Source organism: Cannabis sativa, chromosome 7, assembly GCF_029168945.1.
Source record: "Cannabis sativa cultivar Pink pepper isolate KNU-18-1 chromosome 7, ASM2916894v1, whole genome shotgun sequence".
Lineage (NCBI taxonomy): Eukaryota > Viridiplantae > Streptophyta > Magnoliopsida > Rosales > Cannabaceae > Cannabis > Cannabis sativa.
The window spans coordinates 24,640,487-24,712,575 of NC_083607.1; the positions used below are offsets into that span (position 1 = coordinate 24,640,487).

The window sequence follows — 72,089 nt, forward strand, 5'->3', positions numbered from 1 at the left end:
TTTGTATTTTTGATACCGATCTAATGAATCTTATCTCTGGGCGTGGCCCCGTGGACTAGTAACAATCTGAAAGGATTGTTGAAACCACGTACAAAAATCTTGTGTGTTTTTACTTTTATGCACTGTTTGTTTTTCTGGGTTTCTCTGGAGTTACAGAGCTGCATTCTGTAACTACAGAAAACTGTTTTCAGTACCAGTTCTATTATTCCGCATTTAATTGATCATTTAATTAAATAATCAAACTGGGAATATTAAAATACGAAATTTCAAGGATAAAGTACATTGAAGGGTGTAACGATAATTTAATCCCTATACAATGTAGATCATCTATAGAGGATCATTGATTATTGGTATTATAACAATGGATAACTAATAGCGTATCTATATCGTGGAACATATAGAGCGTTCTATATAACTAAGAGTGCAATTCCAAGTTCTATGAGTGGATGCAACAAGAATTTAATAAGTCAGTGAATTTACTTCGTAAGTTCTGGGTCTGCTTATTGGAAGCTCAAATATATAGGCCCATGGTCCTCATACTAGTTGAGATAATACTACTTGTAAGACTCAGTCAATTGATTTTGATTAATCAATTATAATTCTAAAATTAGACTATGTCTAGTTTGTGAATTTTCACTAAGCAATGGCTAAAATGAGAAGAAAGAGTTTCTAGGGTTCATTTGTTAATTAAGAGACTTTGATTAGTCTAATTAATAAATATATTAAATGACAATATTATTTAATAATTATTTATTAGTTATTAATTAATTAGAATTGGCATTTAAATGGTTAAATTAGAAAATTGGCGTTTTTGAGAAAATGAGATGGAAAAATGATAAAATGGTAAAATTACAAAGTGAGGCCCATTATCCATATCATGGCCGGCCGCTATGTTCAGAATTTACCATTTATTTTTTCATTATTTTAATGCCAAATAAATCTAACCTAACCCTAGATGGTTTGCTGTAAATAAGTAGTGATGGCTTCAGGAAAAAGAGGATGCATCTCATTCCTTCAGAGAAAAATTCAAAGCCTTCTTCCTATACCCTAACCGCCACCTTCTCTCTCTTCCTCTCTTCTAAAAATCGTAGCCTATTGTGAGTGAGTGAGTGCCCACACACATCAAGTAGTATCTCAATCATAGTGTGTAAGGCTTTGAAGAATCCAGATTCAAGAGAAGGACATTCGGGCTCAGATCTTGGTGATACTCTGCTACAGAAAGGATACAAGGGTTAGAGATCTGAGTGGAAGGAGACATTATATTCCGTTGCAACCACTGTAAGGTTTCTTATACTTTATATGTGTTTATTTCATATCGTTTTAGAAGTTCATATTTAGGATGTTAAATAACATACTTGTTAGTAAATCTAAGATCCTGGTAAAATAATTCCAACACGCATTACGCGGATTTTTTGATTTGAGTCTAAAGTGCCGACGATAGAAGAGAAGGGAATAGTGGCCAGGAGGATGGCAAGATGGACCCCGCCACAGGGAGGCTACTTGAAGATGAATGTTGATGGCAGGGTACAGGTTGGAGGAGGCTGTGCTGGGATCAGTTGTGTGGCCCGAGATGAAGTTGAATCGTGTGTGTTCGCTTTGACAACAACTTTAAATAGAGAATACTCTCCGTTCTAAGTGGAGTTGCTAGCCATCCAAGCAGGGTTACAAACTGGAATTCAGCAATATTTACTGTAATTTAGTATCGAGTTTGATTGCTTATAAGCTATCCGATTAATCTATTGCAAGGAGGACAATTGTAGGGATGTTGATGGTATATTAAAGGACATTTGAAGGTTGTTATTAATTAATAATATTGATAGGGTTTCCTTTTTATTTATCGAGAAGCAAATAGGTCGCTCATAGGGGTGTTTGCGATGCGAGTGGTGTGATTTTGACCATTTTTTCAAATCAACCTGCACATGCGGTTTTTCCAATTTCTCAAACTGCACCCCCACCGCGAAACTAAAAAATTACAGAAACTGCATCGCAAAAAATGGTGCGGTACTGTGTAGTTTTTACAGTTTCGGCGGTTTGGACTATCACCAAATAATTAAACTATCACAAATACTACAAAGCTTGAGCAACACTTGTCAAAAATACCATAAGGCTTCACTACTACAAAAATGGTTTTTCTCAACATTTTTAAAACACTCATTTAAACTATTCTCGTCAGTTTCTATAACCGTCGCCTATACGACCGTCACAAAACAGGTAAAATAGAATGTGGACTTAAAACCGTCCCCTATAGTATAGGCCACGATTTAAAACCATCAATGGCAGAAAATTTGTATTTTCTCCTTTTTTTTCTGCATTAGTTTTATAGTTTTACCTAAATTAAAATAAAACAACTAATTAATTTTGTTACAATAACAACTAACTTTAAAACACATTAAATTTATACAATAACAAAATAAATATATATAATAAATAATATATATATATAAATAAATGTATATATACTGAGCTCGGAGAGAGAAAAATAGAGAGAGGGAGACGGACGGGAGGTGGTGGTGGTCCGACGTATGAGACAGAGGTGAGAAGGACACCGACGGGAGGTGGTGGTGGTCCGATGTTTGCAATGGAGAGTAGAGGGAGACTGACGAGAGGAGGGGTGGGTGGAGATCAATGGACGAGAGAGACGAGAAGAAAGGGAGATCGAGAAAGGGTGGAAGACGACAAGAGAGGAGGGCGATGGTGCGGAGGCGTGGGTGGGGTTTTGGAGAGTTAAGATTTTCATTTTAGGGTGTGGGAAATGGAGAAGAAATAGGTGAGAGGAAATAGGTGGACATGTGGGAAATAGAAAAAAAGTAGGTGGCACGTGGGAAATGTGGCGAGAAGTAGGTGACGATTTTTTAATGGACCCTTATAGGCGATGGTTTAAAACCGTCGTCTATACTATACCCAACGGTTTTAAATCATCGGGTATAAGGGTTCATTAAAAAAATCTCATTTTATTAAAAAATTTCGCCTATTTGTTTACGACGATTTTAAACCGTCGGGAATACTAAATTTTTCCCGACGGTTTTAAATAGTTACTTAATTTTTTTAGCGACGGTTCCTGAAAAAAATCGTTTTTAGGACCGTCGCGAATTCTCATATTTGTAGTAGTGCTTGAAAATAAATATGAAAAAAAATTAAGTTTCAATATTATAATAATGCTAATTAGGATTTTTCTCCCCGAACTTTGACATGTACCAAATCATGCCCCTGAACTTTTTTGGCCGTTAAAAATTCCCTCTGAACTATTGAGATTGTTAGATTTAAGGACTTTTGTCTAATTGTATTCAATTTCACTGTTTCAGTAATTGTTTATGTACTAAACCATGCTCCCCAAACTTTGATGTCTACCAAATCATGCCTTCAAACTTTAATATGTACTAAATCATGCCCTTTGACCTTTTATCCGTGTTAGAATTATTTTACTAAAATTAGACAAAAGTCTTTAAAAATCTAACAATCTCAATAGTTCAGAGGGAATTTTTAACGACCTTAAAAGTTCAGGGGGCATAATTTAGTACATGTCAAAGTTCGGGTGGAAAAATTCCTAATTAGTCTTATAATAATTAGTGTTCTTTGGGTTGGACCTTGACATATTAGACCTAAATAAATATAAAAATTTGTATTTTTATAATGTACCGTGCGGTACGATTTGAACTGCATATTAACAATTCAAAACTGCAAACTGCACCGCACAGTGCGATTTAAGAAAAATTCAAATCGCGACCGTACCGTAAAGAATTTTAAACTGCACTTTTTTTGCGGTACGGTGCAGTGTAGATAGTTTGAGCGATTTGATGGACAACCCTAGTCGCTCATGTATTAGCCAATCACCTTTGTTAGACAAAGTGAGTGTTTTGTGGAATGCAACACAACAAGACTCACCCTATGCATTTTTTTTCTTAAAATGAAGGACTTTGATTTCAAAAAAAGAATAAATAAATAAATTAAAACCAGTGTAGCACCCTGAAACCTGAAGTTGTACCCAAACCACTCGGTGAACAGTTCAACGTGAACATCAATGTCGCAGTTCTGGAAACCAGGGACGGAGAGGCCTAGCCTTCTAGACGACGAAGAGGGTGGAGTCCTTTTCTTTGGTGCTTCTTCTTCTTCTTCTTCTTCAGGGTATCTTTCTTTTTCTTCTTCTACCCCGTCCATTTTTATTTTTGTTTGTGTATTTTTGATAAATTAAATTTGTGCTCATAGATTTGGGTATTCGAATATCGAGAGGCAGAAGCAGAGGCTTCCGGTTTACAAGTACCGTACTGCTATCCTTTATCTGGTGGAGACACATGCTACTACCATTATTGTCGGGGAAACGGGTAGCGGCAAAACCACCCAGATACCTCAGGTTTGTACTCTCTTATTCTTCTCTTGCCCCCTTTTTTTTTTATTCAAAAAATAATATTATAAATATAGATATTCAAATGTGTTTCTTATTGTATTGTGAAATTACAGTTCCTTAAAGAAGCGGGTTGGGCTGATGGTGGGCGTGTAATAGCATGTACACAACCAAGACGGCTGGCGGTTCAGGTCATATCTTTGCCTCCTTGAATTGTTTTGTACAATACATAATATTATTACTGTTCAATAGTTACTTCTGGAGCTTTGTATAATAATTGGAATAATTCAGTTGGCATATATCAGTTATTCTTACTATGGTCTGATGAATGACATACAATGTGGTGTCCTATTATTGATTGTTTTGTTAAATTTGTTTTAGCTGCATTCACTGCTGTTGATTATTTTAATATTAACGTTGAAAAATATTTTTGTTTTTTAATAAAAGTGAAGATTGTTCGTTTCAAATGATATATATGTATATGTATTTTGCAAATATTAAGAGTGGATCCTTTGCAGGCTGTTTCTTCGAGGGTAGCAGAAGAAATGGGGGTGAAGCTTGGAGAGGAAGTTGGCTACACAATAAGATTTGAAGATTTTACCAAAAATGTAAGACACTTTTATGTTTCTTTAAGCTCTCAGCAATTCTGTAGTTGGATTATCTATTTTCTTAAAGAGAAGAAAAAAGTTTTTGATGCTTGTGTTGGCATATCTTACACTCGCATGGAAAACTTAAATCATTTGACAGTAGAATGACATGACTTACTAATCAGTAAATGAGTGTAATTACTAATGGCGTTTTCCTGTTTTGGCAGAACAGGGTGTAACTATGATCAAGTTTCTCACAGATGGGGTGTTACTTAGGGAAATGATGGATGATCCTCTCCTTACAAAGTATAGGTAACTATAAAAATGTAGTGAAATTTTGCTTCCGTTCTGAAGCATTTTATGTATGTTTTATATCCCTTTATCTTTGTTCATTCTGGAATTATTTCCTTTGGGAAAGGGGTGATTTAGTGGGTGGGAAGTGCAACCATTCGGTGTGGTGGGAGTTGGTTTGTAGGCTAAAGGAAGAAGGTGGTCTGGAAATTGAAACTTTACAGCTAGAAATAAAAGCTCTAATAATTGAAATGGCATTGTGGTGATTTCCTTTGGTACTAAATTCACTCTAGTACACAGTGAGAGCAAGTCATTTTTTTTTTTGAAACTGGGATCCCCAATAAATACATGGCATTGTGGTCATTTCCCCAGTAGTTCACTCTGGTACACAGTAAGAGGAAGTCATTATGGTCATCTAAGATACTCTATGAAATGTTGATTTGCGATATAGAATGATTCAAGGTGTCCTTCAAAATGAATGCCTTCTCTTTATGATGAATTTTGCTACCTATTAAAGTTCAAGGTGGGAAATCGGAAGCGAAGATGTCCTTCAAAATGAATGCCTTCTCTTTATGATGAATTTTGCTACCTATTAAAGTTCAAGGTGGGAAATAGGAAGCGAAGTTTAGGTTGGAAAAGAATCCTTGGGAGCTACATTCTTTCTAGTGGCGAGGATTTCTTATTGGTAGTAAGCATGGGATTTTCTTTGAATAAAGTGTGCAGCTGTAGCACTATTTATGATTGAAGAATTTGGCCGAGTTATCCATTCATAGTTCTCTTCTTTGTCAGCATTTTCTAGCTTAATAGCCGCTGAATTAATTCAAGATTTTCCTCTGCAAAGATTCTTTGCAAAACCTTAGCTCTCCTGAAAATTAAAGTGTTTGTTTTGTTGTTATTGTTGGGATGTCGTGTTTATGCTTCTTTTAAAGTAAGAAATCCATTGTTAGACTACCTATAAGAAGGAAAAAAGGCCAATGGTCTTAGTTTAACTGTTTTAAGAAAGAGGCCAATAATCTTAGTTTATCTGCTTTAGTTTAACTATGCTAGCCGATATGTCAAACTTTATATTTATAATATTTTTAATGTCTAAGATTAGTCAAGGCTTTGTTAGTAGAGCCGAACTTCTATAAGTAGCTAGCTGCATTTCCTTTGTAAGCGAGGACTCAATAAATTTGGGAAGACAATGATCTCTCCTCTTTTTTCAAAAAATTAAAAAAATAGAAAAGAACTAAGGTGGCGATTGGTTGTGAAGAATGAAAACATAAGAATAGAAATGAGTATGAGAATATGAATAGGAATGAAATGGAATAAAATTTAAAATGCATAAAAAAATGAATAATTAGCAATTTTGCTCCCTGAATTTTCGACAATACTGATTTTGCCTCTTAAAATATACGAATTGTTAAGAATCCCCTTGAACTTTTACATTTGCAGAAATTTAGTCCTTCTGTTAGGTTCCGTCCGTTATTCCATTTAAATGCTGACACGTCTTTGTAAATTAACAACTTTGCTCCCTAAACTTTGACAACTATCAAATCGTACCCTTCTAAATAAAAATGAGAAATATTCAACATCATTTTTAGTAAATCTTAAAAAATTAATTTAGATCTTAAATAAAAATCATTTTGAATGATTAAGAAAATTAAAAAAGAAATTAAAATTTTAAAACTAATAAAGCGATTTATTTTTTTTTTTAGTTTTTATTAAAAAATTCATTTAGATATTAAAAAAAATATATTAAAAATTAATTTTTTGTAAAAACTAAATGTTACGGGAACAAACTTGAGTCTATTTTGTTTTTCTCAAAAAATGTAGATTTGTTTAAGTAAATATAACATTTTTTAGTTTAATTTCTAACTTTTGTCAAAATAAAATTATGTTTTTATTGAATTTTTAATTGTTTTTCTTTATTTGTTAAGATATGAGTTTATAACTATAAATAAGTTTGGTTTTTTTTTTTTTTTGAAAAATCATATTTATTTTAATTATTTATTAGATTCTCAATAATTTTGGTTTGATTTTTTGAGATACGTGTTTATAAATAAAATAAAATTTGAAAATATTTTTAAGGATTAATTTAAGTTTTTTTTTTTAAGTAAAATTACTATTTTTATTAGGTTTTTTAATAATTTTTATTATTTTTTCAGAATTAATAGAGTATTATAATTTTTTTTAATAAAAGGGAGTAAAATTTTGTATTGATAATAGTTTAGGAGTAAAAATGCTTTTTTTTAACGGAGGAATTTTTAACAAGCTGTATATTTTAAGAGGCAAAATCAGGTAGTGTCGAAAGTTCAGGAGGTAAAAATGCTAATTATTTTGAAAAAAATTGATAAAAAAATCATTAATTTTTTTCTCATGTTACATTAGAATGGTTTATCCTTCCATTTCAATAGTCATTCCACCAAAATGGTGGAAAGGACATTCAATTAGAATGACATTCCAATACTTTAAAATGCAACCAATCAAAGGAATAGAATGAAAATTGTTTCTTTTCCACTCCACTCCATTTTATTATCTCCAACCAAACACCACCTAAGAAGTATAAAAGATGAAGAATGTTAGATATTAGATATATATTAGCTGTAAAAGAATTAGATATTTAGTAGATATTTAGTCTCCTAGCTTTGTATATAAATATGTATTATTCTATGAAATCGAGACACATAATTCGAATCACTATTTTCTACATGGTATCAGAGCCATTGTGATTCAAAATTCGAAATTCGAAATTAGGGTTCTGGAAAAAAAAAAATTAGGGTTTTGAGTTTAGGGTTGTTTTTCGAAAACCCTATTTGGAGTGGAAATCTTTTCTCACCGCCCACATAGGAGGACTGCCCAGCCGCCGGACTGCAAAACCCAAAAGTCCGGCGTCCAGATTCACCGCGCGTGGGCCCATGCGCCGTCGTTCGTCGCTGCCGGCCATCCCACGCGCCGACGCGTGAGGGCGCGTCCGGCGTCTTCTCCGGTGGCGGTCGACGCCCGTCCCACTCCTGCTCCGTTCTCGTCCTCCTTGCTTCGGTTTTCGGCGGTTCTTCGCATTTTGTGGTTTGATACTTTTGTCTTCTTTGTGTTTGGGTATCTATTCCTTTGAGTTTGCTCTCTTCCTTTTTTTGTCAATTTTTTGGTTTCGAGATTATGGCAGAGATAAAATCAGATTCGAAATCAATCGTTGTTTCTGATGTGGTTCCCGTGATGTCTAAAATCACGGACCATAAGTTGATTGGTTCGAATTATTTGGAATGGAGTAAGACGATTCAACTGTATTTGAGGAGTATTGACAAAGATGATCACTTGACTGACGATCCTCCTGAAGAAACAAACGATTCAAGGAAAATATGGCTCCGTGAGGATGCTCGCTTGTTCCTTCAAATTCGAAATTCTATCGATAATGAGGTAATTAGTTTGATTAATCATTGTGAATTGGTTAAAGAACTAATGGGTTACTTGGAGTTTTTGTATTCTGGCAAAGACAACATATCTCGCATATATGATGTTTGCAAAGCTTTTTATCGCGCGGAGAAACAAGATAAGTCTCTTATGAATTATTTTATGGCTTTCAAGAAAACGTATGAAGAACTTAATGTGCTATTACCCTTTAGTCCTGATGTAAAAGTTCAACAGCGCCAACGAGAACAGATGGCTATTATGAGTTTTCTTGCAGGACTCTCATCTGAATTTGACTCTGCAAAGTCTCAAGTTCTCTCTGGTTCTGATGTCTCCTCTTTACAAGATGTGTTTACTCGTGTTCTTCGCACAGAGACTACCTCTTCAACTCCTCTTAATAGCGCCTTGGTAAGTCGTAATAATTCTGCACCGGAAAGAAACTCTACTCCAAGTGGATTTAAAGGAGGTAATTCACAAGGACCTGATAACCGCACACCAAGTTCTGGGAGCATCATGTGCAATTATTGTAAGAAACCAGGCCACACCAAGTTTGAGTGTAGGAAGTTACAGTTTAAGAATCGACAACAACACTCTGCCAATATTGCCAGCACTAGTGATGCATCTGACAAATCGGTCCTTATTTTTGCTGATGAATTTGCCAAGTTCTCAAGGTATCAGGAAACACTTAAGTCTTCATCTTCTTCTGTCACTGCGATTGCTGATTCAGGTAACTCTAATGCATGCCTTCTTTCCCAATCCTCAAAATGGGTCATTGATTCTGGTGCCACAGATCATATGACAGGTAATTCCCGTCTCTTTTCCACTTTTAAGTCTCACAGTCCCACTTCTGTTGTCACCTTAGCTGATGGGTCATCAGCTTCTGTTCTTGGATCTGGCACTATTGTTCCTACACCTATGCTATCTTTGTCATCAGTCGTACATTTACCTGATTTGTCCTTTAATTTGCTTTCCGTTAGTCAACTCACTCGTAATTTACATTGTTGCATCTCATTCTTTCCCGATCATTGTTTGTTTCAGGATCTTATGACGAAGAAGATTATTGGTAAAGGACATGAATCTGGTGGCTTGTATGTTCTTGACCCACTTCCGCCAACCTCTATTGCTTGTTCGAGTGTTGCTTCCGCTTTTGAGGCTCATTGTCGTCTAGGTCTTCCATCCCTTCCTTTGCTCAAAAAACTGTGTCCTCAATATAGTAGTTTATCTTCGTTAGATTGTGAGTCATGTCAGTTTGCCAAACATCATCGTGTTAGTTTGAGTCCTCGTGTCCATAAATGTGCTAGTGTTCCTTTTGAGTTAGTTCATTCTGATGTTTGGGGTCCCTCTCCTATTTTGTCTCAACCTGGATTCAGGTATTTTGTTACTTTTGTGGATGATTATTCTCGTGTAACTTGGTTATATTTAATGAAAAATCGTTCTGAGTTGTTTTCTATATTTTGTGCTTTTTGTGCTGAGATTAAAACTCAATTTAATGTATCTATTCGTACTTTGAGAAGTGATAATGCCAAAGAGTACACGTCTGCTCAATTTCAATCTTATATGACCTCTAATGGCATGCTTCATGAAACTTCTTGTGTTGATACGGCATTTCAGAATGGTGTTGCAGAACGTAAAAACACATCTTCTTGAAACTGCACGTGCTCTCTTGTTTCAAATGAAAGTTCCTAAACCTTTTTGGGCCAATGCAGTTTCCACGGCATGCTTTCTTATTAATCGCATGCCATCCTCTGTTCTTAATGGTGCAATTCCATTTAAAATTCTTTTTCCTAATAAGTCATTGTTTCCAGTTGCTCCGCGAGTATTTGGCAGTGTTTGTTTTGCTCGCGATGTCCGTCCATCTGTCACCAAATTAGACCTTAAGGCACTAAAGTGTGTCTTTCTTGGTTATTCTCGTCTTCAGAAAGGGTATAGGTGTTATTGTCCTGATCTCAACAAATATCTTGTTTCTATTGATGTTACCTTTGTAGATAATACACCTTATTTTTCATCTTCCACTACTTCTACTAGTCAGGGGGAGGATGATGATTTGTTGGTTTATTCTGTCACATCCTATGCGCCTGATACATGTTCTGGCGGGTCTCTTGTTCCTTCACCTGCCTCGGTCGTCACCCCCACAATGTCTACACCTCCACCACCTCCACCACCTCTACCACCTCCACCACCTCTACCACCTCCACCACTCCCTCGGCCTCCTATAGTGTACACCAGGCGCCCCCCTCCTCCACCTCCTGTTTCATGTCCTGCACCTGCATCTTCGTCATCAGATCCGGAACTCTCAGATGATCTTCCCATTGCACTACGTAAAGGTAAACGTCAATGTACTTTTCCTATTACTTCTTTTGTGTCTTATAATCATCTTTCCTCTTCTTCTTGTTCTTTTATTGCTTCTCTTGATTCTATCACTATTCCTAAAACTGTTCGAGAAGCGATGTCTCATCCTGGTTGGCTTGCTGCAATGATAGAAGAGATGAATGCTTTGGTTGCGAATGGTACTTGGGTCTTGGTCGATTTACCTTCCGGAAAACAGGCCATCGGGTGTAAATGGGTGTTCACAGTTAAATTCAATCCAGACGGCACAGTTGCTCGCTTAAAGGCCCGTCTTGTTGCCAAGGGTTATGCTCAAACCTATGGAGTGGACTATTGTGATACTTTTTCTCCTGTTGCTAAACTCACATCTGTTCGACTGTTCATTTTCATGGCAGCTACTCATCATTGGCCTTTGCATCAGCTTGATATTAAAAATGCTTTTCTTCATGGAGATCTTGAGGAAGAAGTATATATGGAGCAACCTCCTGGGTTTGTTGCTCAGGGGGAGTTAGGGCGAGTTTGTCATCTTCGCAAATCTTTGTATGGATTGAAACAAAGCCCTCGTGCTGGGTTTGGTAAATTTAGTCAGGCTGTTGAGAAGTTTGGTTTGTTGATAAGTAAGTCAGAGCATTCTGTGTTTTATAAAAGATCAACTGTTGGTATCATTTTGTTAGTGGTGTATGTTGATGACATCGTTATTACTGGAAATGATACTGAAGGCATCTCATCCCTTAAGTCTTTCATTCACACCCAGTTTAACACGAAAGATTTAGGGGAGCTCAAGTATTTCTTGGGGATTGAAGTTACTCGGAGTAAACAAGGTATTTTTCTGTCTCAAAGAAAGTATGTACTTGATTTGCTAACTGAGACAGGAAAATTGGGAGCAAAACCTTGTAATGCTCCAATGAATCCAGCTGTGCATCTTACACGTGATGGGAAACCATTTGAAGATATTGAGAAATATCGCAGGTTAGTTGGAAAGTTGAATTATTTAACTGTGACTCGTCCAGATATTGCATTCCCGGTTAGTGTTATCAGTCAGTTCATGTCTTCTCCAACAATTCATCATTGGGCAGCATTAGAGCAAATTTTATGGTACTTGAAAGGAGCACCAGGACGAGGTATAGTTTACAAGGATCATGGACATACCCAGATTGAGTGTTTTTCTGATGCAGATTGGGCAGGCTCCAAGGTAGATAGACGATCCACTTCAGGATATTGTGTATTTGTTGGGGGCAATCTAGTCTCTTGGAAGAGTAAGAAACAAAATGTTGTATCTAGATCCAGTGCTGAATCAGAATATAGAGCTATGGCCCAGTCTGTGTGTGAGGTAATATGGATTTATCAGCTTTTGACTGAATTCGGGTTTGAGACTTCTATTCCAGCCAAATTATGGTGTGATAATCAAGCTGCTCTTCATATTGCCTCAAATCCCGTATTCCACGAGCGAACTAAGCACATTGAGATTGATTGTCATTTTGTTCGTGAGAAAATTCAACAAGGTCTGATTTCCACAGGATTTGTGAAGACCGGAGAACAACTAGGAGATATTTTTACAAAGACTTTGAATGGATTGCGGGTTGATTATCTTTGTAACAAGCTGGGCATGATTAACATCTATGCTCCAGCTTGAGGGGGAGTGTTAGATATTAGATATATATTAGCTGTAAAAGAATTAGATATTTAGTAGATATTTAGTAGATATTTAGTCTCCTAGCTTTGTATATAAATATGTATTATTCTATGAAATCGAAACACATAATTCGAATCACTATTTTCTACAAAGAACAAGAGCGAGACAGAGAACAACTAAAGAGAAGAAATCTTAATGATCTTACACTTTTATAAATAATCTTGACCAATAATGAATGCCTAAGCCTTTTTGTAGAATAGGCAAATAACAATTTGTTTTGTTGATAATATTAGTAGGCTGCATAATGTTAGGCTACGGATTAGGTTGACTTAGTAAGATGAAGCCAAAAAACTAATTAATAGGATTATGAGCTTGTTAGCTTTACTTCTACTTATTGAAGTTTATAGTTGCTTTTTGGATACTCTACTTTAAAGGAGCTTATCAAATAATAATATATATATATATATATCTATTCTATATAAAGTGTGCCTATATAACTGAAATTCTTGGTTTATGAGAAATTTATGGATGACTTTTTATTTTTATTTAATAAAATAATAAAATATTATTTATATATAATAAAATAATAATAAAACAAATCCTGTTAATATTTGAATTGATATTTAGCATATTTCAACTCTATATATAATCACAACTATAACTCTAGAAATTAAAAATATATATATATAAAATAATCGTTCATTTTATTTATATTATTTAGAATAATTCATTGTGGTTCAAGATCACAATGAACAGAAAAAGTGGCAAAAACACAAGTGTAGTTCAAAATCATAGTAAACTAAGAAAGAATGAGAAGAGATTATTAAGCATTAAATATTCTCAGTAAACACACTCAAAGAATCGCATTGAGAGAGAAAAAAAAAAGAATACCAATTGTGATATATATAAATAAATAAAAGCGAAGAATATTATATAATTATTTATATTCTATATAAAGTGTGCCTATATAACAGGAGAAATTTATGGGTGACTTTTAATTTATATTAAAAATAAAATGATTTATTAATAAAAATAAAATAGTTTATTAATTTTGAAAATACAATTTTAAAAATTAAAAAGTAAAAACCAAACTAAACAGATTTTTTAAAACTACCAACTAATCAAAAATTTTCGTGTGGACTCATCTTTTAAATTTTCAAAAACATAAAACTTTTTTGAATTTTAAACTAATCAAGCCTTTGTATATATATTTACAGTTTGATAATAGATATATATGGGGTGGATTTTTAAATAAATTTAATTTTGTAGGTGAAAAAAATGACAAAATTGGTTGTAAATCACAAAGAGATAATTGAGGTTGAAAAGATGAGTAGGGAACCGAATATAGTTTATGATCGTAGATGTATATTTATATTAAAAATAAAATAATTTATTAATAAAAATAAAATGGTTTATGAGAAATTCATGGTTTAAAATATTTAATTTGATATCTTAATTATTAATAAACAATACCATAAATATACATCTACGATCATATAAGAATTTTATTCTATAACTATACGATCATAGATTAAGTGGTCAAGGTCCAAAGAAAAATAATAATTTTTTAAAATCTGAAATCAAGACACGAAAAACAGAAACTAATTGAATAGGACTCTATTCAATTGAGGTGTTGACCATGCATGGTAAGTAAAAAGCTATATATTAAATTTTATGCCATGATACAATTAAAAATTAAATAAGAATTTACTACTATTTATATATTATATATCTTTATATATTAAAAGTGCCTATCTAACGGCAATTCTTGGTTTAACAGAATATTCTTAAAAATAAAAAGAATATTCTGTTAAATTTAACGATTAGGTTTGATCTCCCGTTAACAAATAAACCCAATAATTAAACCCAAAAAATTAAACAATTTTTTAAATATTAATAATCTTTTTTTAAATGAAAAAAATCATTTTACCCACATATTTCTCTAACAAACCTATTTTGGGAGAATATTAATATTTTTTTTTTTATTTATTTTTTAAAAAAGAAAAATCTTTATATATTAAAGTTAACATTACGTTATCTAATATTTTCTCTGGATAAGCATAGGAAGCAGAAATACCACTTCTATCTTTGTGTGATTGCAGATATACCACTTCTGTCATTGACCCACTTTTTAGCTTTATAAATGGAGATGTTCATATAATATTAACACTTTACAGAATATTTATAAATATAAACTTACATTACAATGCTATGTTAAAAAAAGAACTAAATAGAATAATCTACTACTCCAATAATAAATTTATTTACAATTTTATAATTACACTAATATTATTTTTAATACATTATTAAATAATATTTCAAATATAAATATTTAATTTTTTCAAACAAAAAATTTGTAATCTTTAAAAATAAAATACATTCAAAATCTTAAAAATACCAAAATCTTAAATAAAACTAGCAATACGTGGCTCGGCACGTACATTCACCTAGTATACATATATTGCTGAAGATGCAAAAGTATTGCATTTATATATCCTACGATGTTTCAAAAATACTTTGAAAAGTTCATCTTGAATTAATTATTAATATATAATAAAAAATATTAGTTATTATATTATTACTTCAAACAAAGAAAAGTTCTAGCGGTGTTTCTACTTTCTAATCATAAACCTCAATTTTGGCTTCTTTAACCAGCTGCCACACACAACTTACTTACTCTGAATTTATAACCATTTACAATTTTTTAACACTCGAAAAGTTACTGAGTTTGTTTTCTATAGCTCTACTTATTAAGGTAGAAAAATATTTTTAGATTGACTCCATTCTGTTTATTAAATGAATTATTTTCAAGTTGACACATTAACTTAAAAATGACACAATAATGACCTACTACAAAGTATACACTTATATTCATTCTATTTATTGAGAATCAAAACTTCAATCTTCTTCACTAGATTAGCCAGAGACACATAATATTTGAACATAAACACAGGACACAATATTATAACTCAAACTCAGAAACACTTAGTCGAAACTTGAATGAATAATGCCACTCTTTTAAGTTTTAAGACTGTATATGACTAGGCAATTATGGTTATTGTATTATTATTCCTGCTACATAGTTGATCATTTTTAGATTTTTGATGTGAAATTTCGTATTGTGAGCTTTTTAGAGTCTTATAGACTTCAATGAGTAATAGATTTATATAATTATACCTGGAATAAATTTTCATAATGTTGTTTGGTGGATTCCTATTTTGTTATTAAGTAACATAATATTATTATTCGTTAGGTCTGTCACAATTATTATTAAGTGAGAATGTCAATTTAAAAACCTTTTACTATATTGAAAGGTGAGATTGATTTTAATATGAGCTTAGTTATATTTAATTTTATTTTGTATATCTATTGTTTTATTTGAAAACAGGTGAATAAATGACTACACTATATACAACAATTAAGGACATCACTCCAACTACAGAAAGTTGGAAGAATAAAATGAGAGTGTTAAAAAAATTTGAAAAGCGGACAAATAAGAGTTCACCACTCAAATATCAAAAGTTTAATGTTAGCAGACAAAAAAGTATACAATCAGTTAATTTACTGTTGAAATTGTCAATACTCTACTAATAAATGCTATATTTTCTGAATTTTGCCTGTACTCGCGTTGCAACAAATTATTATTTCATAAATATTTTTTTTTCCTTAAAAATGAACACAGGGTAATGATGTTGAACCTAATAACTAATAATATTTTTTAAAATTTTTAATTGTATCACTTTTTAATAACATAGAAAAAAACTAGCATAAAATTTAGTATACGTGTCTCGCACGTAACTTTTTACTAGTATATATATATGTATAATTCTTAATGGATATTACTCATGAATGGGTAAAATTAGAAAATTTTGAGTTTTTATGCTTAATTTTTTTATCTAATTAAAAAAATCTCTCATTTTTATATCATATGGGCTGAGATTGTTGCATCGGTAAAAAAATATTTAAAAAAAAATTTTTTTAGCAAGAAAAATAAGAAAAGAAAAAGTTGAGTTTGAGTTAAATATTTTTATATGAACATATTTTTAATATAGTGTAAAAAGAGATATTTTTTAATATTTTTTTTAGTTAAGTAGTTAAATTAAGTATAGAAATTCAAATTTGTGATTTCATTATTCGTTATTAGATCAAAATTCGATGGTTTGATATTTTTAAAATTAATATTTATAGTTAAATTTGTTTAGTAACCATTTATGGGTAATACCATTAAGAAGTGTTCCTTATATATATATATATATATATATTTTTATCTTTGATTAGAATAAAGTTATAAAAGGAAATCTATTTTTAGAAATGTACAAAATATTTTCATTAAAACTTGAAATAACTTTTTTTTGTTATTTTTTTTTCTTTCAAACGAGCTTTCTAGGGAAAATGATTTTGACTTTGATAAGCTTTTTCTTCTCATAACTTACAAGTCACACACCAATGGTTGAAATCCTTCTTAGAAATCTTTATTCACAATGAATTAGAACATTACAATCACAAGCTTTGGAGAGGCTTGTTCTTTCCTATTCCCAATTCGAGAGGCTTAGGGCTCTCCACAAAAATGAGTCTACACTCTAGTTTTTTCCTCACCTCTCAAAATGATCTCTCACCCTTATATATCCCTACTGTACATAACAGCCACATCAGTCTAAATGACAAATATACACTTTGCCGTCCTTTGATACCTGAATTTGACTTGGGGCTTATCTGACTTACTTCCTTATAATCACAAAAAATACTTTCTAAAATTTATCTAAACACTCTCCAAAGTAGCTTTTAAGCTCTGGAAGCACTTTTGAAGCGATGCTAAACAGGCCCTATGCCTAGCTGTCCTAATTATAATATCTAATTGATTGTTAGAGGCTGTGTTGTATAAGATTTAGTTGGGTAGTTAGAGTCGTGTATTTTGGGGTTGGGGCTGCTAAGTTTATCCAATCTAGTGTGTATCACATAACAGAAAGGAACAAATAATTCTCCAGAAAAAATGATGCACTGTTCCTTTCTCAACACTTTTACTTGTATTATTTCACTCGTTAATGCAAGTTATATTTCTTATAAAAATTTGTCGATTTAATTCCTTAGTATGTGACATTAAGACAAAATCTTGTACTTCAGTTTTCTTATATGAAAGTTTAGTAAGTATGCCTTCATTTTGATGACATGCTTCATAATGCAAACAAGCATCTTTTTATTTTTATTTACTCACAAACAATGTAATTATCTCAGTGTCATAATGGTAGATGAGGCTCATGAAAGGTCTATTTCGACTGATATTCTGTTGGGTCTCTTGAAAAAGGTACTTTATATTTATGTGTATAATTTCTTGCCATGTATATTTCTTGTATCATTGATAGTTTAAGTAACAAAAACAGACAATATAATCATTTTCAATGCTTGTGTGATTGTCATAGGCCTTGGTTATGTAGTGTATATGTTAGTTTTGTTTATATGGTGCTTTAGTTTGCTGTATTTTATGCTTGCATTTTTTGATGTAACTCAAACAATTTTGATAGTTTTTTATTTTATCAACGCATCTATTTTTCTTAAAAGAACACACATGCACACACAATATACAACGATATCTTTGTCTTAGGGCTCTTTATATTATGACACTTGCTAAATCCTAAAATTCTAGATTCAACGAAGACGACCTGAGTTGCGTTTGGTTATCTCTTCTGCCACAATTGAAGCAAAGTCCATGTCTTCATTCTTTACCAGGTTTGTAAGAATTATCTGATCACTGTTAAATATTATTTCTTCCTTTTGATTTTTGTTGGAATATTACCAGTTACTACACTTTTTTTCCCCATCAAGTGTAGAATTTTCAAGCTATTTTGTTTTCATGATCCACGTGAATACAGTGTATCTTAAATCCTAGTCCTTTTTACGTTTGTTCAGTGTACTGTGGATTTCTTTTCATGGCTCATAATCAATTTAATTTGGTAGCATCCACAAAGGTCTATTTAACCTGTTTATGGGGGATGATTTGAGGTCTAGAATTGAATGCTAACGTTTGTGTACATAGAAGTATGTCTTAAATCTTTTTTGGGCAATGCTTAGTATAGATTTACAAGCATTTGTTAAAGTAAGATATAATTATTTATTTTTCTTGTAAAGCAAAAGGCGTCGGCAAATGGAAGATGAGACTGTCGGACTAAAGATGGAGCCTGCAATCCTATCGGTGGAGGTATTGTTTAAGAGAACATGACATCTCTTGTCTCACGCAAAAGTTAAACAACCTTATTTTATGGAGAAGGTTATTAAGTGATATGATATCAGATTGTTATACAGAGACTGAGATGCCACCACGTCTGCCTTGCTTTTAGGGTAGGGGCTTTACAGTACAAATCCAATATGTTGAGGAGCCTGTTTCTAATTACATCCAAGCTGCTGTTTCAACAATATTGTTGATTAATGATCAGGTACCTTAAATTCAGGTTCTTGAGACACTATAGTGGGTCTACATTTTATTAGGAGACCACAATCATTTTCGTGGCAATTTTTCTTCTTGTGATAGGAATTATTCACAAAATTCACTGTTTTTGTTGCTTAGGAGCCAATGGGAGATATTCTGGTGTTTCTTACTGGTCAAGATGATATTGATTCTGCTGTGCACTTGCTTCATGAAGATATTCAAAACCGTAGTAAAAACTCTTCAGGTAACTAGTCATGCTGTAGTCAGTGGATTATAGTGGATAGTGGGATGAGTATTCTTTTGAAGCATCAATTTCAAAGGTTGCTTTCAATGTTATAGATTTGTACATTGTATATTTAATTTCAGGGTTGCTCATTTTGCCTCTATACTCTGGTCTTCCACGAGCTGAACAGGTTAGTTATACATTGTGTTTTTATCTAACTGGATTAAACTGGATTTCTTTTTGGAAGGATAATTATGGACTTTGCTTTTCTTGCTTTTAGGAGCTTGTGTTTGCTCCTGCTCCTAGAGGGAAGAGGAAAGTAGTGATATCAACTAATATTGCTGAGACATCTTTAACCTTGGAGGTAAGATATTTCCTTAAGGAATGTTCATTGAACATAATGAATTCTTGGTTGGAGTGAAACTACTTGTTATCATCTGCCATAAGTGAGGACTCTCAACATATTTGGGATAAGGTCACTCGTGCATGTGACCTTTGTCTCTTTGTCTTTTCTTATTTTCCTTTATAAGAAAATTATTTTACCGTTTCTGTGCAGGGAATTGTCTATGTTATTGATAGTGGGTTCTCAAAGCAGCGGTTCTACAATCCTGTATGTCCCTTCCCTTTTATGTTTAAAGTTGTAACTTGTAACATATTAGAGTATATTAGTTATCAGGTATGTTGGTTATCGATATTCCTGCCCTTATAAATCTCTTATTATACATGTAGTTTTGCTTGAAAGTACTCTTTCCCTCTTAATGGATGTTCATTGTGTTAGTAATGAGTATTCAAGTAAATTATGATTTGAAGCAATTGGAAAATGAATTTTCTGATATATTTACTTTGTAAGTACAACGGATTTATATATATATATATTTATAAAATACAATGTAAACACCTAGTATCCTAGAGAAAATAAAAGATCATTAAATGTATATTTACATCTTGCTTGATTTCTGATAAGAATTTCTTATCAAATATTAATTAGAACAAGAGAATTAGAAGAAAAGAAGATGAGAAAATGGTGGCTGATAGCCTTTCATTAATTTCCAGGACTTCGAGAGCCTGGTTCTCTCCCCTTAAAGGTTACAATACTCAATTTACTTTTTCATACATACCAATATTAATTCCCCAAACAGTTATTTAATACCCACCGAGTGTAACAAAGTCCCCACACTCTAACACAACTCCACTAACTACTGCCAGCTCACCTTAGTTCTCTGTAGTGCACCCTACAATACCCTTCTTGGTTCTTCTAGAGTAGACAAATGTGATTGGAGGTCTATCAATATCCCCCTACGAGTCTCACCTTGTCCTCAAGGTGAAAATGAGGGAATTGGTCCTGGATGACTGAGAAATCCTCCCAAGTAGCTTCAAAAGGTGGCAGATTTTTCCACTTGATAAGGGCCTGTGGAGCTGTCTTATGCATACCAGGGCGGATGGCTAACACTTCTTCAGGAGTGAGGAGCCATTCTAGATCAGCAGAGAGACAAGGAGGAAGGGCTGAAGCCTGCTGGTGTGTTCCCAAGGCCGCTCGTAAGAGTGAGACGTGGAAAACGGGGTGAATGGAAGACTCAGGAGGGAGTTGAAGACGATAGGCAGCCGAACCAATGCGCTCTAGAACAGGAAAAGGGCCAAAGAAGCGGGGACCAAGCTTCTCGTTGAGACGTCGGGCCACAGTGCGTTGGCGGTAAGGTCTTATTTTGACATAGACCAAATCGCCAATGGCAAAGCTAACATCTCTTCGCTTCTTATCAGCCTGGGATTTCATCTTTTGTTGAGCTCGCTGGAGGTTTTCTTTCAGTAGTGATAAGGTGACATCCCGAGCTTGAAGTTGCTGCTCGACTACTGAAACTTTGGTGCTACCATGTTCAAAACGGAGAAGCGGCGGAGGGTCACGGTTGTACAAGGCCTTGAAAGGAGTCATCCCTGCCGACACATGATAGGAAGTATTGTACCAATACTCTGCCCAAGCCAACCACTTAACCCACTTGTTGGGTCTGACACCCACAAAGCACCTCAAGTATGTTTCAAGGCAGCGGTTCACTACTTCGGTTTGACCATCCGTTGGGGGATGATACGCCGTGCTATGCTTCAAGCTGGTCTCTTGGAGCTTGAACAATTCCTTCCAAAAGAGGCTTAGGAAGATCTTGTCCCGGTCTGACACAATTGAGCGAGGAATCCCATGGAGTTTGATCACTTCCCTTACAAATACTTCAGCGACAGTAGCGGCTGTATAGGGATGGCGCAAAGGAATAAAGTGCCCATATTTACTCAAACGGTCTACCACGACCATGATAGAGTCAAAGCCATGTGACATGGGTAAGCGCTCAATGAAATCCATGGATATATCGTCCCACACCTGCTCCGGGATAGGCAAAGGTTGCAACAACCCGGCTGGCGTTTGAGCGAGATACTTGTTTTGCTGGCAGACAACACACTCAACCACAAAACGTTGCACATCCTTTCTCATTCCAGGCCAATACAAGTCAGCTGCCACCCGCTGAAATGTCTTGAACACCCCAGAGTGGCCCCCGAGAGCACTACCGTGATACTCCTGAAGAAGGAGACGAATGACGGGTGAAGATGATGGTAGCACTAACCGGCCTCTAAAATGAAGGACTCTGTGTATGAGCGTACAACCACCACTGTTCTGTCCTAGCTTAAGATCAGCTAGTACCTTGGACAAAATGGGATCCGCCTGCACTTGCTCTTGAAGATTTGGAATGGCTAGTAAGTTTGGGACCAATAAGGCAGCACAAGTGGGATCCGGTTGGACACGAGAGAGGGCGTCAGCAACCTTGTTTTCCATTCCGGGCCTGTATTGTATTTCGAAGTCATAGCCAAGAATCTTTGTCAGCCATTTTTGGTGCTCAGCAGCCACCAATCCCTGCTCTAGCAAGTACTTCAAGCTCTTTTGGTCCGTTCGAACCAGGAATTTGCGTCCCAATAAATAAGGACCCACTTTTGGATAGCAAGCAAGATGGCCATTAACTCACGCTCATAAACGGATTTGGAATGGGATCTGTGCGACAAAACCTGACTATAGTATGCTATTGGTCGCTGCTCTTGCATTAGGACAGCACCCAATCCGACCCCCGAAGCATCTGCCTCCACCACAAAAGGCTTGGAAAAATCCGGAAGAGCGAGGACGGGGACAGTACACATAGCTGATTTTAGGTGTTCAAAAGCTTGTTGAGCCTCTTGTGTCCAACCAAAAGCGTCCTTGAGTTGATCTGTTAAAGGGCGAGCAATCGTACCATAGTTTTTGACAAACTTGCGGTAGTACCCTGTGAGGCCAAGGAAGCCCCGTAGCTCCTTAAGAGTCTTTGGAACCGGCCATTGAACCATTGCAGCAACCTTGTGAGGATCAGCCGAAACCCCTTCACCCGAAATGATGTGCCCCAAATACTCCAACCTGGACTGTCCAAATAAGCACTTCTTGCGGTTGGCGTACAACTGGTGTTGTTGTAGGCGTTTCAACACTTCTTCCAAATGGCCAACATGTTCCTCTACCGTTGCGCTGAAAACCAAGATATCATCAAAGAATACAAGCACAGTTCGCCGAAGGAGATCTCGAAAGATTTCATTCATAAGGGCCTGAAAAGTGGCGGGAGCATTTGTTAACTTGAACGGCATCAACAAGAACTCATAGTGTCCTTCATGTGTTCGAAAGGCCGTTTTAGCTTGGTCTTTGGCTGCCATTCGAATTTGATGGTACCCGGATTTAAGGTCCAGTTTAGAGAACACCTTTGCTCCGTAGAGCTCATCCAAAAGTTCGTCGATCACAGGAATTGGGAACTTGTCCGCCACAGTCTCTCTATTCAGCGCACGATAGTCCACACAAAATCGCCAACTACCGTCCTTCTTCTTGACTAATAATACAGGACTAGAAAAAGGGCTGGTGCTTGGAATTACAATGCCGACTTGGAGCATATCTCGTACCATTCTCTCAATCTCATTCTTTTGAATCTGAGCATAGCGATAGGGGCGCACCGATATTGGACCTACTCCTTTTAGCACAATACAATGTTCACGAGATCTTTCTGGTGGGAGACCTGGAGGCATGTGGAAAACCGAGTCATATTTGTGGATGACTTCCTCCACAACACTAGGGATTTGTTGTTCCTCCTCTCGGCTGTCCCCTTGTATGGCCCCAAAGTGAACCCAGTATCCCAGTATCCGTACCCTTCTTGTTCAACTGTATGAATCATAGCCTTCAATGTAATGGGTGACTTACAAAGGCTAGGGTCACCTTGCAAGGTCACCCAAGAGCCCCCTCGTTCGAATTTCATTACCATGGTCCTCCAATTAACCTGCATATTTCCCAAAGTCTCTAGCCATTTGACTCCCAATATCACATCTGCCCCGCTCAACTCCAATGGCAAAAAATCAGTCACCACACATATCTCTCCCAATTCCAAAGCGACTTGAGAGCAAACACCTTCAGCTTTGACTCGATCACCGATACCCAACAAGATCCCATACCTCGTTGTTTGTGTGATAGGTAGTCCCGACACTTCCACTACCTCTTTAGAAATGAAATTATGAGTGGCACCGCTGTCTATGAGGACCGTAACCGGTAGCTGCCCAATCTTCCCTGCGAGTTTCATGGTATGAGCCGACGATATCCCAACAAGGGAGTTCAAGGATAACGTAGCCAATGTTTCCTCAGTAGTCGCTGGTTCTTTCGAGGCTGGTGATGGTGGCGGTGATTCAATATCAGGTGGGGGTTCATCTTCATCAACAAACAACATCACTTGGAGGAATTTCTGATCACATACGTGACCCCGATGATATTTTTTCTCGCATCGAAAACAAATTCCCTTGGCACGTTTATCTTGATACTCCGATTCCGACATCCGCCTCATAGTTGGGGGTTTTCCCGTGGAAGTGGCCAGGGCTGGTGCGAATGTAGTGGAATTGGTCTTAGGTGCAGCTGTAATAGATCGGGTAAAAGTGTGTGGGGAGTTTCTAGTATGGGTGAGAGGCTGTATCTGAGGTCTATTGGGTTTGGTGGGTTGAATCTGTTGCCCAGCAGGAGGAAATAAGTGTTGGCCCTCCTCCACCCGTTGGGCTGTTTCCATGATTTGTGCCAATCCAATGGGTTGCAAAATGTGCAAAGCTCCCTTGATTTCATCCTTAAGTCCCTTAACGAAACTACTTTCCAAGATGTGCTCCAGAACACCTGGAACTCTCGACGCCGATGCCTCCCATCGCAATCGATAATCGCGCACGGTGGTTGTTTGGTTCAGAGACAGAAATTCTTCCGCCAGTGACCCAATTGGTACAGCCCGAAACCGATGCAACAATAATTGTTTCAAAGTAGCCCACGAGGTAATGGGTCTCCTTTGATTCTCCCACTGGAACCATGTAAGGGCATATCCGTCTAAGCCAACTATGGCTGTTTCGAGCATGAGTGGTTCCGTCAACCGAGAAATGAGAAAATACCTTTCCGCCCTATAAATCCATCCTTCGGGGTTGTCCCCCGAAAAAATGGGAATCTCCATTCTTGGTGGTCTGAAATCCATCGAGGATTGTTGGTGCGGGTAGAACGAGTGGATCGGTTGTTGAGGATCGGTCGGAAAAGAGCCTCGCGGAGTCGGCGATGGAGGAAATCGTACCTGGGGACCCATCGGGGCTGAGGAAGATGACCTGTCGCCGCCTGCGACAGTGGGTGGTTGCTGGTGGTTCTCGCTGAGAATCGGCCCTTCCATCGGTGCCTTCCCCGACGTCAAAAATCGGGCCCACTGTGCCATCATCATCTCCGGCAGCTTCTGCATTTCGGATCGCAGAGTTTGCACCTCTGTCCGTTCCTTGTCTTGCTGTACTCGAGTATCAGCAATCTCCTTCCCCAACTGAATTCGAAACTCCGTGATGGCTTTATGTAGTTCAAAGTTCACCGACTCCAATTTCTCCTTCAACAGATCCATACTAAAATCCTTCTTAGGTCCCATATCTTTGTGCTCTGATACCAATTTGATGGATTGCTATGGTTGATTGATTATCATAGAAAACATCTATTAGGCTTTCAAGTCTGATTATGAGTTCATCAAGTAGGCGTTTCAGCCACATTCCTTCACAAATTCCATGTGCTATGGCACGAAATTACGCTTCTGCACTGCTGTGAGTTACCACTTGTTGCTTGTTGCACCAAGAGATTTCCCCAAATGTAGAAGCAGTACCGGAAGTGGATCTTTGGTCAGTAAGAGAACCAACCCAATCTCATTTATGTAGATTTTAAGATCTTTGTTGAGAGTTTTATTGAACATTAACCCTTTTCTCGGTGTTCCCTTGAGGTACCTAAGAATCTTATAGACAACATCCATGTGTTACTCAAAGGGATTATTGAGAAATTGGCCAACAACACTCACAACGAAGCTTATGTCAGGCTTAGTGTGAGTTAGATAGATTAACTTTCCCACAAGACCTTGATACCTTCATCGATCAACTTTTGTTTTGTCTGTTTGCACATCAAGTTTTGTATTAGGGTCCATCGGAGTTTCAATCGCCTTGCATTTGATCATTCCATTTCCTGTTAGAGGTCAAGGACATATTTCCGCTGAGTGACTAAGATGCCTTGGATGAGGATTTCTGCTCATGTGATTTGACTGAATAGTTTGGAGCATGAGCAACAAAAGGGTTTGTTGGTGTTTCTGAAACAATGGTGTTGTCAGGAGAATTAGTTATATGAATGAGTGAACTAAACTCCCAATTCTGCAGTTCTTGACTATGATTCTCCACCTGAACTACAAATTTGGGATAGTATGACTGTTCTTAAATGAAAGTGACATCCATGGAGTTGAACACCTTTTGTGTAACATGACAGTAGCATTTGTAACCTTTTTTGCAACACAGCCTTTTTTATTGGATGAGTAGCCAAGGATACATATTGTGGCTGATGCATTAAGTTTGCTACGATGTGAGGAGTCAACATGGACAAATGCATCACAACTAAAGACATGAAGGGGATCTTGATACACGAGATGTGAGTGAGGATATGCTTCTAGGAAGATTTGCAGCGGAATTTTGAATTTTGATATCTGAGATGGCATTTTATTTATGAGATAGGTAGCTGTGAGAACTGCTTCATCTAAAAATCTTTTTGGAACATGAGATGAAAAAAGTAAAGATTGGGCTATTTCTAGTAAATGACAATTTTTGCGTTCGGCCACATCATTTTGCTGTGGTGTGGCTACACAAGAACTTTGATGAATAATCCCATTGGATTGTAGATATGGTCTAAGGACAGAATTGAAAAAGTCACGAGCATTGTCAGTTTTTAATACTTGGATGTTTGTTTGGAATTGAGTTGGGATCATTTTGTGGAAATTTTGGAAAATATGACTTGTTTCAAATTTTTCTTTTATGAGGAATGTTCAACTTAGGTGGCTGTGATCATAAATTAGTCATAAAAACCAATGTACCTCACTGATATTTTGGATTTTGGACGGTCCCCAAATATCCCCGTGAATGAGTGAGAACGGGTGAGACGGTTGATGAGGTCTTGGAATGAATGAGTGGCGAGAAGCTTAGAGAATTGACAAATATCACTCCTGAAAGACTGAGGATTTATATTGACAAATAGGAATGGGAATAAATGTTTAAGGCACATGAAATTAGAATGACCTAAATGATTATGCCATAACATGATTGTACTAATTTTATTAGACTGGGTTACAGAGGAAAGAGACTGACACTGAGAGAGAGAGAACAATGATTTCAATGGTGAGAAAAAAATTTTGTTGTACCCAAAAATTGGATTTTGGTTTGAATCATTAGCAGAAATAATCAAATGATTCTGTTGATACATTCGAATATGCAAAAAGGAAGAGACTCATAGAATGGCCTGTGGTATTGTTGGAACATTTGCTAAAAATTGAAAATAGTGACCTGTCCCTTGCCATGTGGTCAGAAGCACCTGTATCCACAATCCAAAGAGAGAGGCTTGAATAACCTGAGTGTTGCTTTGATGTGCAACTGAAGAGATACAATTGAAAGTGATATAGTCTTCCATGGAGAGAAACATAGTGGCAGATGGAGGCTCGGCTAGTTGGGGGCCGCCGGAGATCGAGACGGCGCGAAGGTGCGACGACGAGGATGCAACAGTGAAGGTGCAATGGCGGATTTAGGGTTTGAACGCTGGAGGAGGAGAATTTGAGCCGAGATGGACAGATGTAGTGTCTTTGTTTGAACAAGATGGACTGATCTAGGGTTTGAAAGTTGGAGATCTGAGCTGGACCGGTGCACCTAAGAAGATGATGATAGGACCTGGTCGCCTGAGAAGATGGTGGTTAGAGGCGTGCGATTGGTTGGAGTTGGTGACTTTACCTGAGGTGCGACTGATGTGCGCCTGGTTGGAGACGTGCGAGTGGTCTTCATGTGACTAGGACGTCGCCTGAGGTTTCTAGAATGGTCGCAAAGAAGAATGGTGCTCGAGTGGTGCGCCTGAGAAAATGAAGAGATGTGGCTGTGGGTGTGCGTTAAAACCCTATTAAGAATTTTTTTTTTGAAGTTTGATTTCATGAAGCAATGGGAAAATGAATTTTTTATATTTATTTGTGTTAGATTTTCAATATAATACAATGTAAACACCTTGTGTCCTAGAAATAATGAAAGAGGATTAAATGTTTATTTACAACTAGCTTGATTTCCTACATGATTCATGCAATATGAATATTGAGTGTTCCCTTTGTTCCTTTCTTTGTTGTTTTTCCTTTTCAAATAAATTTTATTATTTATGATTGTGGACCATCATTGTATCATTGACTAGAATCCTTGATTAATAGTCTCTAGATTACTTGGTTCGGATTAACAAAAAATCTCTCTTTTCCTCAATTATTTGTTTGAACTAGATTTTACTTTTCCTGTTCTCCTGAAGATAAGGGCTATTTTCTGCTTTTCAACAGATAACCATCCAATATTTATTTTAACATGTATTCCATATCTTTTGTTCATTCTTTTTGTTTCAGATATCAGATATTGAAAATCTGGTTGTGGCACCGATATCTAAGGCTTCTGCTAGGCAAAGGGCTGGTAGGGCTGGTAGAGTTCGTCCTGGAAAATGTTACAGGTGTGTAACGAATGTTCGCTACTGTTTCACTGAATGATTTTCCTATGGCAAACTAATATCATATAATGAAAAGGGATATGTGAGAATATGCTTAATAAGTTAATATGGCTACCTAATTAAAAAATATTCCACTATATGAAACTACTTCTACTATCTGCTTAATAAGCTAATGAGTATACTATGAGAAAAAATGCCCATGTTATACCCCTGCCTAATTCTTTCTTCTCTCGGTCTCTCTTATCATTCTCCATAATGGACCCAGCGAAACCAACACCCACCTTATTTCTGTCAAGGAGCACAATATCCTTGGATCATTGTACCAAACAAAGAACTGATTAACCGTTATTAAACTGCACCAAAATTTATAAACTATGATTCAATGGGGTATACAATAATACAAGGTTTTTAGAACAAAATTAACTGCAAGTATCATGGGTTCAAATGGGACGGAAAACAATGCATGACTAGATTCAAATGTTTTCTGATTGATAATTGACGTGTACTGCAATTGGAGCAAAATCCAACATGTGTATAGCTATTTTAAAAATCACATGCACACCCACATATATTTTAAAAAAAAAAGGGGATAATAAACAATAATATTAAATTATCCTATTCATAAAATAAAAAAGATTAGTCCCTTGGGGGACATTCTATAAAAGAAAACAGATTATATGCCCCAGTGTTGTTCTTTGAGTAAAAAATGCATGGACCTTGTGGTCAGAGGGGACGCTGCGAGAGAAGAGGGCTTGTTGATTGTGGTGCACAACAAGACATGAGACGATGCAAGACAGTGTGTGCAGTTGAGGGAGCTACAGACTGGTGTCGTCGCGGGGACTGTCAAAGATAGGCAAGTAGCAGATTGGAGGGCATCGATCGGGCTCAGTCGCCGGAGATGGACAACCATCTGAGTATGAGGCTGTTAGTTGGAGGATAGAGGAAATAAATCCGGCTATAGGGCTGAGAGAAAGAAATTAGGAGAGTGGTAGGGGGAGTTATGAGAGGGGTAATTTGGGTAAACTTTGAATTACTGGAATACCATCCAACTTTAATTATATGATAGGAAGAAAAGCGATGTAGGCCAAATGTGGTTAAGCATTTTAGTATGAGGTGTTGTTTGGTTATTGGGTTTTAATTGTAATTAGTTGCTGAGGTGGCAAGTTTATTCTCTCTATATAAAAAGAATAAACATAGTTTCTTGTGAGAATTAAGACAAGAGTGTTTTCTTGGATTGATTTACTCCACTTGAAAGATTAGAGCAGGGCATTCAAGCCTCTCGAAATGCTTGGTTAAGGTTCAATAATGCTTTTCCTTGTGGGATTTCTCTACTCATTGTGTGTACTAGCTTGGTAAACTCTTTCTAGTTTAAGAAAAGTATATCAAATTGGTGCAGTGAACTGTGGATACAAAAGAAACTTGGAGACAATGATTCAGCCCTCGACGATGAAGTTACGATGTTGAAGATGGAGGTGCTAGTATTACGAACTCCATCAAAGACGTGGTCAATGAGCCTATTCTCGAGGTGGGGCGCCAGATGCAAATGATGCAACAAAATCTCAAACGTCTTTTGAGGGCTCAAGAACAAGCAAGAATGGTCCAAGAACGGTCGAAGGCCATTCAAGGATCGTCCAAGAATCGACTGCAACTAAGTTTCCAACGTCCAGCGACTAGGAGCCATCTGCAACTAGGATTCCAAGGACTTTAATGGGTGCAAGAAGCAACGGACAACGACTAGAGCAAGGTACTGAAGCTCCTGAAGTGCCACAAGCAAGAGAATTATGAGGAAATTGTCTTTGAGGATCGTTCATTGGATAAAGGACATTTAAGGTCTCATTTCAGACTTGAGTTGTGATTGAAGAAATTGAAAATGCCCACTTTTCACAGGGTCAATCCAAATGGGTGGATTAATGCAAGTTAAAACTTCACTTGTCATAATTATGATGAAGAAGAGAAGATTCAAGCAGCGTTTATTTCATTACCTCTATGGTACCAATATTATTATGAGATTAAAAGAGGACAATTCTCAGTTGGGAAGAGATGAAAAGTTTGGTGCTTTGCCACTTTCGCAACACACATGCAGGTTCTTTGCACGATCACTTTCTGGTAATGAAACAAGAAGGGACATTTTTGGATTACACCAAATTTCATTATTGGCCCCTTTGGATGACATTATTGTGAAGTTGCAACTCAGCACCTTCCTCAATGGATTATTGTCATCTTTAAGGGCAGAATTGCTAATTCAACAACCTTGGACCGTTGGTAAGGCTTATAGAGATTCCATAGGGTATCGAGGTAAAATATTGGGCTATAGGACCATGTTTTGTATCCCATACTTGCCCGTCATTTCAGGAATTAGTGGTAAAGGAGGATAAAACACCAGCAAAGACCTTTTTCTTTACATCTGGAACAAATGTGCGAAGGCTTACTGATTTGGAAATCAAACATAAGAGGCAAAAGGGGTTGTGTGTTAAATGTGATGATAAATGGTCACATGGTGTGCCTCAATCTATTATTGCAGATCGTAACTGCATCTTTCTAAGCAACTTTTGGTCTCATTTATCAAGCTTCAAGGCATTATACTTGAGTGAAGCACGACATATCATCCACAAACCGTCCTCAATCTTTGTCTCGAGGCATACCTCTGCTGGTTTAATTTCCACCAGCCCAAGCAATGGTCTAAATGGTTAACTTGGGGCGAGTATGGTTATTACACTTCCTATCACACTTCCCTCAAGAGTACACCCTTCCAGACTTCGTATGGCCACTCACCTCTGACCATTATTCCTTGCAAGATGGGACTGCCATAGTTTCAGCTGTGAAGGGCATGTTGACGGCTCGAGATGCAATGTTAGATGATCTCCAAATGGCACTTACTCCGAGCCTAACACAAAATAAAAGCCCATGTCAATTCTAGTGGCAAAGATGTGGACTGTGCCATTGGTGACAAGGTCTTTATCAAGCTCCGTCCTTATAGGCAGCGCTCACTTGCCAAATGAGCCAATGAGAAATTATTAGCTCCGTAGTTGGTACTATGGGCCATACCAGTTTGTCCACTACATTGGCAAGGTTGCTTACAAGCTTCAGCTATCACCAACTACTGCAATATACAACCATTTTTTCACGTCTCCCAACTTGACGACCTCTTGGCGATGTCCAATGCTCATCTATGATTCCCCAACAACTCACAACCGATTTAGAGCTCCCAGAGCTCAAAGAAGTGTTTCAGTAGCATTTTCTTTCCCCTCCAAACACATTCAACTTTGAGGTGTTAATCAAGTGGAAGTCCTTGCCAGTTTTTGAAGCGACATGGGAGGAGGACTATACCACCATTTAACAACAATTTCCTACTATTCACCTTGAGGACAAGGTGAAGGTCTTGGGGGTTAATGATTAGCCACCTATTTGGTTGGTATATATCACAAGAAGAAAGGCCATGTGGGTCAAATGTGATTAAGTGTCTTAGTATGAGGTGTGATATGAACCAGATAGATATACAGAGAATATAGGAACAAACCAGCAAAAATGATAAAGAAAGAGATGAAACTATTCAGATTCTTTATTAATGAAAGATCGAGAACAATACGATAAGAAAATGGCTGGTATTGGACCGCCAACTCTCCACAATGGCTGATATTCAAGAGATAGCTAACTCTCCCAAGAGCAAATACTCATCTCAATACCCGTTTTCCCCCTAATGATGCTCACACTTCCTATATTTATACCCATACAACTCTTTCCCCTTCCCTTTAATTCCAATAGTCTCTGACCGCCTAGAACAATATGTCAAATTTCCCTCAATGCTTATGTCGCATATTGCTTTGTGTTCTATCAAGGTGTCATTTGATTATTGGGTTTTAAATGTAATTAGTTGATGAGGTGGCAAGTTTATTCTCTTTAAATAAAGAGAATAAACTTAGTTTCTTGTGGGCGAATTAAGATAGAAGGGTTATGCCAGGGTCTGTTTCACAATTGATAGTGTCCAAGCTAACCGGAGGCAAACGCAGATTAAAGCTTTGGAAAACAGTGATCTTAGCAACAATCTGGGCCGTATGGTTAGAAAGAAATGCCAGAATCTTTGAAGGGACTACTAAATCAGAAGCGGATGTGTGGGAGCAAGTTAAATTTTGGACAGCTACTTAGGTCTTTAGAACCAAACATTTTGAGGATTTATCATTTTTAGATTTATGTAGAGAATGGAAGACAATTATTTAGGGGCTGTAGGTGGTTTTGTTTAGCTTTTCCCTTTTTTGAGGCAAAGCAGGGGAGTACTATTGCCTTAGAATTTCTGTTTTGTTATTAATTGTAACCATGGTTTTCCTCCACCACAAGTGAGGCTTTTAATATATATCGGGGAGGATCCTGTCTAAGACAAGAGGATCTCTTCTCTTTTTCAAAAAAAAGATAGAAGTGTTTTCTTGGAGTGATCTATTCCACTTGACAGGCCAAAATAGGATATTTAACCCTCTCGAAGTGCTTGGTTTGTAACTCGTTAAAGTTCAATAAAGTTTCTGCTGTGATTTCTCTACTCATTGTGTATACTATTTTTGTAAGCTCCTTCTAATCTAAGAAAAGTTTTATCATAATATATTGCCTTTTTTTTTACTTAGGAAGCTACATTAGGGATAGTTTCTCAATTTCCCTTTTGAAAATCTGGTAGTGGCATATCCAACATTACTAAAATGTTGTACATTCTGTGTTAGTTCGATCAGAAGTTTTCGCCCCACCCTTTAACCGTAATGAGGTACTTAGTAATCTGAATATTAGATGAGTTTGCAGTGGCTTTCTCTTCCTTGTATGGATGTATTATATAAAGTTGATCAAGATAAACATGTGCTTTACAATAACTCTTACTGCTGTTAAATCCTATTCTTAAACATATTGCTTGACCTATATATGTTGGAGTTTGGCTACAATTAGGTTGTATACAGAAGAGTATTTTGTCAAAGAAATGCCTAACGAGGGGATACCAGAGATTCAGAGATCTAATCTTGTTTCCTGTGTCATTCAGGTTTGCCATTTATTTTGTAATAGTACTTGATGATATTCTTTTTCTGGTTATTAATTTTATGGTCCCAGAACTCATATGTTCCCCCTTACAATACATGAAGTTGGAGATTAGATAGAGTAAATTATCCCATGTTTTTTCAATGAGATTGGGTAGGTTGTTGGATTAGTTTTCTTAAATATCCTCTCAAGCTTTATAACAAAATCACATATGTTATCTAATCTGATCCACTCCAATCCGACTTTCTAAACACATCTACATGTCAATTGTTTCTCACCAGAAATCTTCACTTAGAAACCAGATTTTCAAAGATTTTAGTTAGGTCCTAGGATTAGTTTGGTGTGCTAGCATATATTAAATAAATAGGGTATATGAGTCTATGGGAGGGTAATTTGAATGAGAAATTACTATATATAGGTGAGTAAGAGAATAGTGAAGGTATGCTATGTATTGAGTAAAACACTTTGCATCAAAGGGGGCCTAAGGCCTCTCATAGTTTGTAATTGTTTTTCTCATTTATTCAATACAATACTCTACTGTTTGTCTATAGTTTTGCCCCTGGTCTATTGATTTTCTGTTACTGTTCTTGGCGCTGTGTTGTTGTATTGGCTACTGGTTTATGAATCTACAACTGGTTCTCACCAATTAACTATGCCTTGAATTTTATATTTATTTAACATTGTCCTACAACTGCGTCAAACCATTTTTGTGATAATTTTATGCTTATGAATATTTGTTTTTTCACCATTGGAAAGTGATACACTATGGGGTGCATAAATGCTTTATTGTTATGCTTTTAATTTGCAGTTAAAATCTTTGGGAATAGATAACATACTGGGCTTTGAGTGGCCAGCATCTCCATCACCTGAAGCTATGGTTCGTGCACTTGAAGTACTTTATTCACTTGGAGTCCTGGATGATGATGCCAAACTTACTTCACCAGATGGATTTCAAGTAGCAGAGATTCCATTAGTATGTTAGCATGTGTAAACTGTTATTGCTGCTCTATAGTTTTTGCCATTTTTTCTGTGTTCTCTGAGAATTAATCTTCTTTGTCAAGGATTTTGCATTATGTTCTCTAATTTCTATGGTATTTTGTTATGTTATTATTTTTATTTTTCGCTGAAATGATATTTTGCTATGCTGTAGGATCCAATGATTGCAAAAATGATTTTATCTTCAAGTCAACTTGGGTGTTCAGAGGAGATAATAACTATTGCTGCAGTACTTTCCATTCAAGTAAGTTACGTTTTATTGGTTCTTTGTTCATATCTATGTATACCTATGAAAATTCCATTCATAGATTGGGAAAAAGGAAGAAGGAAAAGTTTATAACATGTACAGTAGGTCGTTACAATGATGTGATTAATTTTAACCACCCTTATTGTCAAATAGAACCACACCGTGAGGGATCTGGTTTTTATGTGCGTCCTAGGGGGTTGATTGTTTTAATCAAATTTATGAGGCAGTGGTTTGCTTTTAGGATGCCTAGAGTTGTTACAAGTTTGGAGTTTAGTTTTACTTTGTAACCACAGTTTTCCTCCGCCACAAGCGAGGGTTTTTATTCATCTCGGGGTTGGGGACCAAAGACTCTGGCCCTCTCCTTTGTTTAGCTTGTAACCACGGTTTCCCTCCGTCACAAGTGAGGTTCCTGAATAAAGTTTTGGGAGGAGGTCAGTCTAATATTACCCTTGTTAGAATATGGTTGACAAGAATTGAATCACTATGCAGTCTATCTGGGTTTCTAGTAGAGGAGCACAAAAGGAGATGGATGAGGTGAAGTTGAGATTTGCAACTGCTGAGGTACTGGAATCTTTTGTTTTTTTTTATTTTTCTAATGAGATTATTATATTTTTAAGGTGGATAAATTTTGCTGTTATTCTACAGCCCTGAGAATTTGCATCTATCTCTGGGGTTGTGTACCTCTATAACTATATAATGTTGTACTTTCACTCTTGCGTTTGAGTAACAATGTCTGTTAACTTTGTTTGATGGATATAGGGTGACCATGTGACCTTCTTGAATGTGTACAAAGGATTTTTGCAGTCTGGTAAATCTTCTCAGTGGTGCTATAGGAACTTTGTTAACTATCATGCGATGGTACACCTCTTTTTTGAAATACCCAACTATTGTTCAGATTGCTTTCATTCCATTCCACATTTTCTTAAGTTGTTTCTCTGATTAATGCGCAGAAGAAAGTGCTTGAAGTCAGAGAACAGCTCAGAAGAACAGCTCAGAGAATAGGTCTCGTTTTAAAATCCTGTGAAGGAGATATACTAGTGAGTTTTGCCATCAGTGCTTACATTGTTTTTTATTCTTTAGTTTGTGTAATTGAATTGTTAGTTAATTTGGTCTGACAATCGTTCCTTTGTTTAATCTTCTTTCAGATAGTCAGAAAAGCAATTACAGCTGGGTTTTTCGCAAACGCGTGTAATTTAGAGGTAAGTAAATTTGTTATCAGCTGCATAATCACAAGTATTTTCCATCTATTTTCCTTTCCGGTGATTTAGCTATATTTTACTGTCTTGATAAAAATTCTGTGACATTGTGACTTTGCATCTGACAAATCTTCTTTTAACTTTACTAAAGGCATACAGTCACAATGGGAAATATAAGACTATCAGAGGTTCTCAGGAAGTTTACATTCACCCCTCATCTGTGCTGTTCAGGTTAGTAGAGACACACTTTAAAGGTCCGATTAGTACATCATATTGTATTGTGTAGTATCATATGTCATATTTTTATATAGTACTGATAAACAATACAATTTACAATTTAGTATAATACTATATAATATAATACGATAGGATTCATTTGTAACGTTCTATTTGTCAAAACAATGATGTTTTATGTTGATCACATGCAACATCAATTTATATATATAATTTTTTTTGTTCTTTCTTGGCTGTCTAGAAGACAGACTTTCAGCCCTCTTTGATGCTTTAGTTGTTAGATTTGTATGAATAATGCTTAATTTTTGTAATTTTTACTGTTACAGAGTTAATCCCAAATGGGTAATATATCATTCACTCGTCTCGACCGACAAGCAATACATGCGAAACGTAATCTCCATAGACCCTTCTTGGCTAAGAGAAGTTGCCCCACATTTTTACCAGCACCAGCGTCCATCTTCAATACCTCACTAATCTATACATTTGTTGGGATTTGCATCCTATCCGAAGGCTTCTTCTGCAGGTTAGGAGTACATTTTCAGTGCTAGTGACTAGTGTGGGTTCTCGACGTGATTAGTACCTCATGATATAGACGTACGAGATTTGCTTAGGAAAAAAGACAAAAACCAGTTTTTGATTATACAATGGATTATGCTTAATGTTGATATAGATAGAGAGATAATACTCTTTACAAACCAAATTTGTTTGTACCTTTCCAGCCTGTTATTTTATTTGCGCAAGTGGCTATTGGGTTAGTTTAACTAAACTAAAAATAAAACTCTGGTATACACTACTTTAAACAGTGCGGTTTGGTGGAAGAAAATTGGCTTGATGTGATTGACTTTTAGTACCCTATTTATGGTTTAAATTAAAAGAAAAATAGTTAAAAAAATTGTAAATTAGATATAATGATATTAAAACAAATTCGTTGAATAATTGTAATTTTGTATTTTTTTTAAGGAAAAAAATCTGTTATTATAAATTAAACCAAAGAGTCATTTACAACAATAGAATTTATAGGTGGAGGAATACAATCCGATCAAAAATAATCTCCATCCACCCCTAGTGCAAACTTGACCAAACTATGGGCAACTATATTAGTTGTACGTTTGACATGAGATACATTTACATTAGGAAAAAAGGATAAAAGATTAGAAATATCCATAATAATATCCTGAAAAGTAGAAAAAGCTGCAAATAGTTTGCACAAAGCAATCTTGACCCGTAGAGCATCAGTCTCTATTTGAAGTTGAGGAAGCTGAAGCTGTAGAGCATAATGTACACCATGAAACATAGCTAAAGCCTCCATTTCATGAGGATCAAAGCTTCCAATTAATTGCTTGGAGAAGGCAGCTAAAACCATACTAGTTGAGTCACATATTACAGCCCCTAAACCAGTAAGATTTTTCGATTGATCCACTGTCGCGTCTATGTTTAGCTTGAAAGTCTTTGCTGGTGGTGGTTTCTATTTAACCGGTTCACATAATGGGGGAGGAGGTTGAGTTTTATCCCCTAGTAATACATCTGACACACCAGGAGCATGAATAGGCTGGTATTTCAATTAAGCAGATTGGAAATTCAGCAGATAGTTAGCTATAAAAAATGACAGCTCCTTAGCAGGTTTGGCCTTTTGTCCATGGATTACTCGATTTTGTTCCCTCCAAATTGTCCAAAGAGTACAAATTATTCGTTCCATTTCAAACTAAGAGTGGATAGTTGACAGATGAACCAAATAATCACCTTTATGCATTGAAGATGCTTTGAGCCAATCGAAACTAAAATTTGAAAATCTCCATACAGCTTTTGCATATTTGTAACCAAAAAGGGCATGACCCACAATTTCCCATGCTTGATGGCAGATTGAGCAGGTCGAATCAGTGATAACCTTCCTCTTCACCAGGGCAGTGGCAACAGGGAGGGCGCCATTGAAGAAACACCAAGTAAAAATCTTAATTTTTTGGGGCAGCTGAAGTGACCAAAAAAATTTCCACCAAGGACTTTTTGAAGAGGAGTTTGAACAATCATCAACATCATCAAGAGATGGAGCTAAGTGATAACTAGTTTGGACTGTATAGATACCTGATGTATGATGATGCCAAATTAGTGTGTCATTATTCTTGAAGAAACTCAGTGGTATTGTAAGTATGCGTTCGACATCAGGCTGTGAAAACCATTGCTGTAACAAACATAAATCTCCTTCTCTACTGTCTTTGATGAGGTTTGAGACTACTCCTTCAGCCGATCTATTATAGTTGAAAGGTAGGAAAGTAGAGTGACTTGGGATCGAAGGGTCGAAACCACATCTTACACGACATCCTTCACCAATTTTCCATCTCAGGCCCGAAGAGAGAAGCTTCTTACCCCAATGGGGAGTGTCCAAGGTTGGATTCGAGGAAAGAGTTGTTAGGATAGTAACGACATGTGGGAAGCTTTGCTAGTAGTGTATCCGGTTGAGTGAAAAGTCTCCAAGCTTGTTTTGCAAGTAGAGTGTGTTTGAAATGTACAAAAGAACGAAAGCCCATACCTTCACTATCCTTCATCTTGCATAAAAGTTTCCAAAAGCGCCAATGAATTTTAGATCCATTCTCATTCAATTCCCACAAAAAATTAGCCATCATTGATTAAACTTGGTTGCAAAAATAGATAGGCAAACGAAAAACAATTCACAACATACGTAGGTATTGATTGGACTACAGCTTTGAGGAGCACTTCTCACCCTCCTGCAGAAAAGATTTTCTCATTCCAATTATGCATGAGTCTCCATATTTTTTCCTTGATGCTGTTGAACATTTGCTTTTTATCCTTACCAGAGTATGAAGGTAGTCCTAGGTACTTCTCATGGCATTCACAAATAGGCATTGACAATTGCCTATGGAAGAACACTTGGGCTACTAAAGTAGTGTTAGGTGAGAAAGATATTATTGATTTCTTCGGGTTGAGAACTTGGCCAAAAGCACGATGGTAGACATCCAGGACTCGTTTGATTGGAAGACAAGAGTTCTCGTTTACTTGACAAAATAGGAGGCTATCGTCTGTGAAGAGCAGGTGAGAGATTGGTGGAGCATGCCTGGTGAGTTTAAAACCATTTAGGTGACCCACCGATTGTTCATAATGAAGCAAGCGTGATAATCCCTCCAAACAGATTAGAAACAAATATGGTGAAAGTGGATAGCTTTGTCGTACTCCTCCAGTTGGGGTGAGTGAACCTGTAATTTCACCATTCAGCATAAAAGTAAAGGTGTTTGTGGTTAAGCATCCAATGATCAGATCAATCCATTTGGTAGAGAAACCAATTTTTGTCATGACCTCCCTAATGAAACGCCATTCAACCTGATCGAACGCTTTACTCATGTCAAGCTTCAAAGTAGCAATACCACAACGACCAACTATTTTATTTTTGATGGCATTAACAAGCTCAAAAGCAACAAGTATGTTGTAAGTGATCAAGCGATTTGGCAAGAAGGCACTTTGTGTTTTGGCGGATACATGTTGGAGGACATTTTTAAAGCAGCCAATGAGAACCTTGGTGACAAGCTTAGAGATGACATTACAAAGGCTGATGGGTCGATAGTCATGCACCCGTTGAGGTTTTTTGATCTTGGGAATGAGGGTGATAATCATCTTGTTCAAACTAGTTGGATCAACGCCATCATTTAAGACACGTACTTAACACTGCTTTGGTTACCACCTCACCCACAGTAGACCAATTTTGTTGGTAAAACATTGAGGACATGCCATCAATACTAGGGCTCTTGTTAGGCACCATGGATTGTTATGCATTTTTGACTTCAGTAGCAAGGAAAGGTCTTGTAAGGTCATCATTCATCACATCAGTAATCATTTGAGAAAATTGCATTTAAGGTTTGAGAGAGAGCCTCCTCATCAATAGTACTGGCAGTGAAAACTGAAGCAAAGTAATCTTGAATTGTTACTGCCATTTTAGATCTTGAATGAGCTCGAGCCCCAACCTCATTAATAAGAGATTTAATCTTATTATTGGACTTTCTTGCAAAAGCTTTAGCATGAAAAAATTTTGTGTTGCGATCACCCGAACTTAGCCAGTCAACCCTTGAGCGTTGTTGCCAGTAAATTTCTTCTTGCTGCAATAAATCATCAAGAATAGCCTCGGTGCGTTTTAGTTCATTCATATTGTCATTGTTTCGGTGGGACAGGTTGTTGAGACCTTACATCTTAGCTTGAGATTCAGCAATATTTTTCTTCATTCTTCCATACTTTTGGAAATGCCATTTTTGCAAAGAAGTTTCACACACATCCAAATTAGATAGCACCGTTTGTATAGGATCAATATTTGAAGAATTGTTCCAGCAATTAGAAATGATATCTTTTCTTTCAGGATCTGAAAGCCCCAATTTTTGAAAACGAAAACAACTTCTCCATTTTTCCTGTAGAACCGTGGATGTTGCTGGTGCAAAAGTGGCTGAAATGGCTCTATGGTCAAAGCTGAAATAATAAAGATGATGCACCGTAGGAATGCTGAAATAATTCTCCCAAAGGTGGTTAACAAAACACCAATCTAACCTCTCTTTGATTGTATCGGGAGCCAAATGATTCTTAATCCAAGTGAAAGGTTCTCTCTCAAAAGGAGTTTCTTAGAGAGAGTAGTGCTCTAACACCTTACGAAAATTTTCCATTTGTGACTCATTGCGAAGGCAACCACCAGATTTGTTATCATTGGAGATGATTTCATTGAAGTCTCCAATTGCTAACCAAGGAAGGTTCAGAGCAACATCAGCAAACCATTGGAAGAGAGTCCAAGATGCCCCTTTGTTTTGAGCATCAGGTGCTCCATAAAAAGATGTAAAATGAAAACTAGGCTCACTCCCAGCTTTTAAATAGTAGTAAATAAGGTGTGACCATAATTAAGTAGTGTAACATCAATATCATCATACCAGAGAAGCATTAGACCACCACTCAAACCGACTCAAGGAAATTCAAGGCTGTTATTGAAACGTAGAGATTGTCGTAAACGAAAAATGGAATTATTGGGAAGTTTAGTTTCCATAAGAAAAATAACATGGGGCGATTGTTGATTGACTAGCAATCAGAGATGTTTGAATGCATTCGGGTTTCCCAATCCCCGAGCATTCTAGCCTAAGATTTCATAATGATTGGCAAGGTTGTGAAGCAACCATCGCCGGCCAGTCAAAAGAATCAGTAGAATCCTCATTCGTAGAAACTACAGGTTCGCGAACAAGTTCAGAGGTGAAGTGGGAGGTTGGTTGTCCTCCAACCCCATGACATCGCTTGAGGATTTTTCTCATAGAAACAACATCACATCGTCTCATAGAGGTGGCATATGGTAGTGTGTTTTCTTTGTCAGTGGTTACAGGTGTTCTTTATGGGGTATGTTGGGGTCTGTAGCAGCAGTAGTAGTTGATGTTGAAGGGGTCTAAATGATTGTATTAGGTGATAGTATCAGTGGTTTAAGAGAAGGGATTGGAAGAGTGGATGGGATAGAAGGTGGATAGGTGGCGAAAATATTATGAGACAAACCAGAAGAACTCAAATCAGGTACATAAACATGGGAAAAATCAGCAACATAACTAATTGAAATAGGGAGACTGAGGTTTGGTTTGGCATGGTTTGGAGAAGTGGGTGGTACAACTTTTGGATGGAAGGGTGCCCCAAGAATATTTTTGCCTTTATGAGTTGGTAAGCTTGAGATGGGGGTGGAGTGTAAGACAATATTTTGGTGTGAAAAAGAGTTGGCTGGGGTTGATAAGGAGGAGGACGATGGGTCTGTTGCGTGTTTAATGAGTGGCTGTGATGAGATGGATGCGTAGCCAAAAATGCAGAACTTGTCATAGAGTTGGTAGTGGGTTTGTCATGAGAAAGGGGGTCCTCATTTCCAAATAAGACCCTTGGTTGAGGCATGCTACGTGTGCTTAAACGTGGAACAGCGAAGGACAATGATTGCCGAGCCAACCTTGTTAGAAGTGGCCATGCATTGCCTTTAGAGAAATCGGTACGATAACGATCATAACCATTTGTGGGGAGTTTGGCACCTTTAAGCCAAGACCTATATGGGAGGTCATCATCATTTCCATTGTCGATTCTTTCCATAAACATAGTACAATGTTCAAAAGGGTGTCCAAGAATGCCACACTCGAAGCAAAATTCAGGTAAATGCTCATACCGGTAATCAATCCAAAACTCATCCTTAATTGATGGTAAGCATATCATTTGGCCTCCGAGAAGTGGTTTTGTCACACAATGTTTGACCCGAACACGAAGGAAGGGGCCTCAACCCTCATTAGTGGAGTCCTCAAACACTTCAATAATTGTCCAATAGTATTGCCAAGAGCTTCAGCCAGAGAAGAAGTCTTACTAAGGAAAGGGAATTTGTAAATCTGAACCCAAAATAGTGTGAAGATCAAATCTTCCTTAGAGATATTTTGTAGAGCATTTGGCGTGAGTAAAATAATTAGATGATTCTGAAAGTGCTAAGGTCCTTTATTGAGATATGGAACATGTCTGCTTTGAATTTAGTTATTACCACTGGGAATCGGCCTCCCCAATGTCTTGACATTTGTTCAAAGAAACCTGGTTTGTAGATAGGCTTAGATGAAAGAACACGGGCAATAAGAGAGAAAGGCAATTTGTGTAGGGGGTTAGGGGTGGTAGCATCAGGCAAAGAAATGACGTTCCTCTCATCATCAGTAAGAGAGAGGTGGAGTGTAGGGTGTCTAAAAACGGGTCCATGGGTTGATGCAGGCAATAGAAACCAGAAAAAATAGGGGAGAGAAAAGCAGAGGAAAACCAAAAAGGTAGTGAACTGGGGAGGAGAAGGGCGGAATGGAGGATGGAAAAGAGGTGGGAATAGTTACATGAGGCTGGTGAATTCAAAAAAAGTGAAGAAAAGGAGAAGAAAATCGTTAAAACAAAAAAAAAGACAGTTAAAAATCAAAATTTGACACAGACCCAAACAGGACACCTACAACAAACATATCTATTGGTAAAACTTAATATGTAATTTCATTGAATTATAACTTGCCATTTTTTTTTTTTGAAAATATAATTTGCCATACTGCTTCCTCTTCTTTTTTTTTTAAGAGAATAAATTTTGCATTAAGTATGTTCTACATCTTATTATATAATATGGTAGGTGGGTTATTTTAGAAATACATAAAAATATGATTGTATAGAATTTTACATTTTTTAATATGTTATTTACAGAAAATACAGTTTTTTAATGTTATTTTTATATTATACTTTTGTTAATTTTTTTATTTTTTGTTTATTATTTTTATGTTGTCTGGATATCATTTAGGTGTTGTTTTCTTGTTATTTTTATATTATTCAGTAAACAACGTAAAATATAAAAAAATAGTTCAACATAAACGTAAATTTATTTTTTATCAATGTTTTGTGTAATTTTTTTTTCCTTATCTATACCCCAAAATGGGTCGATCAATCTCACAACATCCCAAAAGACTTGTTTTGCGGTATTGTTTTATTGAATTGGATTACAATTCTTCCAGTAATTTTTGTTTGTCTGAGATGAATGTTTTGCGGATCTTTTCATACAAGAATACTACAAATCTCACTTTTTTTTTCCTTTTACCTTGTTTGGTTATTTTTTGTTGACAAGTTCTTTGGTCAACACTACCCATAACCACATAAGGCATTCTTAAATGACTCTGAGATTTAAACTGAACTTTTCATTCATTATAGAAACTCCCTAATTATGTTAGTTTGTGCCCATATTATGTTTGAAGACATGTGATTCTTTACCACGTACAGAAGTGACAATACTTTGACTGAGAATATCAATGGTCAACACTGAAATTATACCTTCAATTCATCTTAGGAACCCCCTAATTATGTTAGTGGGTGCCACTCTTTTGTTTTGATACATGATTCTCAACTATGTACAAAAGTGATAGTACTTTGACTGAGAACATAAGTGGTCAACATTACCCATAAACCCACAAGGCATTCTCGAATGACTTTGGGACCTAATTCGAACCTTCCATTCATCTTAAAAACTCCTTGATTTTGTTAGTGGGTGCCCATATTACGTCTGGATACATGATTCTCAACCACATAAAAGTGACACTACTTTCACCTAGAACATCAGTGATCAACACTACTCATAACCACACCAGGCAGCCTAAATGACACTGGGACAGATACTGAAGCTTTCACCTTAGGAACCCCCTAATTATTTTAATGGGTTCCCCCTTCCGTCAAAATACATGATTCTAAACCACGTACATAAGTGACAGGTGTTCATCAAACCGCTCAAACTGCCCGCACTACACCGCACCGCAAAAAAAAAAAATGCAGTTTGCATTTCTTTGCAGTGCGGTCGCGGTTTGAATTTTTCCTAAACCGCGGAGTGCGGTGCAGTTTTAAATTGTTAATATGCAGTTCAAGCTGCAGCGCACCGCACATTATAAAAATACCAATTTTTATATTTATTTAGGTCCAATATATGAATGTCCGACCGAAAGTTTACTAAATATTGTATTGTTGAAAAAATAGTCAAAAACCGCACCACCTGCACCGTGAACACCCTTAAGTGACACTACTTTGGATGAGAACATCACTGGTCAACACTACCCATAATCCACAAGGTATTCTCGAATGACCCTAGGACCACAACTGAATCTTCCATTCATCTTAAAAACCCCCTAATTATGTTAATGGGTGTCCACCTTCCCTCTCGATACATGATTCTCAATGATGTACAGAAGTTACACTGGTTTGACCGAGAACATCAATGGTCAACACTACCCATAATTGCACAAGTCATTCCCGAATGACTTTGGGACCTAAACTGGACCTTCCATTCATCTTGAAACCCCCTAATTATGTTATTTTTATTTTTCACAAATCGTTTTACAAAGTATACAGAAACATTATGTAAACAAGAAAGTAAGTTTTGACATTCAATAATATAAAAGCCAAAAATAGAATTGAAACTAACAAAACTTCTAATAGCTTGAATAGTAACTAAGCTATCAGATTCAACCAACAAATTGTGAACATCATTATCTTTAATTCAACTCAACACATCTTTTATGCCCATGACCTCTATTGATATAGAAAGTTAGTACTCTTAATCACTAAGAGATGGGCCACATTAATATGGCTAAGACCCTAATTTAGTCAAATTAAATATACGTAGACATACAAGGAGGTACCTTTACTCATGAGAAGTGGGTACAAGGGGGTATGATAGATCAAAACTATAGGTATGTTGCATGGGATGCAAGGTCACCCCCACCTGGATGAATCCCCATGTGCGAGGTCCCCTCTCGTACCCTCTTAGGTCTGGAGGTACCCTTTAATCATGAGAAGCGAGTAAAAGGGGGTATGCAAGATCAAAACTATAGGTATGTTGCATGGGATACAAGGTCACGACCACCTGGATGAAGCCCCATGTGCGAGGTCCCCTCTCGTACGCTCTTAGGTCTCCACCTCGCTACCACCTCATGAGAGAGGTCCCCCTTGCTACCCTCTCTATGTGCGAGGTATCCACCTCACTACCACCTCATGAGCAAGGTCCCCCCTCACTACCACCTCGTAAGCAAGGTCCCCCGCCCCCTCTCTATCACCTCACCACCTCACTCACGAAAAGCCCCACGCAAGGCCTCCCCCACCTCGCCTAGGTCCATACAAGGTCCTTACCATACGTAGCGCCGCTTACCTCATGTATGGGAGGCAATGTGCAAACTACGTACTCTCTCTCTCTCTCTCTCTCTCTCTCTCTCTCTCTCTCTCTCTCTCTCTCTCTCTCTCTCTCTCCCCTTTATGTCAAATGACATATGAGATGTACTTTCTAGCTAACTCAACACACAACGTACTACATAGCTCTTATACCTCACTTTTAAATCACCAATATTTATAGGTGTATGTCCTCTACTCCTCCTATTTATTGGAAACACTTTAACTAAGATCTTATTTACTATTAAAATATGCTAAATTAATTTTAATCTAACATCCTAATATAGAAAAGCCTAAAACAATTACATAAACACATAAAGGGATTAGTATATCCTTACAGTGGTTGCAGTAGAATTAATTGGCTCCTTCAATTCTGTTCTCTCACCCTTGATCTTTTCTGTCACAGAGTGTGATCAAGAGCTGAACTTGGATTCCCCTTCGGGTTGTAAAAGACTACAAAATCTTCCACACTATCCTAAGTATTGTATTGATATGTGTGGAAAATCACTCAATACTAAGGAGGATGAAATTTTATTAAGAAATCTACGAGAATTTTGAAATTCATTGTGAATATAGTATAATAGCTCTTAATTTTCTATTTGTCTTACACAGAGAGAGTCAAAACTTGTCATTGGGTTAAGAGTTGTAATGTTATATATAGTGTAGGTATATGGTTAGGTTTAGAATTAAATTCTTCAAAAATACTATTTTTCTATTCTAATTGTTTAAATGCTAACTTTATCTATTTAATAATTATAATTAATTATCAAAAAAATTACCATTTATTTTAATTATTAATTAGACCCTACAATGTGTCTTAATTAACAAATAAACTTTAAATTCTTTACTTAGAATCCTAATTGATTAATGAAAATTAATTAATTAAGACTACAAAGTAATATTATCTCAGCTAGTTTGGGGACCATGGGCCTATATAATCAAGCTCCCAATAAGTAGTTCTAGCATTTACCGAGTAATATTTTTCAATCTTATTAATTCCTCTTTATTCCATTATAGATTCAGAATCGCACTCTTGATTATATAGAGCGCTCTATTCACCAAGAATAGATATGCTATAAGTTATCCTTTGTTTTAATCTAAATAATCAATGATCCTCTATAGATAATCTACATTAAATAGGGACTATAATTACTTTTTTACCTCTTAATGTATTTTATCCTTAAAATACTTAGCTTCTTATAAATGATATTTCAGTAAACTAATATAATTACTGAAATAGAAGGTCTTCCATTTATGTTTGTTAGCCAAGCTCTAAGGAAACTATCATTTCACTTATAAATAGTTATAAAAGCTATAGATTCCATTTATATGATTAACGCTCTCACTCTATTGCACTACCGTGTTCCCAAGATGTAAGTATTATGTCTACGGGTAAGCTGTAACGAACAAGTCAAAGAACATGTGCAATACAGTTAAATACCCAAATTACCCCAAACTCTTTGGATAAACCCTTCAAAAACCCTGAACGGAGGGTTAGCTCCTAGAACAATGCACACGATCGAGTTTTTTCCAAAAATAAGCCTCGCTTTCAACCTCATCCAGATCCAATTCAGCCACTTTTTGATTCCCTATTTTCATAGGTTCAGTAAATTCAAGACGTGTAGAAGGAGTACAAACCTGATTGTATTTAAATTTGCTCTAGACATCCTTCGCTTTGGCATGGTAATCAGCTTTCTCTACTTCCTTAGCCCAGCTCACGAATTTGGGAGTAGCAATCGTCTCACTAGGAACTTCATCTATTGGATCTCCTTCCAAGTTTTCACAAGTATCTAAGAAAATCTCAGAAGCTGGTTGTTCTTCATCTTCAGTTTGGATTGAAGGGAGGTCAGTTTCTTCATTCTCGACTACGGCTGTGATTTAAGCAGGCTTCGAAACCGCCCGTTTCTTCTTCACCATGAGAGGAAACAGAGAGCTTCACACGCCCCCAAAAAATCCATTAGAAATTATTTTTAATGTATAAATTCTATTAAGTCCAGAACATATGTATTTGTTCATGATTATAGTGTTGTCAGCACAGTGGAATATAATCATGATTATATGTTCAAAAGTTTAATTCCCTGATTTTTCAGTTCACTGAATTTAGACTGGCATGATAATCAGCGATAGGTATACTTACAGCTTAGATAAGTGTTATATCCTTTTCAAGGCATTGGCAAAGTTTACCGGTATCGGATGTATGGAGTATACATTGGAAGGGACTGATATTGATTTTGGATAAGATATCATCAACTTACCGTTATATCTTTCTAAGTCAATATCAATGGTTGATCTTAGGTCTATGGATCTTAATCCTGACATGGCTAGGTTCGATCTGAAGAGTGTTATTTGTGTTCTTTGATTTGTTAGTTAAGCCCACCTTTTGGTCTGGGTGATACGTACATTTTGAAAATATGATAGTACAATTGACTGGGAGCGCTAATCATAGATATGGAATCTATAGCTTCTATATATCTGGACATAAAAGTGAAACGATGATTTCCTTCGAGCTTGGCTAAATAGACATAAATGATTGAGATCTCATTTCAGTAATTATATTAGTTTACTAAAATACCATTTACCTGACGGTCAGTATTGCCGTTGATCCTTCGATGCTTAAGTCAGTATTGGGATCTTATTGTAAAATCCAATTGATTGAAACTTTTTTACCTGACGGTCAATTGCCAAGGTCTCGTGACTTTTGTAGTTAGATCCTCAAATGTCAGGGGGCGCGGTCAACGACTTCACCGTCGACCCTCCGATGCTTAAGTCAGTATTGGGATCTTATTGTAAAATTCAATTGATTGAAACTTTTTTACCTGACGGTCAATTACCAAGGTCTCGTGGCTTTTGTAGTTGGATCCTGAAATGTCAGGGGGCACAGTCGACGATGCTTAAGTCAGTAAGGTGAAAAGAATATGATAGAAATTGAAGCTTAAATTTAAAATAAATTTGAAAGTTTAGAAATGATACAGTCTTAGGTGAACAGCGTTCCAACTATTTCTTATATCACGTCCATCTAATGCTTAAAGTTTGTAGGCTCCTTGTCCGACTATCCTTGAGATCTTGTAAGGTCCTTCCCATGTCGGACCTAATTTTCCAGCTCCTGCTTCTCTCGTATTTTGGTAAACTTTCCTTAGAACCCAACCTTCAACGTTGTACTAACAAACATTGATGTCCTTGTTAAAATGTTGCGTTACTTTATGTTGATACGCTGCGACCCTTATCAATGCTTGTTCTCTTTGTTCATCTAATGTATCAAGCGTGTGAGCCATATTCTGCCAGTTTTCAGCCTCTGTTTTGTGTTCAAATCTTGTGGTTGGGAGCCCTGCCTCCGCGAGAATGACTGCTTCTGTCGCATAAGTTATGGAGAAAGGTGTTTCCCTAGTAGAAGTCTTTGCCGTTGTCCTGTATGCCCATAACACCCCTGGGAGTTTGTCTGCCCATCTTCCTTTGGCCTTGTCTAGTCTTTTCTTTAAAGATGCCACCACTGTCTTGTTTGTTAATTCTGCTTGTCCATTCGATTACGGATATCTAGGTGTTGAGAATGAGAGTTGTATTCCCCATTTATTACAAAAGTTTTGAAAGTCTAGGCTTATGAATTGTGAGCCGTTGTCAGTCACTATTTCTTTTGGCACACCGAATCTGCATATGACGTTCTTCCAAATAAAGCTTTTGACTTCTCGATCCCTGACTTGTGCGTAGGCTTCTGCTTTTACCCATTTGGTGAAGTAGTCGGTTACCGCCAACATGAAAACTCTTTGTCCTGGAGCTGTAGGCATCTTCCCGACGATGTCCATTCCCCATTTCATGAAAGGCCAAGGCGTTAATGTTTAATGGAGCTTTTCAGGTGGCATGTGTGACACTTGAGCGAACCTCTGGAATTTGTCGCATCTTTTGACAAAATCATGCGAATCTATCGTCTTTGTTGGCTAATAGTACCCGATTGTAAGAGCCTTGTTGCATAGGCTTCTTGGTTGTTTTCAAATCATTTATCTTATAAGATATTTAATTTAATTTGATAAAATAATATTTGCCGTCGACCCTCCGATGCTTAAGTGAGTATTGGGATCTTATTTTATTAAATTATAAGATTAGAAAATAATTTGAAAATATCTATTTGGTTATTTTCAAATCATTTATCTTATTAGATATTTAATTTAATTTGATAAAATAATTCAAATAAGCCTAGATATTTTAAAATTAGTTTGAATATTTTAAATTTTGAAAAGATATTTTAGGTTGTTTTTAACAACCCTAAATTTTCAAAATATTTGGTTAGATAAAATAATAATTTAATTATATTAATAACTTATTTCACACTTGTTACATGGACATTCTTTGTTATGTCTTTAATTGTTTATTCAAAACTTTTTTTTAACAAACCTATAATTTATTTGATCTAAATTGCTATGATTAACTTGTTGAAAGACCCAATGATCTGATTTTAATAATAGTCCAATTGTCAATAGATCCTATAAATAATTAGTAACAGGTAAATTTTGTAATTTCTTTCATCTGTGTAAATCTAGTAACATGATAGGGCCCATCCAAATCAATTTGACCGGTATGAGCCTATATGCTCGCTTTTGTGCTTAGATGCATATAGGAAGCCCATTTATTTCTAGATATTAAAGTGGACTAGGTTGCTAAAATAAAGGGAAATTTACATGCTATACTAACTTTTGCCATTTTTTTACAAAAATACTGCCAGGCGGTATTTTTTACTTTTTTACTGTGTTTTTTTATAAGTTTCATACTGCAGTATACGGTGTTAAGTTTTCACTGGTGTTCTACTAGTGTTTTACTGGTGTTCTACTGTTGTTTTGAGTTGTTCTGCTTTGTGTTTTACTGGTGTTTTATAAAAACACAGTATTTTTGAAAAGATTTCCGTGTGACAGTATTTTTGTAAAAGTTAACCCAAATTCCAGTATTTTTGTAAATTTCCCAAAATAAAATGTCACCTATGATAGTTTTATTTAGGCCCAATTAGTAATGGGCTTATTCAATGAATAACAATTATTTAATGAAAGGTTAAATTCTTCTCTTTTAGGCCTTGTGTGAGAGTTAGAGGGCCATTAGTTGTGGGTATGACATACTGAATCCAGCCCTCCCTCACATGAACAACCCCAATTGTGAAGGCCATTTGCCTTATTTAAATAATTGTATTAGGCTAATTATACTAGTTTAACCTAATTAAAATTGAGTTAGCAACATAATTAATTTTAAAATAAATGAAATTAATTTTACATTGGATTATTTTAAAATTAATTTAGATAAATACACTTAGTTTAATGAAATATTCTAGATAGTGATTTCTAGTAACTAATTTATATTTTCTAATATTTAATTAAGTTGAAAAATATATTTAAGTTGAAAATCAATTAATTAATTAATTTTAGACCAACTTAAATTAGAATATTTTTCTTAGAATTTAGAATTTAAATAGAATTAATAATTAAGTTGATTTTATTCGAGATACTTAATTATTTGTTTCTATTTCGTGAAATTTAATTAAATTAGAAAATATATTTAAGTAGAAAATTATTTATTTAATTAATTTTGGACCAACTTGAATTAGAATATTTTCTTAGTATTTAAATTAGAATTAATAATTAAGTTGATTTTATTCAAGATACTTAATTATTTTTATTTCAATGAATTTAATTAAATAGAAAATTATATTTTAGTTGGAAATTTTTTCAATTTCAGATCAACTAAAATTAGAATAATTTTTAGAGTATATTTTATTTTATTTTAATAATCATCTTACATAATTTTATTGAATTTAATTATTTTAAATGCAGATATTTCGATTTTTTTATTTTTGAAAATTAGATTATAGTTGAAAATTAATTTATTAATAAATTTTAGATCAACTCCAATCAAGTAATTTTTATTAATGATTTAATTAAAATAAATAGATTAAAATATATTATATTAGAAAATTAGTAATTAGTTTATGAATTATCTAGATAGATATTTTCTATGTAGACTTTTTGGTATTTTTCTACATATATTTAATTAAATAAGAAAATTAATATTTAAGTTGATTATGTTCTAGACACTTAAATATTTGATATTTTTCTTAAGAGATTTAATTAAATAAAAAAATTATATTTATGTTGAAAATTAATTTATTTAATTTTAGATCAACAGGAATTAGAATAATTTTTTTTAGTTTTATTTTATTTTATTTTAAGGTGATTTCGAAAATCTATCTTTATACATTGGATTTCGAAAATCAGTTATATATATTTATTGAAAATTAAATTTTACTTGAAAATTAATTATTTAATTTTGGACCAACTTAAATTAAATAATTTTCATAATATTTTGGACCAACTAAGGATGGAAAATAATTTATTTTTATTTTTGAGATCTTCCTAAAGTATAATTTTATTAATATTAAATTAATTTTTTTATTTAGAGTTCTCTAAATTAGTAATTTTAATTAAATAAATATATGTGAAAATAAATACATTAAAATATGTATCAAATGAAAGTACAACTCTTTAAAATAATGAGCTTTAGTTATAAGGATATTCGATATCCATTGTTGGTTCTACACTGTTCTTATTTTAGTGTGTAATCATCCCTAATGGATTAACATTCATTTGAAATTTAACGCCGTAGAATTTCGAAAGATAAGTATTATTTGTTAGTGTTTTATTCTTAGTAACGTCCACCCCAATAGTGGCTGCTAGGAGTCTTAAGTATGAAACAATGGTGGAAGCTCATAAGATAGAATGGCCTTGATTCTCGCCTAAACAAGACAACGCTGAATTCTCATCTTGATCGAATAAAAGGTTGCTAGAAATGTTTGTTATTTTAGATGAACTGACTACTCTATTCAATGGATGATATCTTCGACTCGCCTAAACGGGACACTGATATCAGTTTGTTGTAAGTTTTAGTATTTTCACTAGTTATTCCTACTTGCTAAATGCTTAATAATTTTTGAATTGTGTATGAATTTATATTGAACTATGTTATTTTCTGTTATTAATTGTAGTTTAATTTCAAATCTTCATTGTTGGTCTATCTTAGCTTGTTGTTTTTAATGGGACAAATCCCAAAGGATTGTCATCCATTAGACAAACATAATAGTGTTAGATCTCGATAGATAAATATTTGTAAATGCAACATCTAGTTGTTCATCAATAGATGACAACTTAGACAAGTATTTACAATATGAAACAATGAAGAATTTTATAAAAATAAGAATAGCTTTGACTCTCGTCTTATCGGGACATCATTAGATTCTTATTTTAAATTCAAAATTATACTTTAATTTTTCCTCTTAGGTTAATCATTTCGAATTAGCTTAAATAATATATCACTGGATGAATGGTTTATAAATCATCTGCTTGTGATGTCACTCTAATTTCTCTTATGAAATTGAATGGCTCAAATGACTATATTCCTGACATTCTATCCCGAAAGGATATAATCCTTAATATTAGAAATCTCCTACTTGTATATGTTTACTTTAGGCAAATTAGATTTAGAGTTAGATTAGTAGTGGTGGTCCAAGCTAGAATCATTACTCATTGTATATTTGGTATAAATTTAAGTCTTTGACTTTAAATTTTAGATTCAAAATAGAAATTTTATATTTTTGTTTCCAGAATACAATACAGTTCGACTTTCACAAGTTATTAATATCCATTTTCTGTCAATGGATTCAAACTGTATGTTAATGTATGGAATATGAGTTTAGTATTTTGTGACCAGAATCCACTTGGACTATTTTAAGAGCTCTTTGATGTAACTATACCTAAGTACTCGAAAGACCACAACCACATATTTTATAAATCTATGGCATTTGATTCTTGTTCGTAGTGGTTTTGAAAGATCATTCTTTGCAAAGAGAAAATATGCCTATATCCACTGAGAATAGGATCATCTATATTCGAATATGGATGTACATTCAGGGGTATATATGAGTTATCGTTAAATTCTTAAGACGATCACTCTAGATTTTACCTTATGCCAAGAAATTTGAAATGTTTAAGAAATTTCATGAATTTCTAGCAATGTTGATAACATTAAGGTAAGTGGTTAACGATCTTGCGAACTGATAGGGGTGGAGAAATATTTGGTGGATATCCAGTTCAAAGATCATTAAGTTGAATTTTAAATTTTATTCAAACTTACCTCCCTAGAAATTCGATTTGCATATTGATTATAGTATAAGGTTTGTGATTAGTTACTAGTTGTTGCATAAGTGCTTCTAGGGATATACCCTAGTGATAGGATAATTTCAGAATGATGGAATAGTTGTGTACTTAGTGTAAACCATTACTAGATTCATGGATGACCTAGTCGTGATCTTAAGAAAGCTAAAACTGTTAACCAAGGTTTGCATGTTTGATAGCTATTCTAAGTGATTAGGGGTGGACCATCCCATAGTCATTAGATAAGAAAGTATTTGTTTCAACAAATACTACTTCTCTAAGAAAATGACTAAGTCTGAAAACAAAGTAGCAAAGTAGAGGAGATATTTTTTTCTTGATTCCAAAAGTGTTCTATCATCTTATTCGATAAGATGGCCCCAGTTCCTCGTCTTGACACAACCGAAGAGGACAATACTATTTAGATTCTTAGACAGATAGTCACGGTACCTCGTCGTAGTGGGAGAGTTTCAAGGAACTCACCCTGTTATGACTTGGAAGACACTTGTGATAAAAATCCATTGTTAGTTCAAACAAGTAATGGATTGTCAGAATAAGAAACTAAGAAGAAAAGCCAAGAGAACTATGGTTAAAACCATTCATATGGAACAACCAAAAGTTTTCCATTACAAGGACAAGAAAAGAAATTTCATTAGTAATTCTATTCAATGGATTTAACAAAACTTCATGTTCCTAGTATTATAGGTTTGAGTTTATCTAAACCTATGGCTTATGGTATACATGGTTAATTAATTACTCTAGTGCTAGCAACTTACTTTAGTAAGATGCTGGAGCATTTTTCTAATGGCAATCTATAGTGAACTTCTAGACATAGATTTTATTTATCTAAGGAGAAGTTTCATCTATTCCAGAAAAGATAAAGGCCAAAGAAAGAATCCCTTAGAATCAACAGTGAGCGGTCTCAGATATGCTTTGTTGTGCATTAGACCAAACACCTGCTGTTGAGTGGGAGTAATGAGTAAGTATCAGATTAATCCAGGAAAAGAACATTGGAAGACAATCAAGTAAATCTTAAAATCAAGAAGAGGAACTATATGTTAGTCTATGAGGGTGATATTTAATACTCTTAGAGTACACCAAATCAGGTTTCTAGACTTGCCTTAGTGCTAGAAAGTCTGCTGATGAGATGGTGATTACTCTGGGGGTGGAGTAGTGATTTTGGAAAAGTGTAAAAACTTATCTGAAGTCTCTAAGTCTACCAGAGAGACTGAATGTTAAAGTTGCAGGAAATATACTTATTCAGTCTAAGGAAAGTTCTATACATTTTTGGCATTGTTCTAACATTTATTAACTACTAGTGTTACTTCCTGATTAACGCAAAAGTAGTTGCCAAAAGTAAAGAATCCAGTATCCCTAGAGGAGTAGACATATAAAGAGGAATTTCACAATATAAAGGATTTTATGATTAAGGAAATGTAATGGTGGAGGAAAGGTTGTATTGAATACAACCAATCAGATCCTATTATAGAGAGAATACCACATACTACACTTGATGTGGATATTAAGGTGTTGAGATTAATTGAAATGCACTTTTTGTTTTATATTAGTGCAAGTGGGAGTTTGTTGGGTTTTGTGCCCTAAATAAACCCATTTCAATATAATCAGATTTACTAGTAATAAAGATCAGAAATCGTTTTATGTTGCATGGTTCACATGATTTATTTCATGATTGTTTAAAGTATAAATTCTATGAAGACCAGAACATATGTATTTGTTCATGACTATAGTGTTGTCAGCACAGTGGAATATAATCATGATTATATGTTCAAAAGTTTAATTCCCTGATTTTTCAGTTCACTGAATTTAGACTGGCATGATAATCAGAGATAGGTATACTTACAGCTTAGATAAGTGTTATGTCCTTTCCAGGGCATTGGAAAATTTTACCAGTATCGGATGTATGGAGTATACATTGGAAGGGACCGATATTGATCTTGGATAAGATATCATAAACTTACCGTTATATCTTTCTACGTCAATATCAATGGTTGATCTTAGGTCTATGGATCTTAATTCTGACATGGTTAGGTTCGATCTCAAGAGTGTTATTTGTGTTCATTGATTTGTTAGTTAAGCCTACCTTTTGGTTTGGGTGATACGTACATTTTGGGAACATGATAGTACAATTGAGTGGGAGCGCTAATCATAGATATGGAATCTATAGCTTCTATCTGGACATAGAAGTGAAACGATGATTTCCTTCTTGCTTGGCTAAATAGAAAATGATTGAGATCTCATTTCAGTAATTATATTAGTTTACTGAAATATCATTTATAGGTAGCTAAGTGTTTTAAGGATAAATTTGTCCCTATTCAGTGTAGATCATCTGTAGAGGATCCTTGACTATTATGATTGTAACAATGGATAATAATAACGTATCTATATCGTGGTACATATAGAGAGTTCTATATAACTGAGAGTGTATTCAATTCCTAATCTTGTGGAGCATGGCAGAATTAATAAGTTGAGAATTTACTTGGTGAATTCTAGATCTACTTATTGAAAGCTCGGTTATATAGGCCCATGGTCCCCTCACTAGCTAAGATAATACTGCTTGCAGACTCAGTTAATTGATTTTAATTAATCAATTATAATTCTAAAATTAGACTACGTCTTATTTAAGGATTTTCACTAAGCAATGGCTTAATTGTGAAGAAAAGAGGTATTGTGATCAATTTGTTAACTAAGAGACTTTGTATAGTCTAATTAATAAATTACATAAATGACAATTTTATTTACTAATTAATTATAATTATTAAATAAATAGTTTTCGCATTTATAGGATTGAATTGGAAAATATGGTATTATTGAAAAGAAGAATAAGTGGTTGAAATAAAGTTGAAAAAATCTAACTAGAGTTTGGCCGTATGAAGTGTACGGCCAACAAGTGATTTATTGCCCAATATTTTATTCTTTTTTAATCCATATAATTTAACCCTAAGCCGTAGTTGAAACCCTATAAAAGGAACATGATGCTCTCATCTCATCCACTTGACACTTTGTCAAATTAATGTCATCTTAACTTGATGCCTTCAACCAAATCAAACCTAGATGAGAGAGTTTCTTCCTTAGTGATTTCAAACCTCCTTCATTGTTCTTTACCATTCGAACCTTGAGCGAATGAGTGCCGTGCCCACACATAGCAAGTCAAGTTTTCAATCATAGTGAGTAAGATGGTGGTAAACAAACCTGAAGGAGAGAAAGATATCTAGGTTCAGCTCTTGATAATGCTCTGCGACAAAAAGGAATCAAGGGCTAGAGATCTTGAACGGAAGGATTCATTATATTCCGTTGCAATCAATGTAAAATTTTCTAAAATCCTTATGTGTTTATTTCATTGTTTTAGAGATATTCATATTTAGGATGTTAATCAACATACATGTTAGTAAATCTAGGTCCTGGTAAAATATTCCGAACAAAAACTTGTTCTAAAAATTATATGTACAAGTGTACACAATCTTCAAACAAGTAATAAAGTGATAAATCGAGTATCGTCTCTCTAGGGATCAAAAATTAGAAATTAATTCATAAAACTAACTACTCACAAATGGATTTCAACAAAAATAAAATAAAATGCTGAGAATATGTAAAAATTAACGAACACAAACTATGATAAGAAAATAAGCTAGAATTATTAAATTGGCCTAAAAATACAAAATTGATATAATGGTACAAATGAATATTATTGTAAATTGATAATTGTCAACTAGAATTTTTCTAAAGTATTTATGTTTTAATTCTTTAATTAATTAGCATATTCTTATGCCCAATTAAGTTCAAGAATACCAATTTAAGTATAATTCCTTTAAGTTATACAAGGTAAATAACATATTCCTATGTCATTTACAAATCAAACTTTTTCAAGATAATATTCATGCATCATTTAAGCGATTCCACTAATCCTATTTTTTCTAAAATTAAGATTAGATTGTAAATTACTAATGGTGATAAAATAAAAGTAAAAATTATACAATAAACACTCTTTATTGAGCAAGGCCAAGTTGTAACAATGACGAGTAGACTGTTGGTCTCCCTTCAAATATCCTACCCCGTGCCTTGTTGGGAACTTCAGGCAAAGGTGGTAGATAGATGTCACCACCTTTAGGCTGTACATGGCTAGTTGACCTATCATGGCATTGAAAGCTAAGGGTATGTTGATTAAGATGAACTGGGCCATCAGAGTTCTGGTTGTTGGATTCTCTCTAATAATCAGCGGCAATCAGATGTACCCCATGAGTACAATACCTTTGTCAAAGAAGCCATACATTACTTATGTTTTGGGTTCCAAATTGGTTAGTTGGAGTCTCATGTTTTCATATGTTGATCTGAAAAGGATGTTGGAGGAGGCTCCATTGTCCACCATGCATCTTGCCACTATCATATTCCCGATTTATGCAGTAATGACCAAGGGGTCATCGTGTGGGAAATTAACTTGAGCAACATCTCCTTCTGTGAAAGAGATAGTGGGTTCTTCAAGCTTTGGTTGCTTGGAGCCCCTTTCTTTTACGACTGGGATGTCGCTTTCAGGCTTATGATGCAGTGTCTGAACATAGCATTCCCTAGCCTTGTTGGTCTCGCCTGCGATGTGGGGTTTGCTGATAATGACCCCTAAGTGACCCACCACTGGAGGTGGCATAGGGTCTCAAATTTGGGCATCTTGTGCCTGAGATTGGTCGTTCTACACATAACGATGGAAGTGGGGATTGTTCTTCCTTATAAGGAATTTGATCTCCATCGACAAATTCTGACTCTCATTGGTGTCATGGCTAATGTCATTGTGAAACTGGCAGAACTTTGACATGTCCCTCTTGCTCATCTCCCTTTTTCTAGGAGGGGGATTCTTGTATGGGATACGTGAGTGGCCATGTAGATGGTCTCAAGCTTCTCCGTTAGAAGGGTGAAGCATGTGAACGTCTCCTCCTTATCTTTCTAGTTTCGTGGCGTGAGAGAAGTGTTGTGCTTCCCCTTTTTGCAATTATTTCTTCTAAAGCTATTGTTGTTGCGCTTGCCCCCAATGTTCTTACCACTAGAGGTCTGTGCTGAAGTGCTAGTGCTTGCCTGCGCACCTGGAAAGTCATGGGGCTGCAAGGCACCTTGAGACTGCCTATTGCCGACTTTTACTGTCTGGGCTTGTCGAAGAACTTCCTCCAGCTTAATAAAGCCATCAGCTCTGTCAAGGAACTCCTTCATGTTGTTGGTTGAGATCCTCCTGATTTCTTTCCAAAAGTCACTTAATGGGAGGATGCCCCCGAGTATGGTCGTATACCGCCATTATTCTGTTAGGCCTTTGACCTTAGTGGCCTTAGCCATGAACCTCTGGATGTAATCCTTTAAAGGTTTTCTTGTCGTTGTTTGACCTCGACAAGGTCTTGCAGCTGCAATGGTATCAACCTCAAGGATGAGAACTATGTGTAGAATTCTCAGGAAAACTCGTTCCAATAATTGAATCTTCTTAAAGCCAGCTTAAAGTACCATTGCTAAGCTAATTCTGACAGGGTTTCCAGGAAGATCTTACACCGCACATCACCAGTAATCTTCTAGAGATCAAGTTGCATCCCGGAGTATTTGATGTGAGCCAGTGGGTTTCCTCGTCCAGTATACATCTTTCATACTGGCATCTTGAATTTGGGAAAGGGGAAGGCATTGATATATGTCGAGAATTGTCATCCTCTTCACCTATCAAGTTCAAGGTTTGAAGGTTTTGGGCCAACTAGGCCCTTAATCATGTCTCTTATTTGATACAATTGTTGTTGCACAGAAGGATCTGTTGTTGGAGGGACTTGGCTGATTGGCCCTTCTTGAATGAGTTGTAGCCCTGAAGGTTCCAAGGTTTGGCCGACCACTCCTAGAAAGGTGGATTGGCTTTGCTGGAAAACCCCATTATGGGTAGCTGTTCGTGTCCAGCCAGCCCTATGCCGGGTAGGCCTGGTCGCCCGTTCTCCCCTAATTGGCTGGTACAACCTGTGTGTTGACTGGGGATAGATCACACCAATTGCTGGAGTTAGGTGGATCTAGATATTTGAAGTGACTATACTCACTACTCAAGTTGTTTTCTTGGGTGTTTCCACCCATTCTTGGGCCTAGCCAGTTAAATATTGGCCTTTAGGTTACTTGATCTCGAAGGCCCTAGGACGGGAGTTCACCCTGCTGGCTGGCCAGAGGTGTACCACCAATGGGCTAGCCAGCCAGAGGCTGACCAATTGGGGGTGTTGTTAAGCCTAAGATCCCTAGCTGGCCCCCCAGGGCCGTTGGTTGACTTTTTTTTAAGTGAGTCCCTTTCTTTCTTTTCTCTCTCTATTTCTCTTTTTCTTTTATGTTTTTTTCCAACTCTCTCTCTCTCTCTCTCCCTCTCTCTCATTTTTATTGTCAAACTAAACTTTTTTTTTTTTTATCTCTGTATATATAAAAATATATATAATAAGTATATACATGTTTATATCTTATTTTTTCACATTCTTTATCTATATAATAAAAAATTAAGAGCACTTCTATAATTTTTTTTATCTTTTACATGCTTAATAAAAGTAATATATATTTTTTGTGGGTATTTTGTAGTTTATTCCGAGTTGATTTATGAATGATTTGTATATTTTATAAAAAGATTGATGTCTTGTTATTTTTTTTATGATTTATAGTTGTCTTTTTTGTTATTTTAAAGTTATTTTAGATTTGTTTTATGTTGTTTATGTGTTTTATAGTTGTTTTATAGTTATTTTTTTGTTATATTTATGTATTTTTTGTACAGTTGTTGTTTAATTTATGTGTATTTTTATCGTGTACATTTTCAGTTTATTCTAGACATTGTTTTTATTCTATATATGTGCTTTTGTTATGTTTTTTATGTTACTTTTTAGTTATTTTTTAGTTGATAGTTATCTTTTTTAACTATCACAAACTCATAAAAGAAAAGAGGAAAAAAATTGAAAGAATAAAGTTGTAACAACAAATTTTATGAAAAAATAATAATATAATAGTACAAAAAGATAAATCAAGTTGTAAGAACTAAGTAAAAATAAATTCGTAATACAAAAATATATTAGGAAGTTGATATTAGTTTAGTTATTGCAATTAGGTCAATATTTTCTTATTATTCTGTTGCTTTGTAGTTATATTTTCGTTTTAATTCGATGTCACAGTTATTTTTATTAACTTTCCCTCATTTTATAATATTTTTGTAAGTTCTAATTTATCGCATGTACCATGTCGCTTCATGCGACCATTAATACTATAATAGGTGATTAAAATTTAATATATATATATATATATATGGGTGTACTCTTAATGGGTATTACGCATGAATGGGTAAAATTAGAAAATTTTGAGTTTTTATGCTTAATTTTTTTATCTAATTAAAAAAATCTCTCATTTTTATATGATATGGACTGAGATTGTTCTATCGGTAAAAAAAATTTTTTAAAAAAAGTTTTGTAGCAAGAAAAATAAGAAAAGAAAAAGTTGAGTTTGAGTTAAATATTTTTGTATGAACATATTTTTGATATAGTATAAAAAGAGATATTTTTTGATATTTTTTTTAATTAAGTTGTTAAATTAAGCATAAAAATTCAAATTTGAGATTTCATTATTCGTCATTAGATCAAAATTCAATGATTTGATATTTTTAAAATTAATATTGATAATTAAATTTGTTTAGTAACTATTCATGGGTAATACCCATTAAGAAGTGTTCCATATATATATATATAGAAAAATTGTTTAATAGTGACTTTTTGTAATCATTACTTATAAGTAAAAGTATATTTAAGGAAAGAATGATTATTTTATTAAAAAATAAAAATTAAAATTAAAATGACCTATCATTGTAGCTAATTGTTTTTTTTTTTTAAAAAAAAAGAATAAAGAATAAAGAATGAGAATCAAAATTAATTTATTAGAATAATTGTTTAATTATTTTATTATTTTTTTAAATTTTCATAATGGCCCAATTTTTTTTTGGGAAATTTATATCTCAACACGTTTTTGTTAAATTAATGTCAATATTAACTTCAATTTTTAAATTATTAATATTAATGTATTGTATTACCGTTTTTTATATAATTAATATATTGGCACACGCTTAATATAATCAATTTTCAGATGCCTAACATGTTTTGCGATGCGTGCACACATTTTTCAATTTTTTTGTCTTTTTGGTTTGAATTTTAAATAGAATAAGGAGAGTTTAATAGTAAACTTTCTATTTTTTTTTTTTTTTTATGTAAAAACCAATTAGAATAGGCAGTATCCATTTTTTTTCTATTTTCTTCACTATGTGAATTGGTTATTTATGGTGAACATATATTTTTTTTCACATTTCAAAAATAAAATAAACTATTGAGGTACGTATGATACCAATTATATACTCATTAGTTACCATTAAATTATATTAATATTTTAAAGAAAACTTAATTTGTAATTAGTTTCTACCTTTTCTACAATAAAATAAATTTAGAGGTTACTCAAATGTATTTTAAATAATAAGATATTATAATATAACATAAAAATAACTAATTTATTATTAAGAAGTACACAATTAAATTTTGAAAGAAACCAAAAATGTATCTCAAATTATATACTGATTAATTACCATTCTTCAACTTTTATTTAGTTAACAAATCAAATTTATTTTCAAAAATAAAATGCTTATACTAAATAAAACTATTATATATATATGCTTACTTATTATATTATATGAAATCTAATTAGTTTCTACGATAAACTTAAAAGGTAATTAAAAATGTAATTTCAAACGATTTAGCAATTTAAATATTTAAATATTTTACTAGTAATTTTTTTTTTTTAAAAAAAAGATTTACTAGTAAGTTATGTGAGTTTTTTTTTTTTTTTTTTTTCTACTTTATTGTGACTTATTAGTTTATTAAATAGATTTGAATGTAACATAAATATTGTTATCAAAGAAAAATAAAAAAAAGTAATGTAAAAGTCTTTAAACAACAAATCAATGTAATATAATCTAAAAATAAACACATAGATTTCAAAGTAACAAAAATGTATATAAAGTAAATGGTAGCTTATTTTATTACATGATAACTCATTAGTTTCAAAAATAAATTTTAAGGTTACTCAAATGTATTTTACATCATAATATACCATAATACAACTTAAAATAAATATTTGACTATTAAGATGTTTACAAATAAGTTTTAGAGGTAACTAAATTGTATCTCAAATTATATGATATAAAAATAAAGTTTTTTTTTTCTTATAAATGTAAAAGTAACTAATTAGTTTTGTTGCCCCTGATTTTGCCCAATATACGTGGACCAACCGGACAAGGACACGTGGATCAAACAGCTTAACGTTTAAATTATTTGCTAAGTCTTTATGTAAATAAGGCAGCATCCGGGACATGCCTCCCGGAAAAGACATAGGGAGCCCCATACGCTCCCGGAAGCCCAAGTAATATTAAGGTGTCTCCGCGAAGTGTCAGGCTTCCCCTGAGAAATCAAGTCGCATTTAATGCCGCATGGGAGGAAACGTGTTGGAACTGCTACACGCAATAAAGTCTGACGACACAACCCCCAACCTGCAGCTACAAAGTAATGATCATTTAAGCCTATCAACGACTACACTGTGAAGAGTCACATCAGTCAAAAGACAATAAGGACATTCCACATAAAAGCCCTACAGCACCTACGGATTTGACCATGCATTACTCATGGTATATTCATTGGGAATGCCCAACTTTATAAAAAACTTACAGATATATTTGTACAATAATTCTGGGAATCACCCCACCAAAAACACTATAAATACCCCCTCAAAGCTCATTAATGGGGGTCGAGAATCTTGGGTTGCATAAGAGCAAGAAGAGTAAATACTGACCAAGAACATTCTCTGTATTTATAAGAGTGAAACACTCACCAAATACATTCTCTGTATTAAATACATCCATAAATAATATTAACTCGTGAACTAAGGCTCATTAACGCCCCAACCACGTAAAAATCCTTCTCTAATTTCCTTACAGCTCTCTAATCGTATAACATTTTATTGGTTGCCGAAAACATCGGTTAACATTTTGGTGCTTTCATTGAGAGCTGAAGAAAGCTTCTGCAAAAATACACTTCACTTTACAAAAATGGTGGAGACTAGAAGTACTCGTCAACCTCGCCCACTAGAAGATGCTCAAGATCCAAATGAGGAAGACGTAGCCTCAAGAGCAGCTGAGGGTTCTGAGGAAGAAGAAGGAATTCCTGATGATGACTACGAGGGAAACCTTGATGAGTATGCCTACGATGAAGGTAGCTACTCGGAGTTGGTGCTTCTAAGGCAAAAAGCTATCGATCACGAAGCTGAGATCGAGGCCTAAAAAGCACAAAACAAAAAAATGCAAGAAGTGATGCTGGCCATGCAAAAAGCCATGGAGGCGGCTGGTATTCACGTGCATCCCAAGGCAATGACTGCTGGACTCGACAAGGAACCAGAGGAATCCTCGCCTAGTACCCAACAGCAAAATTCCAGGGAACCTAGCCCCATAAGGTATCCCGCTGAAGGGAACCAAAAGAAAAACCCTACCTCTACCCCTGGGCGAAAGAAAAAGGCGCAGGATCCGCGAAAGGTCCGCTCAGATTTCCCTAAAGGGAAAGGTCCGCAGAGCGGCAAGCTCCAAAAAGGGAGTCTTGGCCCTCAGGATTGAGAGGACCGAAAAAGCGTTTCCGTGCACCAGGAGCCCGGAGGTAGAGGAAGAAGAGGACAGAGATGTCCTCCTGTTGATTTGAGAAATCAAATCAATGGGAATCAAGGTGACCTCCGGGATCACCTTGACCAAAAAAGATACGGGTCCGCGGTCTCCACGGGTACGTTAAATGAAGGAATCATGGCGGAACTCGCCATACTCCGAAAAGATATCGCCCGCGTCTCCCGGAGACAAAAAGGGGACGACTCTGACTCAGACTGTGAGGACCGGGAGCCATGTGCTAAGCACATCCTGGATGCTGAGGCTCCCCAAGAACTTTAAGATGCCCGAAATGGCAGCTTATACTGGGAACTCCGATCCAAGCGACCACTTGTCGCGGTTTAACCGTGTCATGACGGTCATGAGAGTCAGCAATGACGCAAAATGTCTGTGCTTCCCGCTTACTCTAAGCGGGTCCGCGGAGGAATGGTTCAAGAAGCTGGAACCAGGATCCGTGGGCTGTTGGAACAAGTTACAGACCAACTTCCAGAGACAGTTTGTCGCCACAAGAAAGGTCAACCTGGAGGTCAGTGCCTTGACTAACATCAAGCAACTGCCCACCGAGACCTTGAAAAACTATATAAAGAGGTTCCGAGAGGAAGCCTCAAAGACCAAGAAAGTTGATGACGGACAACAACTTGCTCTTCTCCAGGCAGGCATCCGTACAGGGACTCCCTTCTGGAACGAACTACAAGAAGAGGGGGCTACTAGTCTTCACGACTTCCAAAAGCGAGTCCAAAAATATATCAACCTTGAAGAGGCCCAAATAGTGGCCTATGGAGGATACTATCCCACCGGGATAGCAGGGTACATGCCCGGAGCACCGCCCTCGGGTACTGTCCCGACCGCGGCTCCTCCGATGAGCGGTATACAGTTCTCTGCCACTCCCGGATATAGTCAGGGCGAGGCCTTGGCGCCCGCATCATCCCATTTTGGAAATCCCTTAGGGATAAATGGACAAGCTCCCTCACACTCCGCTCCAACCGCTAGCCTGGCAGGCCCTTCCCAGGGCTCAAGGAGTAAACGATCCTCCAAAGGCAGCACCCGGACGGAGGAGAAGCGTCAAAAAAGGGGGTATACTCCCCAATACACCCAGTACACAGAGCTGACGGACTCCCAAGAGCGCGTGTACTTTGCTACTAGGCAAAATACGCACTACCGGAGACCACCTCCTTTGTACAAAGATAGCTCCCGGAGGGATCCAAGCAAAAGATGCGAGTACCACAACGACATTGGTCATAGCACCAATGAATGCAAGAATCTCAAAGACGAGATTGAAAACCTGATCCGATTGCGCCATCTCTATGAGTGGATCAAGAATCGGCTGCCTCACCTCAATCCGGGCCAGGCGACAGGGGTTGTGCCCCAGGGAACACCGCGGGGTGCAGCAGGAGTATTGGCTCCAGTTGCTCCCGCGGGCGACGCCCAGCACGTCCCCGGTCTGTCGCCCAGACCAAATGGGAGGGTAGCCATGATCTCTGGAGGACCCCATATTGGAGGAACCACCCGCAAAGAACTAAAGCGGTACGCGGGGGCCGTAAAGCACAGTGAGGTTTGGGAGGTTACTCAACTCCCAGCTCAGAGGCCCCGGCTGATGGATCAACCCATCACATTCACGGAAGAAGACGCCAAGACGGTGCGCTTCCCTCATCACGATCCGTTGGTCATCGAGACCCCCATCGCTAATAAAGTGGTGGCCAGAGTCTTGATTGACAATGGAAGTTCCGTGAATCTACTCTTCAAGGAGGCCTTCACTACAATAGGCCTAACGGACCGAGACCTCTCATCCAGTGGTTCCCAACTCACGGGGTTTAATGGAATGACGCTTATCCCAATGGGAAAAGTGAGACTTCCAGTCACCTTGTGCCCAGACACCCCAGAGCACATTCAAGTACTGCACCTTTGTGGTGGTAGACTGCCCGACCGCTTACAATGCGATCCTCGGCCGACCGGCCCTGGTAGACTTTGGCGCAGTCACATCCATTCGGCACTTGTGCTTAAAGTTCCCTACCCAGGAAGCTGGAATAGGGACGGTGAGAGGAAATCAGGGAGAGGCAAGGCAATGTTACAATGTTGCAACTCACCTGCCCGTACTGATGGTCCGGGAAACCATTGAGCCAGAAATGGCTGAAGAAGATGAGTTGGATCCCAGAGTGGGGTCCAAAAAAATTGTGGAACCAATGGAGGATGTCAAGGAAATATCAGTGTGCGACCTCGACTCCACCAAAGTACTCCAGCTGGGAAAGAGCCTAGATCCGGAGGAAAAAGAAAAAATAAAAAAAACACTAAAGGATGCCATAGACATTTTTGCATGGCGCCAAGAGGACATGACTGGCATAAGTCCCCACGTCATCACCCACGTCCTCAACGTCAACCCGGACATGCCACCAGTCCAACAAAAGCGACGCCCTCTCGACTCGGTGAAAGCCGAGGCCCTAGAGAAAGAGGTGGATAAGCTTCTGACTAACAGCATGATCCGCGACGTATACTATCCGGAATGGCTAGCCAATCCTGTCCTGGTGCCCAAGCCGAATGGAACTTGGCGAGTTTGTATAGATTTCACTGATCTAAACAAAGCTTGTCCGAAGGACTGCTTTCCGCTACCCAGGATCGACCAGATGGTAGACGCCACTTTCGGATTAAACTTACTATCTTTCATGGACGCCTACGCCGGGCATAACCAAATAAAGATGCACACGGCGGACCAAGAGTGCACTAGCTTCAGGACCGATAAGGGGGTATACTACTACCTAGTCATGCCTTTCGGACTGAAGAACGCTGGAGCGACCTACCAAAGAATGGTCAACCGGATGTTCAAGGGCCTCTTGGGGCGAAACATGGAGGTATACGTGGACGACATGCTCGTCAAGTCTAAAGCATGCAGTAGCCATGCAGACGACTTAGAGGAGTGTTTTGAGATAGTCTGGAGATACGGCATGAAGCTCAACCCAAAGAAATGCACCTTTGGGGTCAAGTCAGGGAAGTTCCTAGGCTTCATCGTCAGCCAGAGAGGGATTGAGGCAAACCCAGAGAAAATCCAAGCTCTCCTGAGTATGCCATCCCCCAAAAAGCATAAAGATGTGCACAGCCTAACCGGAAAGGTTGTTGCCCTGAGCCGTTTCATCTCCCGGTCTACAGACAAGTGCATCCCCTTCTTCAACATACTGAAGAAGTGTCAAAAGTTTGAGTGGTCGGACGAGTGCGAGGAGGCATTCAAAAATCTAAAAGAGCATATGGCCAAGCCTGCTATCCTATCAAAACCTGTTCTCAGAGAGAACCTATTCCTATATATGGCCGTCTCCGAGCACGCGGTCAGTGCCGCCCTAGTCCGGGAAAAAGAGAAAACTCAACATCCCGTGTACTATGTTAGCAAGCGCATGATAGGAGCGGAAACAAGGTACCCCATCATCGAGAAACTGGTTTTCTACCTCCTGATGGCCTCAAGAAAATTAAGGCCATATTTCCAAGCACATCCGATCAAGGTACTGACCAACCACCCGCTCCGGCAAGTCCTCCAAAAACCAGAAGCATTCGGAAGGCTCCTCAAATGGGAAATGGAGTTAAGTCAGTTCGACTTACACTACGTTCCTCGAATCTCCATAAAAGGCCAAGCCTTGGCAGACTTCATTACCGAATGCAATGAAGCCGAGGACACCGCAAATGCGCCAACACCATCGTTCCCCATATGGAGAGTATTTGTGGACGGAGCCTCCAATGAAAATGGATCCGGAGCGGGAGTGGCAATGATATCGCCGACCGGACTACGACTCCAGGCAGCCCTACAGTTCGACTTCTCAGCTTCAAACAATGAGGCCGAATACGAGGCCTTGATAGCAGGGCTGAGGCTAGCGAAAGCCGCAGGGGCCAAAAGAGTGGAAGTCTACAGTGACTCTTAGCTGTTCGTAAATCAGATATTGGGAGAGTACCAAACACGCGGTGAGCGAATGGCCGCGTATGTAACAATAGTCCGGGAGCTGCTCCACGAGTTCACGGACTACAAAGTAGAAAGAATCCCCCGGGAAAAGAACGCTCACGTGGACTGTCTGGCTAAGTTAGCTTCAGATAGTGAAATCGAAGGGCTGGGGGTCGTACCAGTGGAACGCTTGGCAGAACCAAGCATCAAAGTAAAAGATGCCATCACAACGGTTGGGCAAGAACCCAGCTGGATGGTCCCCATCATAAAATACATAACAAAAGGTGAGTTGCCCCAAGAAAGGGCACTGTCTCGAAAGATTCAGTATCAGGCTCATCGTTACGTAATGATGGATCAAATTCTCTATCGAAGAGGACTCAACATGCCTTATTTAAGGTGTGTATCGGACCCTGAAGCTAGACAAATCATGCTAGAGGTCCACGAAGGGTTCTGTGGAGATCATACAGGAGGACCCAGTCTCTCAAAGAAAATATTGAGATAGGGATACTTCTGGCCAACAATGAAAAAAGATTGTATAGACTACGTCCAAAAGTGTGATTCGTGCCAAAGGTTCGCGAACATCCCGAGAGCTCCTCCCAATGAAATTACCCTGATGACTAGTCCTTGGCCCTTCGCGGTTTGGGGAATAGATCTTATTGGGTCCCTGCCAACAGGAATGGGAGGAGTAAAGTATGCAATAGTAGTAGTAGACTACTTCACCAAATGGACGGAGGTTGAGCCCATGAAGACTATAACTGCTAAAAAAGCACTAGACTTTGTTATCAAAAACATAGTGTGTCGATATGGCCTGCCTCACAAAATAGTCTCTGACAATGGAAAGCAATTTTATTGCGAAGAATTTACTGACTTCTGCAACCAACACGGAGTAGTGAAAAGCTTCTCCGCGGTGGCAAGGCCGCAAACAAACGGACAAGCGGAAGCAGTCAACAAAATCCTAAAGGTCACCCTAAAGAAAAAGCTGCTGGCCTGCAAAAACAACTGGCCCGAAGAGTTGCCAAGAGTGTTATGGGCCTACTGGACGACCCCTAGAACCACGACCGGCCACTCGCCGTTTTCAATGGCGTACGGTTGCGAAGCGATGGTCCCGGTAGAAACGTTATTCCCGTCCCACAGGAGAACGACTTACGATCCAGCCACGAATCAAGCTTTACTTCAAGAAGCTCTGGATCAAGTTGAAGAACTCCGGGACGAGTCTCAAATACGGATGGCAGCTTATCAAAAGAAGGTGACCAAATATTTTAACTCCAAAGTTAAAAACAGAAAATTTGCTATTGGGGATATGGTCTTAAGAAGAGTCTTCCCAGCCACCCAAGAACCCGGAGTGGGGGTACTTGGGCCAAATTGGGAAGGACCATATGAAATCGAGGACGAAATCGGTTCAGGCACTTACAAGCTAAAAAGGATGGACTGTAACGCCCTAATGCTAAGGCACGCTACAGTGCTTTTTCAATTATTGTGCAGTCTTTGCTAATCAAAGAAATTTCTCGAAAAACGTGTCCAATTAAAACTTTTGCTTTAAATATTAAACTTTGTAATATAATATAATATTTACAAATCCCGGGATCCCGATTTCAAACTTTGTAAAATATACTGTTTAAACTTTACATTTCAAAATACATAATTTTCAGGTCGCGCAGCGACTTTCAAAATATAACTCCCAGATGTCCCGAGACCGAACACTCCAGGTCGCGCCGCTTAACATGTACAATCTCACCCGAGTTCAGGTTCATTCTTGTTCAGCCTTCGCCTTTCCTTTACCTACACATGGAAGCAGAAACTGTGAGTCAACAGACTCAGTAAGAAATGCATATAACATACCATATAATTTCCGACCTGTAAATAGGCGCCCATACACCTATTTACAGAGCTTAACAGATGAGTATGAACGTTCAATACCAGGGTACAACCACTATACCACATACACATCGTACCTCACTGTACGAGTGTTGGTAGGGTTTATCCCGATCACTGAGTAACACTGAGTGATGTACCACACACCTTAGCATTTTCCCATGCTTGTGTTGGTATCACTGTATCGTACTCACAATCACAACAATCACTATACCAATACACTCTATAACTTATTCATACAAGTGTTGGTAGTGCTTAACATAATTCAAGCATGCATATATAAACACATATACATACATTCAGATAATCACATCATACATTATACACAGTTCTTACCTGTTTTCCGAATTCAAGTGTGCTGGCCGACCTGAACGGAATTAACGTGCTAGATGGATGCCCTAATCACAATAATTGCAACACAGATGAGTGACTCGCTAAATCACTTTCCGGGACTTAAACTTGAAACTAAAAGTTTTCCTATCGATAAACCTCATGGCAATACCCTAAATATCTCAAAATTGGCCAAAACTAGGGTTCTGAAAATTCCCCCAACAGGCAGACCGGTTCCCAACCGGCAATCCGGTTCTGGGTCACCAACCGGTCGACCGGTTGGTACTGGTCTCCCAGAACCGGAATTCCGGTTCTGCTGCTGGGAACCAAAAATCATCCCCCTTAATTCAAATCAAGCCCAAACCTTACCAAACTCTCCAGTATACCTATACAATGCATACACAATGATTTCCAGGCAGTAATTCACAGAACAAAGCAATAAATCCAATTATGCCAAACCAGCATCTAGGAACTAAAATCAACTCAAAAGGACCCTAAAAATCGAACCCTAAGCATATGAAAACCTAACAGCCACTAAACCTAAAAATCTCATACTCCATCATCCATGAATTTCAAGAAACAAAGAGGGATATGACTAAAGCTTACCTTGGTTTGATTTCCTTTGAATTCCTTGATGAAAACACAGAATTCCAGCCACAAAATCCCTTTGCTTCTGCTGGTTCGAAGAGAGAGAGGGAAGGAAAAGAGAGCTTTCTTGATTTTTTGGTATTTTTCTAATTTCCTTTCTTTCTTTTTCTTAATTAAGTAAATTGATTTACTTAGCTTATCATGGCTGAGAAAAGGGGTGCTAGGTGTCAACTACCTAAGGCAGCCACCTATCTCCTATTATTTTTTTTTTATGACAAAAATGCCCTTAAGGATATAACTTAGGTATTTCTAAAGCTAGGGGTAAAATTGTCAATTTCCATAACCCCGCTCAATACCGATAATTTATTTTCTCTAAAATATTTCCCACTATGAAATAGGGTTCTAAACTTACCCATGTGACCAATCTAGCCATCCATCGCATTTTCCGTTGTCGCCGAGCAAAAATTACAAAATTAACATATTTCACATATAAGCTAAATAATACCCCTAGAGTTTAATAAAATCTCCGGAATTGAGAAATTATAACTCTAATATTTATTTCTAAATATTGGGGTCCACATTAAAAATTAATTCACAAATAATAATAAAATAATAAAAATTAGTGCTAATTGCCTTTACTAATCCACATTACTAGAGCGGTCATTACATGGACGGAACCATTGTGCCAAGGGCTTGGAACGCCGATCACCTCAGAAAATATTACCAATAGCCAAAAGTGTAACTTAGACTTTGTTTAAAGAGTTTGTACCGTCTAAATGTATACCGCCTCCGTATGTTAAATAAAACTGAGTGCCTTAAAAACAAAGTTTCTATGCCACTCAGGGG

General features: G+C 36.4%; 1 protein-coding gene across 2 annotated transcripts; it reads left to right on the forward strand.

The window, feature by feature from the left end:
• The first annotated feature begins 3,873 nt into the window (after positions 1–3,873).
• LOC115697302 (probable pre-mRNA-splicing factor ATP-dependent RNA helicase DEAH9) lies at positions 3,874–36,803 on the forward strand. Of its 2 annotated transcripts, none has more exons than XM_030624248.2 (23): positions 3,874–4,122; positions 4,204–4,348; positions 4,456–4,530; positions 4,858–4,947; positions 5,159–5,238; positions 17,795–17,864; positions 18,204–18,286; positions 18,686–18,755; positions 18,895–18,990; positions 19,122–19,227; positions 19,350–19,396; positions 19,487–19,570; positions 19,763–19,816; positions 28,179–28,279; positions 33,197–33,287; positions 34,092–34,256; positions 34,434–34,523; positions 35,016–35,087; positions 35,286–35,384; positions 35,477–35,563; positions 35,672–35,725; positions 35,874–35,953; positions 36,283–36,803. In XM_030624248.2, the coding sequence occupies exons 1-23, from the start codon at positions 4,019–4,021 to the stop codon at positions 36,428–36,430; spliced, it is 2,091 nt and encodes a 696-aa protein (XP_030480108.1). In that variant the 5' UTR covers positions 3,874–4,018; the 3' UTR covers positions 36,431–36,803. The 2 variants fall into 2 exon arrangements, with proteins under 2 accessions (XP_030480108.1, XP_030480109.1); XM_030624249.2 differs by having other exon boundaries at positions 3,891–4,122; positions 18,692–18,755.
• The last annotated feature ends 35,286 nt before the right edge of the window (positions 36,804–72,089 follow it).

What these genes read in the sequence shown, in the direction of transcription:
- LOC115697302 (XM_030624248.2), top strand. Translation starts at nt 4,019, where the DNA reads ATGTCGCAGTTCTGGAAACCAGGGACGGAGAGGCCTAGCCTTCTAGAC. An exon ending in TCTTCTTCTTCTTCTTCAGG is followed by an intron (nt 4,123 to 4,203) that starts GTATCTTTCTTT and finishes TTGTGCTCATAG; the next exon opens with ATTTGGGTATTCGAATATCG. An exon ending in CCGTAGTAAAAACTCTTCAG is followed by an intron (nt 19,228 to 19,349) that starts GTAACTAGTCAT and finishes ATTTAATTTCAG; the next exon opens with GGTTGCTCATTTTGCCTCTA.